This window comes from Pseudophryne corroboree, chromosome 6 (assembly GCF_028390025.1).
Source record: "Pseudophryne corroboree isolate aPseCor3 chromosome 6, aPseCor3.hap2, whole genome shotgun sequence".
NCBI lineage: Eukaryota > Metazoa > Chordata > Amphibia > Anura > Myobatrachidae > Pseudophryne > Pseudophryne corroboree.
In genome coordinates this window covers 637,090,610-637,162,698 of record NC_086449.1, presented here as the reverse complement: position 1 = coordinate 637,162,698, position 72,089 = coordinate 637,090,610, and the positions used below count along the sequence as shown (strand labels likewise).

At 46.6% G+C, this 72,089-nt stretch overlaps 1 protein-coding gene across 4 annotated transcripts; it reads left to right on the top strand.

Annotated features, from left to right (window-relative positions):
* Nucleotides 1–15,116: 15,116 nt before the first annotated feature.
* On the top strand, nt 15,117–47,040 carry GNPDA1 (glucosamine-6-phosphate deaminase 1). Of its 4 annotated transcripts, none has more exons than XM_063928143.1 (7): nt 15,117–15,241; nt 27,966–28,094; nt 28,523–28,624; nt 32,303–32,485; nt 41,657–41,841; nt 43,753–43,927; nt 46,633–47,040. In XM_063928143.1, the coding sequence occupies exons 1-7, from the start codon at nt 15,169–15,171 to the stop codon at nt 46,731–46,733; spliced, it is 948 nt and encodes a 315-aa protein (XP_063784213.1). In that variant the 5' UTR covers nt 15,117–15,168; the 3' UTR covers nt 46,734–47,040. The 4 variants fall into 4 exon arrangements, with proteins under 4 accessions (XP_063784213.1, XP_063784215.1, XP_063784214.1 ...); XM_063928145.1 differs by lacking the exon at nt 15,117–15,241 and adding an exon at nt 17,313–17,599; XM_063928144.1 differs by lacking the exon at nt 15,117–15,241 and adding an exon at nt 20,974–21,052.
* Nucleotides 47,041–72,089: the final 25,049 nt, after the last annotated feature.

The following is a 72,089-nucleotide window of genomic DNA, read 5'->3' as shown; positions in this document are numbered from 1 at the left end:
TCCATTCCAAGTTTCCTCAAAAGCCAAAGAAGTGTCCTGGGGCCACTCCTAAAGGGGGGGGGGGGGTGCTGTCACGATCCGGGTATCTGGACGCCATTTCTTACCTATCAGATGCCTCCTAAGGCTGGCTCAGCGCTCCAGGACCGGATCCCATCTGTTATCCTGATGTGCACATTCCCGCATCCTCTCCTGTCTCTCTGGACGCAGTCACAGTAACGCCTTATACATCTGGCATGGCGTCTCCCGCGGCCTCCGCCGCCGTCCCTGAGCTTCTGCATTCAGAGTGGCGATTACGTCAGCCGCGGCCTCCGCTGTGTCCGCGTGGTCGGATGTGCATCTGTCAGCCTGGCGTCTCCTGTCTCCGGTGGCCGGCGCCGCCATTACTGTTTTCCAGACCACATGGATTACAATCCAAACTTCCCTCCAAGTGTCTGCATGGGCGCAGCCATCTTGGATTCTGTCAGCTGATCATTCCTACCAATCCGTTGTCAGTATTATTAATTTGCATAATTGCCTAGCCAATGCCTTCCTTGCTGCAGGTATAAATAGGTTGTGCCTGAGCAAGGAAGGCGTCAGTGCTTTGGTTGTCAAACCTACCAGTTTGTCTCTCTTCTGTGAATGTCTTCCAGGTTCCAGCTCCTGTCTCCAGACTTCTGCTATAGAGACCCGCACCAGCATTCCATCTGCGGTGTAGCCTGACTCTCCGATCCATTCTGGACTCACCTGTTTCCAGCTACAACATCACCTGCTTCCAGCTTAGCTTCCAGCAGTGTACAGCTTCTCTTAAAGGGCCGGTGTCCTTTCTGCAGTTTACCACTCTCCACCGGTATTATTATTTCTCCGCTCTCAAATTCTACATTTCATCTACATTGCATCGCTCTCAAGCTTTATTTATTATTTAACTGGTTCCAGCCAGTATCCACTCCGTGCCAACACCTGTCTGGTTCTAACCAGTACCCACAGCAGCATTTTATCTACAGCAGTCCAGCTTTCCCTGGAACACCAGCTGGTACGACCCTGGGCTTTCCTCATTGCTACAGTTGAGCCTGGTAAGGACTTTCCAACTTGCAGATAATAAGAACTGTCTCATACCACCAGAGCTCTGTGGCCCCTGCCACCCTGTAGTACCCAGGAACTGTATTATTATTTCTCTGCTGATTTTTATGTTACTTTTTACTGCTTCTGTGATGCATGGAGTTTGTCATAAATAAATATCATTGACTTTTACTCAAGTTGTCGTGGTCACGCCTTCGGGCGGTTTCTCTTCATGTTACTTACATGTCCAGGGGTCTGATACAACCTCCCAGGTTCCGGTACATCTCAGCCCCTACAACTGAGGCTGCCTTCCGTCAGCTCAGGCCCTCAGTTGTGACACAAGGTATGTGCAAAACATGGGACGTGCTGGAATTTGCCCATATTTAATGCACACACAATATTGCTGGCGTTGTCCGATGCCACAAATCCACAGGAGAGTCCAATTGGGGTAAGCCATTCCGCGATGATCTTCCTCAGTTGCCGTAAGAGGTTTTCAGCTGTGTGCGTATTCTGGAAACCGGTGATACAAAGCGTAGCCTGCCTAGGAAAGAGTTGTCGTTTGCGAGATGCTGCTACTGGTGCCGCCGCTGCTGTTCTTGCGGCGGGAGTCCATACATCTACCCAGTGGGCTGTCACAGTCATGTAGTCCTGACCCTGCCCTGCTCCACTTGTCCACATGTCCGTGGTTAAGTGGACATTGGGTACAGCTGCATTTTTTAGGACACTGGTGAGTCTTTTTTTGAGGTCTGTGTACATTTTCGGTATCGCCTGCCTAGAGAAATGGAACCTAGATGGTATTTGGTACCGGGGACACAGTACCTCCAACAAGTTTTTTAGTTGGCTCTGCAGTAATGATGGATACTGGAACCACGTTTCTCACCACCCAGGATGCCAAGGCCTCAGTTATCCGCTTTGCAGCAGGATGACTGCTGTGATATTTCATCTTCCTCGCAAAGGACTGTTGGACAGTCAATTGCTTACTGGAAGTAGTACAAGTGGTCTTCCGACTTCCCCTCTGGGATGACCATCGACTCCCAGCAGCAACAACAGCAGTGCCAGCAGCAGTAGGCGTTACACGCAAGGATGCATCGGAGGAATCCCAGGCAGGAGAGGACTCGTCAGAATTGCCAGTGACATGGCCTGCAGGACTATTGGCATTCCTGGGGAAGGAGGAAATTGACACTGAGGGAGTTGGTGGTGGGGTGGTTTGCGTGAGCTTGGTTACAAGAGGAAGGGATTTACTGGTCAGTGGACTGCTTCCGCTGTCACCCAAAGTTTTTGAACTTGTCACTGACTTATTATGAATGCGCTGCAGGTGACGTATAAGGGAGGATGTTCCGAGGTGGTTAACGTCCTTACCCCTACTTATTACAGCTTGACAAAGGCAACACACGGCTTGACAAATGTTGTCCGCATTTCTGGTGAAATACTTCCACACCGAAGAGCTGATTTTTTTGGTATTTTCACCAGGCATGTCAACGGCCCTATTCCTCCCATGGACAACAGGTGTCTCCCCGGGTGCCTGACTTAAACAAACCACCTCACCATCAGAATCCTCCTTGTCAATTTCCTCCCCAGCGCCAGCAACACCCATATCCTCCTCATCCTGGTGTACTTCAACACTGACATTTTCAATCTGACTATCAGTAACTGGACTGCGGGTGCTCCTTCCAGCACTTGCAGGGGGCGTGCAAATGGTGGAAGGCGCATGCTCTTCACGTCCAGTGTTGGGAAGGTCAGGCATCGCAACCGACACAATTGGACTCTCCTTGTGGATTTGGGATTTCGAAGAACGCACAGTTCTTTGCGGTGCTTTTGCCAGCTTGAGTCTTTTCAGTTTTCTAGCGAGAGGCTGAGTGCTTCCATCCTCCTGTGAAGCTGAACCACTAGCCATGAACATAGGCCAGGGCCTCAGCCGTTCCTTGCCACTCCGTGTGGTAAATGGCATATTGGCAAGTTTACGCTTCTCCTCCGACAATTTTATTTTTGGTTTTGGAGTCCTTTTTTTACTGATATTTGGTGTTTTGGATTTGACATGCTCTGTACTATGCCATTGGGCATCGGCCTTGGCAGACGACGTTGCTGGCATTTCATCGTCTCGGCCATGACTAGTGGCAGCAGCTTCAGCACGAGGTGGAAGTGGATCTTGATCTTTCCCTAATTTTGGAACCTCAACATTTTTGTTCTCCATATTTTAATAGGCACAACTAAAAGGCACCTCAGGTAAACAATGGAGATGGATGGATACTAGTATACTTATGGATGGACTGCCGAGTGCCGACACAGAGGTAGCTACAGCCGTGGACTACCGTACTGTGTCTGCTGCTAATATAGACTGGATGATAATGAGATGAAATCAATATATATATATATGTATGTATATATAATATCACTAGTACTGCAGCCGGACAGGTAGATAATATATTTATTAGGTAATGATGACTGATGACGGACCTGCTGGACACTGTCAGCTCAGCAGCACCGCAGACTGCTACAGTAAGCTACTATACTATAGTAGTATGTACAAAGAAGAAAGAGAAATAAAAAAACCACGGGTAGGTGGTATACAATTATGGATGGACTGCCGAGTGCCGACACAGAGGTAGCTACAGCCGTGGACTAACGTACTGTGTCTGCTGCTAATATAGACTGGATGATTGATAATGAGATGAAATCAATATATATATGTATGTATATATAATATCACTAGTACTGCAGCCGGACAGGTAGATAATATATTTATTAGGTAATGATGACTGATGACGGACCTGCTGGACACTGTCAGCTCAGCAGCACCGCAGACTGCTACAGTAAGCTACTATACTATAGTAGTATGTACAAAGAAGAAAGAAAAAAAAAAACCACGGGTAGGTGGTATACAATTATGGATGGACTGCCGAGTGCCGACACAGAGGTAGCTACAGCCGTGGACTAACGTACTGTGTCTGCTGCTAATATAGACTGGATGATTGATAATGAGATGAAATCAATATATATATGTATGTATATATAATATCACTAGTACTGCAGCCGGACAGGTAGATAATATATTTATTAGGTAATGATGACTGATGACGGACCTGCTGGACACTGTCAGCTCAGCAGCACCGCAGACTGCTACAGTAAGCTACTATACTATAGTAGTATGTACAAAGAAGAAAGAAAAAAAAAACCACGGGTAGGTGGTATACAATTATGGATGGACTGCCGAGTGCCGACACAGAGGTAGCTACAGCCGTGGACTAACGTACTGTGTCTGCTGCTAATATAGACTGGATGATTGATAATGAGATGAAATCAATATATATATGTATGTATATATAATATCACTAGTACTGCAGCCGGACAGGTAGATAATATATTTATTAGGTAATGATGACTGATGACGGACCTGCCGGACACTGTCAGCTCAGCAGCACCGCAGACTGCTACAGTAAGCTACTATACTATAGTAGTATGTACAAAGAAGAAAGAAAAAAAAAAACCACGGGTAGGTGGTATACAATTATGGATGGACTGCTGAGTGCCGACACAGAGGTAGCTACAGCCGTGGACTAACGTACTGTGTCTGCTGCTAATATAGACTGGATGATTGATAATGAGATGAAATCAATATATATATGTATGTATGTATATATAATATCACTAGTACTGCAGCCGGACAGGTAGATAATATATTTATTAGGTAATGATGACTGATGACGGACCTGCTGGACACTGTCAGCTCAGCAGCACCGCAGACTGCTACAGTAAGCTACTATACTCTATAGTAGTATGTACAAAGAAGAAAGAAAAAAAAAAAACCACGGGTAGGTGGTATACAATTATGGATGGACTGCCGAGTGCCGACACAGAGGTAGCTACAGCCGTGGACTAACGTACTGTGTCTGCTGCTAATATAGACTGGATGATTGATAATGAGATGAAATCAATATATATATGTATGTATAATTCCAAAGTCATACCGGCACTCCTAATAGGGTAAACGGATTCCTTTGCTGCGGTGCCCTCCAGGTCAACAGGTGACAAACATAGAGAGTGGAAATTGGTGGCACTCAAGCAGGCTTAATCAGTGTGAAGATAAAATTTGGCGAATAAAGGAAATTTTATCTTCACACTGATTAAGCCTGCTTGAGTGCCACCAATTTCCACTCTCTATATGTATGTATATATAATATCACTAGTACTGCAGCCGGACAGGTAGATAATATATTTATTAGGTAATGATGACTGATGACGGACCTGCTGGACACTGTCAGCTCAGCAGCACCGCAGACTGCTACAGTAAGCTACTATAGAGTCTAGACTGGATGATAAATTATTGATAATGAGATGAAATCAATATAATATCACTAGTACTGCAGCCGGACAGGTACTATATATATTTATTATGTAATGACTGATGACGGACCTGCTGGACACTGTCAGGTCAGCACAGCACCGCAGACTGCTACAGTAAGCTACTATAGTAGTATGTATAAAGAAGAATGAAAAAAAAAAAAACCACGGGTAGGTGGTATACAATATTATATATATATATATATATATATATATATTATATACAATTATATATATATATATATATATATATATATATATTAAACTGGTGGTGATTGATTATTAAACTGGTGGTCACTTCAGGACAGGTCACGTTGCAACTTGCAACTAGTACTCCGAGGCCTAAGCAGACAATCACAAAATATATTATTATACTGGTGGTCAGTGTGGTCACAACAATGGCAGTGTGGCACTGACTCTGGCAGCAAAAGTGTGCACTGTACGTTATATGTACTCCTGAGTCCTGCTCTCAGACTCTAACTGCTCCCCACTGTCAGTGTCTCCCCCACAAGTCAGATAATACACTTACAGTCAGTCACACTATCTAATCTATAAATATCACTTCAGCAAGTAGTATAGTAGTATACAGTAGTACTCCTAATAATGCTCCCCGAAAATACTGTGTCTCTCTCTTCTCTAAACGGAGAGGACGCCAGCCACGTCCTCTCCCTATGACTCTCAATGCACGTGTGAAAATAGCGGCGACGCGCGGCTCCTTATATAGAATCCGAGTCTCGCGATAGAATCCGAGCCTCGCGAGAATCCGACAGCGTGATGATGACGTTCGGGCGCGCTCGGGTTAGCCGAGCAAGGCGGGAAGATCCGAGCCTGCTCGGACCCGTGTAAAAAACCTGAAGTTCGGGCGGGTTCGGATTCAGAGGAACCGAACCCGCTCATCTCTATTTGAAATGCGGGACTCCCAATGCTTTATTTTTACATTGTTTTTGGAACTGCCCTAAAATAAAGAAATTCTGGTACAAAGTATTATGTATTAAGTATTAACTCCACATTCCATCTCAAACTAAAGCTGAATTGCAAAGCAATGCTTGGCCTGATCTTTACGGATTGGGACATCCCATCACAACACAAACACCTTACCCCGTTACTATATGTTATTCTAACTTTAGGGAAAAAGTTGATTCTTACTAATTGGATTGTCAAATCTCCCCCTAGGCTTGATACTTTGCATTCACGCCTTATTCGTAACTTATACTTAGATCGCCAGTCCACTCTGACCAATGCTGAATGTAATGTTATACGCTTTTACAAAAAATGGGGCCCATTTATAGAATCTTTATATTCTTCTCATCAACACCATGTGCTATCCTTATTTGATTCGACAAAATGGTTCTTACTGCGTCGCATTGCCACCGACCCTTAAGAATATTTGTTGACTCTATTAATGTTTGTTCTCGGGCCTGTTTTGTGAACTCTCATATATTTTTTGTTCTCATCCTGTTATATACCTGTCACAGAAAAGCTTTTATATGTCCTTTGCCAACACAGACTCCGTACCCTATGTCCCTCCCCTCCCTTTCCAGTTTGTCCTTCTTGCTCCTTCTTTGTTTATCTTCTCTATTTTACTCATTTTCTTCTATATGCTATTTGTGCAGGTGCATTTTCTTACTTGACTGAAGGTTGACTCCTCGGCTCTGTTTTTGCCATTTTTAATCTCAGCCTTCTCTAATTTGGAATCCTTTCAACCATTGTATTGTACTTTTATTAGTAAGAGTCACCATGTTATGCCTGTCTTATCTTTTAACGTGTTTGGATGTCTTCTTAATCCCATTTCCGAGACTGCACAAATGTATGTATTTTCCTTTGCTTCATTGTGAAAACTCAATAAATATATTTTCCAAAAAAAGAGTAAATATATATATATGACAGTTAAATACAGACAGAAGTTTATTTTTTTTATATTGCTAGGTTAATCATGAAAATGTACCGATTAAACTATTTTTGCCTACCCTCTCGAAATGGGTGTGGATCATTGGGTTGACCTGGAAAATGTAGACAGTGTGTAGGTTGACCCCAAAAGGTCGACATGAGTGTTTTTTTGTGTTGTATACGCTGTAAAATAACCAGGAACCCCAATTAGTGCACCATATCCCTTTGCACGATTCGCATCACCTCCATGCTGCGGACAAGGTACCTCGCTCTGCTACCGCTGCGCTCGGCACAGGTTACTACTCCCAATCACAGTCCACGTGGATGGTAAAGTATGAAAAAATAAAAAAACATTTTTTTTTTAAATAAAAACTCATGTCGACCTTTTCCTTTGACGACCATTGTCATGTTGACATTTTGACAGTGTCGACCCCTAATCTGCCTGTCAACCTAATGCAAGTCAACTAATGGTGGTCAACCTTATTATTGTTGACCTATCATCCGAATACCCTCGAAACTTCCAGCAGACTCCCAAATCTAAGATGGCTCTCGCGGACGAGCAGGCAAGGTCACTGAAATCCACTGTTGCCACCCACTGACTTCCCACTTCACTAGTGAAGTGGGCAGACTAGGCGGCTTGATGATGCTGGTAATCAGAGCTTTTTATAGGGGGGCCATGAGGATGCAATTGTATCACAATGTCTGGTGTACCTTCAGTCTAGCTGCCCCCTTTCCTGGACCCACATGAAGACCTCTCCTGAGAAATTGGCAAGTATGCCCTAATGACAGTCAGAAAACTCCATTCCCAGGGATAGGGAACAAAGGAATACTCCTGAAAACACATCTGCTTTAACCACCTTTTTTATTTTATTTACTTTCTGTGGATAGAGATCATATACCCCAAACTTACAGTGCAAGCGCAATATGTATTTTATATAATTTACTCATATTTATTGTTTTTGCTTTTTATTGATTTACAAAAACTGACATTGCAATTTTATATTAAACTAGTAAATTGGACCTGGCTAATTCCAGGTCACCTGAGATCACCTCCTCCCACTGCTGCCAAACTCCTTCCTATACAAGTCCCCTACTGTATTACTTACATTTACCATTCTAGGGATAGACAACAAAAGCCTGCCATCAAATGAAGGCTCGGCCTCCAACATTGACACTTTCCATTGATAACTAACCTTTGCATCATAATTATTTGATGAGGAAAAACAATTGCAGTTGTTCATGCATGTGCAAAAAAAGGATTTATGTCTTACCTTGGTAAATCCTTTTCTTTGAGTCCATAGGGGGCACAGGAGAATCTCAATGCTGGGTATAGGCTGGGCTGGGAGCAGGCTGAAACCAAAAGGGTTCCTTAAAAGTACCCAGCAGGCCTTGCCTCCCTTGTCCTCTATACTCCGCCCCGGGCTCACCAGTTTTAGTAGCAAGCCCAAGGCAGGAGAGGAAGTAAGAACACCACACACAGAGAGACACTGCGAAGATGGTTGGCCACACACCGCCCACACAGGAACTCAGATTCATAGGACAGGTGCATCAGGGAGGGCGTCCTGTGCCCCCTATGGACTCAAAGAAAAGGATTTACCAAGGTAAGACATAAATCCTCTTTTCTTTTTCGTCCACTAGGGGGCACAGGAGAATCTCAATGCTGGGATGTCTCAAAGCTGTCCCCCAAAGGGCGGGGACACTCCTGGACTGCGCTCAGCACCCTACACCTGAAGGCAGGGTCACATGACGCAAAGGTGTCGAACGCATAGAACTTAATGAAGGTCTGGGCAGAGGACCATGTAGCAGCTTTACACAAGAGGCTGCCCAGGAAGTACCCACAGCACATGTGGAATGTGCCTTGACTCCCAGAGGTGGGGGGAAGGTTCATCGCTGTATAGGCGTGTTGATGGTCATCCGAAGCCATCTGGCCAAGGTCTATTTGGACGCCAGCCACCCCTGTTTGTGTCAATCCATTAACACAAACAGAGAGTCCGAGCGGCGTATAACCTTGGTTTTGTCTACATAAATGCGAAGAGCACAGACTACATCTAAGGAAGCCTCCTCAGGAGGATCCACTGTTAAGGCCGGCATCACGATATCTTGATTCAGATGGAATCGAGACACCACTTTAGGAAGAAAACCTGGCCGAGTGCGAAGAACTACCCTGTCTGAGTGAAACACTAGGTAGGGCGAGCGCCAGGATAAGGCACTGAGATCAGAAAGTCTACGCGCCAAAGAGATAGCCAAAAGGAACAAGGTCTTCCACGTGATCCAATGTAGGTCAGCCGAGTCCATGGGTTCAAAAGGAGCCGTACGCAATGCCCTGAGGACCAGGGAAAGGTCCCATGGAGCTACTGGGAGGTACAAATAGCGGCTGCACATGAAGCACTCCCTGAAGTCTTGATGTCTGGAATGCTCGCAAGTTGTTTTTGAAAGAGCACCGAGAGCACCGAGACCTGGACCTTCAAGGACGACAACTGGCATCCCAGATCTAAAACTGACTGGAGAAAGGCCAAAAGTCGAGGCAATCTAAAAGACCGTGGGCTAAAGTGATGGGTTGTGCACCAGGAAAAGTATGCTTTCCCGATATGGTGATAGACTCTGGCAGATGATGCTTTCCTGGCTTTAAGCATTGTTTTGATGACCGTCCTGGAAAACCCCTTTCGTCTCAGGACGGATGACTTACTAGCCATGCCATCAAAGCGAGGCGCATGGGGTCTGGATAGACACAGGGTCATTGTGACAGAAGTTTCGGGTGTACTGGGAGACGCCACGGGGTGTCTATGGACAGATTGAGAAGATCCACATACAACGGGCGACGTGGACAATCTGGAACCACCTGGATCATCATGCCTCCTTGTCTGAGAATCATGGAAATCGGAGGAAATGCATACATTAGGGGAAACGACCAATGGGCTGTTAGGACGTCCATCAGGAACGCTTGAGGATCTCTTGTGCAAGAGCTGAACCGGCGGACCTGCCTGTTGTGGCGGGATGCCATGAGGTCTATGTCCGGCAATCCCCACCAAGACACCAACTGGTCAATCACCACCGGGTGGAGTTTCCACTCTCCCGAGTGAACGCCCTGATGACTTAGGAGGTCTGCTTCCCAGTTGAGTACCCCTGGAATGAACACCGCTGACAATGCCGGAAGATGTTGTTCGGCCCACATGAAAATCTTGGTTACCTCTTGCATGGCCCCTCGACTCTTAGTGCCACCTTGGCGGTTGATGTATACCACTACATTGTCAGACTGGACTTTGACTAGCCAGCCGCGGAGGAGTGATTGAGCTGAAAGTCATCTGTTTAGTATTGCTCTTAATTCCAAGACGTTGATGGGGAGTTCGCTTTTGCGGGTAGTCCAGCGACTTTGGAACGTGTGAGTCTCTGAGACTCCTCCCCACCCTCATAGACTGGCGATGGTGGTGATCACGGTCCAGTCTTGAATCCAAAGGGGTGGTCCCTTGTCGAGAATTGCTTGTATGAGCCACCACGCCAATGACAGCGGAACCTCTGGGGTGAGGACAATGGTCTGTGAGCGAATGTGGAGAGGATAACCATCCCATTTGCAAATGACTTCCAATTGCAGAGGGTGAGAGTGGAACTGGGCGTACTCCACCATGTCGAACGCCGCCAGCATTGAACCCAGAACTCTCATACATGCATGAACCAATACGGTGCGCAGATGGAGAAGTGTTCGGATTCTGGTCTGAATGACCTTGTTCTTGTCCGTAGGCAGGAACACTCGGACTTTCTAAATGAAGGATTGTCTGTCAAGGATGATTTTTTCCATTTGATTTTTCCAGCCGTGAGATTGTAGAATCTCCACTGCTGAGTGAACGTGTTCTGAGAGCGTCTCCTGGGACTGTCCCAGAAGCAGGAGGTCATCTAAGTAGGGTAGTATTCGTATTCCGGTGTGTCTGAGATGGGCAGCAATCACTGCCATAACTTTTGTGAAGACTTGTGGAGCCGTGGATAGGCTGAAAGGCAAGGCTCGGAATTTAGTAATGACTGTCCTTGATTGCAAACCGGAGATACCGTTGGTGGCATGGTCGAATTGGAATATGTAAATATGCATCCTGGATATCCAGGGATGCCATATAATCCCCAGGTTCCAGAACCAAGATTATAGTTCTGAGAGATTCCATGCTGAATTTGTGGACTCGCAGGTAAACATTCAACCTCTTGAGGTTGAGTATGGTTCGATACGAAGCGCACGGCTTCTGTACCAAAAAGAGCGAAGTGTAAAAACCGCATCCCCGTTGTTCCGTTGATCCCGCAGGGGAAGGACCGTCTCGTCGCGCCGCAGGCTTGTAAGCAGGTTTGGTGGTTGGGCGTCTGGTAGCCCAAGGCTGTTTTGTGCAAGATTTGGAACCTTTCGCCAGGGCCTAGTAACGGGAGGAGGCCTGGCCCTTAGCCCTTCCTTAAAAACGAAAGGGGCGAAAGGAAGGTTTCGGTTTAGGGGCTGCTGCTGATTGAAGGAAGGTGGTTTTAGCGTTTGCCAGTGAGGTTACAATGTCATTTAATTCCTTGCCGAACATGTTATCTCCCGTGAAAGGTAAAATTTCCAGAGCTTTCTTGGAGGATATATCCTCTCTCCAAGTACTGAGCCATAATGAGCATCTGGCCACAACCACTGAAGCCGAAACCTTAGACGTAATGATAGCTGTATCCAGGGCAGCTTCGACAAGGTAGGTATTTGCCTTCTGAATATTCCTCACCAGGACCAACAACTGTTTTCTACTAACAGTATTCAACAGACCTTGGTGTAGTTGCTCCGTCCAACACATTATAGCCTTAGTTATCCAGGCTGAGGCCAACGCCGGCCTTGTAATTGCACCTGCATGTTTGTAAGCTGTTTTGACAAATGTGTCTAACTTACGATCCATGGGATCTTTGAGAGAAGAGGTATCTGGAATTGGCAGAACTGATGAACGTACCAGGCGTGCCATGTGTGCATCCACTGGTGAGGGGTTCTGCCACTTGGACCTGTCCTTAGATGGAAACGGGTAGAAAGACTGATATCGTTTGGAGAGCTGAAACCGTTTATCCGGTTTGGCCCAAGCTCCCTCCAACATATCCTCCAATTGTGCTGAGGAGGGAAATTGTGTGGAATCTTTATTCGGTTGTTTGAGCCTGGGCCCAGCCCAGCCTATATCCAGCATTGAGATTCTCCTATGCCCCCTAGTAGATGAAAAAGAAATCAATGTTTGCACATGTGCACTAGCAACCCACAGCTGATCTCATTGTTAGCTGAATTTGAATGGCCATCACTTTTACACCATTTGATGTCATTAAATGTTAAAAACACTACCACAAACAAAAAATTGACAAGAGATAAGAACCACTTGGCCTAGTGGTGCAAGTAGAAATATTTTCTTAGTGGTACTGAGTGCCAAAAAAAGGGCGTGGCCATGTGTTGTGAGGGGGCATGGACACATGCTCTAGTGGGAGTGGCTACATGACAGCCCCTTTTTTTGGGGGGAATCTGGAGGCAAGGCTAAAAATATATAGTGATACCTCCAGTATATTAGAAATATATAGTAATGCCCCCAATTTAATAACAATATATAGTAATGCCTCTATTATTATAACAGGAAAATACAGCCACTGTCGCACTCCCAGTAATCCTGACAAAGTGGGAGGAGCCGTCATGCTGCCAAGCACCATGGTCTTGTTGCCTTGTGGCACATTATAATTGTGGTAATGTCAAAGTGTGTGGCAGGTGGTACTGCGTACCCACTGCCAAGTTCTTAAGGGTACTCCATACCCGAGCGTACCCGCATACTTGCACCGCTGAATGCACCCTAAACACACGAGGGTTAATTTATGTCCATAGCCTATCTGTATTTTCAGATTGTGGCAGAAGAGCCACTCAAGCACAGGGAGAATTTACAAACTCCACACAGTGTGATCCTTAGTGGGAATTGAACCCATGACCTCAATGCTGTGAGGCAGTAATTCTAAAGTGTATACACACACAGTGACATTTTGACTATATAGACAAAATCGCAAGGCAAGTTAGTGCAAATCGCACTGTGTTAGGCAGCTTGCGATACCGATGCGCACTCCCGCGGGGTCGGTTTCACATGGAAAGATAGACTGTGCAAGCAAGTCAATCTTGACTATATAGCGTAGTATTTTCGGTAGCTCACAGAGCGCATGGGCTTGGGCAGTCACTGGCACTCCTCCTCCCTTCATTTTTAGTATGGTGCCGGCCGTCAGCCAATCAGAGCTCATGGACCGGCAGTGGCGGCACCTGACTGGCTGCCGAACCACGAGTTTTTATTGGCTCACTTACCCGCACCATATTTTAAATGCCCACCGCCGGAGACTCTGTCACCCTCACCGCAGCCGCTGTCCGGAATTCACAGGAGAGGCGCGCGCTGCGCTCTCCTCCCCTTCCGTCCCTCATACAGGAGGAGCAGCACCGGTGGCAGTAGAAGAAGCCAGCAAGGGTTAGCACTGTGTGGGGCACTGTATCGGACACTGCGGAGGGCATTATTTGTGTATCTGGCACTGCTGGGAGGCATTATTTGAATATCTGGCACTACACGGGGGGGCATTACTTGTAATTGTGAGGCCACATCCACTTTTGTGAGGCCACACCCACTTTCACAGGAATGCACGCGCATTGGGGGGAGGAGTTAGCGCCTTCAGAGGTTTCCCCCCCCCCCCCCGAAAGTAGCTCACACCCCAATTAAGGTCGGAGACCACTGATCTAGTACAAAGTATAGTTAAAATTGGCACTTAGTCAAAATCATAGACAAAATCTTAAGGAAAGATAGTGCACATCTCATGGTGTTATGCAGCTTGCGATACCGATTCGATCCTGATGTGCTCTCCCGCAGGCAAGGCAATCTTAACTATCTAGTGTACTATCTAGTACAAACAAAGTATAGTCAAACTTGGCACTTTGTCAAAATCGGTGCTTCTGGGCTCTGGGGGTGTTCAAGGGAAATCAGAGTCAAAATCAGAGATAGTCAGTATCTCACCGTGTGTATGCACCTTAACTATTACACCATCTGTACTGCAAGAGAAACATTGATGATATAAATTTGATGTCCATCACTACTCCGTTACTGATTAAGTGGATCTCAGCTCAAGCACTTGTTTTGGGCCCTGCACATTGCGCGATCTGCCGCCCATCTGCCCGAGGGGGGTAGTGACGGGGGGAGTTTCTTCACTCCCCCCGTCACGCGGCTCCATAGCAGTGCAGGCAAATATGGACGAGATAGTCCATATTGGCCTGCATGCACAGGCGACAAGGCACCAGCGAAGAACGAGCGCGGGGCCGCGCATCGTTCATCGCTGGTGCCTCCACACTGAAAGATATGAACGGTATCTCATTCACTAATGAACGAGATCGTTCATATCTTTGAGTATTATCGCCCAGTGTGTAGGGCCCATTTCTCTCTAGTCTATCAGGACTGTTCCCTTACTGCCGTGGGAGCTATTCCCACTGTGCATGAAGAATATGGAACAGCTTAGGGCACTATATAATAGACTATTTACCAGCTCGTCAAAATAACAGAACATCATAACAGTAATGTCAGCTATGACAGCTGTGTGAGCTTGAACTGAGCAAAAATGTAATTTCTCCATCAGGCGCCATCTAGTGGTAGCTGGTGTTTAAAACACATAAATTCCCACATAGAGGTGAGAAGCATTTTATTATATAGGATAATTCACCTGTGACTTATCAGATATACTGTATTATCTTCAAAGAACCCAGATAGTCACAATGTTAACTATGAATACACACATACATAATTATTATAAATGCAAACCTATAAATAAATACATATGCAGAACACACATCTAATCATTATTCTGTGAAAGTCTGACACTGTAAGTTTGCAGCTGACTCAGCAGCCTACCCCCGGGAATCACGTGAGCAGCAGTCATATGACTGAGCAGCAGCAGGAGGACACACAGGCGTTGTACAACACTGGGGCACTTGTTCCTGCAGAGAGATCGGGTGAGTGCTGCATGCAGGCTGCTTACTAAAGCGCTGTATAAGTAGTGTATATGTGTGTGTAACTTTCCCTCAAAGGCATGCATGACTTATTACCCTGTGGCGTCGTTCTAGAACGCTGTGTATGTACTTGTACGTGGCCATTCCTGGAAATGTACGTTTTCAGCCCAAGGGGACAGGGATTAGGCAGGCAGCTGTAACTCCTGGTTTTACTTTCCCTTTTCATATGCTTCAAGATTTACACTTTCCAAATAACCTGTAGGATCTGTGTATTCCTGTCATACAAACACATGATACACAGTGTGGGTGACCGTGACCTGCTGTCAGCTAGTAACAAAGCTATTACTATAGCATTATAATGATGCATTTTGCAGAGTCTATGCTGGACACTAAATTATTAATAGTCAGAGAATATTTGAGACGGCACATGTCTGTAGGATGCTAAAGTTGTCCCACTGAATTCAGACTCTTATGAAAATAGATGTAAATTTCATCCCATTGTAAAACTATTCCTATAATTTGGCAGCAAATTGCATAGACTAGCACGTGAGTTGCACTTCTTTCCTATATGTCTTACAGTATGTTCTCCCATCACTCCTAGGTCCCTGCAGTGCTCGCATTACCTACTTGCTTTACAGAGGAATGTAATAAAATTCATTGTGAATTTATTTACAGAAAATTGCAGCAAATATTGGCTTCTGAGTGTTTTTCTGAACATCTTATGTGTCATATTGACAATGTTTATATTTTGTTTCAAAAAACAACTATAAACAGCAGCAGTCTCTTTCACTTGGAAGTTTGTGGCCGGTAGTAGTTGCTTGCTGTGAGGGCTAAAACACACGAGCCGGCTTTTCCGGCCGGGAAAAAGACGATGGCTTTTTCCCGTGCCGGCATTGTAATGAACAGTGTGAGTAGTGTCCTTACACACTGCCCGGCCCGGCTGCCAGGTTGCAGCCGGAACTATCCACTGGAATGTCCGGCTGCTGTGCCGTCTTTGCAGCCAGTGAACCGTGTGTGTGAAGGGGAGCTTTCACACACAATGTTTTTTTTCCAAGCCGTGTCTAATGCTGCACATGCGCACAGCATCACACACGGCTCAAAGCCGTTGTGTGTGAGAGACTCTGCCGGTTTCTCCTGGATGGCAAAAAGCCGGACAAAGTATGTCCAGCTTTTTGCCATCCGGGAGAAACCGGCGCGTGTGTTACAGCCCTGGGTACCACTTTTGTAAATGGGAAATAGTAGCACTCAAAGCACCTGTGTAATACCATCCTAAGGCTGGTTACACACTGGTTTTAGGAAAATGCCAGGAATGCAGCATGTCAAGTAATATGTGACTTATAGGCCCTACACACTACGCGATAACAGTGAAAGATATGAACGATCTCGTTCATTAATGAACGAGATATCGTTGATATTTTCCAGTGTGTATGCACCAACGATGTGCCGCCCCGCGCTCATCATCGTTGGTGCCGCGTCACTTATTTATACATGCATGCATATATGGAAAATCTCGTCCATATTAGCATGCAGGGCTATGGGGCCAGGTGAGGCCGTCAGGCACCTCAGCAGCCAATCGCCAGGTGTGTAGGGCCCATTTTATTTAGCTAAGCTAAGTCCTTTATTGTTTTGTAGCATGTGCCCAAATTATATTACTACCTGATTTCCTGTTCTGCAATCAAGCAAAACCTGCTGTAATATAACCCAACAAAAGGACAGCTGGCTCCTGATTGGAAAAGTGCTGCAGCTAAAGGGACCTACACACTTGGCAATTGCTTTTGAAAGATATGAAAGATATCATTAAAGAATGAACAATAACTCCTTTATATCTTACAGTGTGTATGCAACAACGATGAACGATGCGCATCCCCACAATCGTTCATCGATCATCGTTTAAACTTGCATGCCAGTTTGGACGATGTCGATGTATGTAATGTCATATCGTCCATAGACATTGTTCAGTGTGTATGCAAAATATCGTTCATAAAAAATATTTCATCTTTCAAATCGTTCATCTTGCAAATTGCACAAATCTATCTGGTTACAGCTATCTGTGCTGGAACCAGGCACCTGGGTGCTCTCTTCTCTCCTAGATGTTGAAGTTGTGCTCATGCTCAGTTGTATGATGAGTAATGGCACGCAATCTTTGGAAAAGCTGTCCCTTTTGACAGCAAAACACGTAAGGACATTTGGACCTGTGGATATCTACCGATATCCAGGATTATTGGATCGTGGACTTAGTATTTGGAGCCTTGGTGCCGCTGCGTATGAGGAGTGCCTATCAGGAACCCTACAATTGCGTGCTGGAGCCATTGCCAACTGGACCACCACCTATGGGCTATTAACATTGTCACTCCTGGACTGGTAAATATTTGAAACTGACAGTCCCCACAGTGAAAGGCCTTCTGCAGTATATGTCCACCTACCACTGGATTACACAGTGATATGTCCCTTGTCCTAAACCTATCAAAGACTCTTATATTCTAAAAGCTCCTATTAATTTTTAATACATTGTATGTTGCAATAGTAAGGCAGAGATTTCTTCCTTATGAACATTTAACTTTAATAAATAACCTATCAATTGTTTTTTAAAATAATACACCTGTCTGTTTACATTAATGTAGTTAGCGCTGTGTTGCTTTTATATTACGTTTTTTGGATTGACCATCCATATATAACGGCTGCTTGGAAAACCAGCTCGTACCAAATGCGTGGGCTTTTTTGCCTCTAGAAGCAAAATTTATTTTTCTTAATCAAAAACAAGGAGCATCGGGCTTAAGGGAAGCCCTATGGCTAGGCAGTCTGTACCCGGCAGTAGTGAAGTAATCGCCACGTGTCTGTACGTAAGAGCTAGGGTGGCCAATCCCAGGATCGGTGGGATCCTGCAATTTAGGCCAAAAATCATCCGGGATTCAGTCATGGGATTGGAAGCTCCAATCTCAGGGATTTCGGGGTCAGGCTGTCCTTTGTTGTTGTGTTGTTGTTTTTTTAATGCCGGACAGCGTTGAGCATTCTCGGGAGGCTCAGATGCTGGCCGGTTCCCTCCTCCCGGCTCACCCTGCGCAGAGTGATGTGGAGTCGAGGTCACACTGCGCTGCCCGCCATCCGTGGCGCGGACCTCACCGGCTCCCTCCTCCTGCCTCCCCCAGCTTCGTGACTCGAAGTCAGAGGTCACGCAGGGCAGCCAGATGCCCGCCGCAGGTACAATGTGATAAGGTATGTGCGGTGGGGGGGTGCGGCGACACTGGAAACTAACCAATCCTGGAAATCCAGGGGCAGTTCCGGCTCACTTTAACCTCTGCATTAGTCACCTCCCTTTTTTTTTTTTTTTTTTTTTTAATTAAAGACCTCTCCCTAATAACCACAAATACGGCCGCTACTCAGACTTAATTCCAGTTCCGACACCCAAAATGCAATCACACCCAAAGAGTTGAGGCAGGTACATACTAGTCGATTTTGATCCAATAAAGATTTCCCTTGAAAGTTCCCCAGCAGCAGAATGAAAGATAAAGTGCATACACACTGAACGACATAGTGAACAGTATTACTCAGTGACGTCACCCCTCCCACCTGAACATGCAGTCATGCATGAGAGATTGGACTGCATGTTCAGTTGATAAAGATAAACGATAATGACCCGTGGGGCCACACATCGTTATCGTGTATACGCTCTTGACGATATGCACGATACTATATCATATCGTGCATATTGTTGACTTAAATCGTCTAGTGCCTATTAGCTGGCCAGATGCCTGCTGCTCTTCAACGGGTATACTCAACCTGTAAGGAAAAATAAATACAAAAAAAGTGAGAAAAGCACTGGTATGTGGCAAAAAAAAGTTTTTTATTCTATAAAAGGACAATTGTAAATGTACACATAGCTATCAATTTCACAATCTGCATAAAAGCATCAGCTGGCCGGTATAATATCATATCATGATCATATTGTATATTTTGTCGGCCGGCTGATGCTTTTATGTAGATTGTGAAATTGATAGATCTGTGTATTTTTATAATTGTCTTTTTATATAATAAAAGCAAAAAACACTTTTTGCCACATACCCGCTTTTCTCTCTCATTTTTTTTTTTTTTTTTTTTTGTATGCCCAATAGCCTATCTGGCACAGTAATATTAAACTGAATTTATTATGCTTATCAAATAAAAATTGTCATAACAAATAAACATAAATCTAGACATTAAATACAGAAACAGAAGAATTGCCCTTATTTACTGTTTTGCATAGTCTACTGACTGGGATCAGGCTAAAATGGACAGTTTCCCAGCTTAATCCCTAAAAAAAAACAATTTCCTGTGAGATATCGCCAATATTTATTCTATTTTACCTCTTTCTTCCTTCCACCAATCTCCCTCATCTGTGATCTCTCTGAAAGAGACGTCCTGTTTTACTAATGTTTCACAATGATTTATTGCCTTTTGTTGAAGAACAGTTCTAGTAATGGGTCCTAAAAGTATAACCCAATTGTGGATACGGCATTAATTCCAATAACCGGCACATACACGTGTTATGATTATGTTCTATTAATTCCTAGGATAGATACATCATGCCTATATGTTTCTCATTGGAAAAATCTATATCGCTGACCCATAATTTTGTTACTTGAAGAGTTTATACATTTGAACAGACTCCACAAACCTGTATTGTAGGAAGTATTGCTTTGATCCATTGTTTTTCCACAGAGGAGTACATTATGAACCTGATCGGGTGTAGTATGGTATGCCGGCGGCGTGGCGAGCGCAATGAGCCCCTTTGCTTGCTCGCCGCGCTACACGTGCCACACTATTTATTCTCCCTCCAGGGGGGTCGTGGACCCCCACGAGGGAGAATATCTGTCGGTATGCCGGATGTCTGGATTCCGGCGCCAGTATACTGTGCGCCAGGATCCCGACAGTCAGCAACCTGAAGACCACCCCTCTGATCTCCACTCCTAGTTCTATTTGGGCGGAGTGTTGCCATTTTTTATGGGTCTTTTGATCTCTTACCCCTCTGTGATTAATAGAGAATCTCTGAGTAAATATTCATAGTTAGGTAACAGTATGCAGGCCGCTGAACTACACATCTCATTCATCAAAAATACATTAGCCCAGGGTTTACTTGGTCCGCAAGGCATCCTGCAGTCCAGGTTTTAATTACATTCATGCTTGTGCACAGATGGGATAGTCATAATACTGAGGTATTGTTAAGTCACCTGTGTTCCTAACCATGGATATGCTTAAAACTACTGGCAACTGAATACAAGTAACTTGCCTGTGGTGAAGCATTATCACGTAGGCAGTGTCCAGTGAAGATACAGTACTATGCAAAAGTTTTAGGCAGGTGTGGACATTTTTTTGCAAAGTAAGAATGCTTTCAAATATAGAAGTGTTACTAGCTCATTATTACCAAAATACAAAGTGAATGAACAGATGAGAAATCTAAATCAAATCAATATTTGGTGTGACCACCCTTGCCTTCAAAACAGCATCAAGGAACCTCCACAATGCTTCACTGTTGCCTGCAGACACTCATTATTGTACTGCTCACCAGCCCTTTGGTGTACAAACTGCCTTCTGTTACAGCCAAATATTAACAATTTTGACTCATCAGTCCATAGCACCTGCTTCATTCCTATGTTTTTGTGCATAGCTGAGTTGCATGGCCTTGTTCCAACTCGAAAGTATGGCTTTTTTGTCCACTATCCTTCCATGAAGACCACTTCTGACCAGACTTCTCCAAACAGTAGATGGGTGTACCAGGGTTCCACTGGTTTCTGTCAGTTCTGAGCTGATTGCAGTGCTGGAAATCGTAAGATGATGAAGGTAAGCATGATGTGTCTTTCATCTAATGCACTAAGTTTCCTTGGCTGTCCACTGTCATCAGCATTGCCTGTTTCTCTAACGTCCTAAGTGGATGCTGGGGACTCCGTCAGGACCATGGGGAATAGCGGCTCCGCAGGAGACAGGGCACAAAAATAAAGCTTTAGGATTAGGTGGTGTGTACTGGCTCCTCCCCCTATGACCCTCCTCCAAGCCTCAGTTAGGTTTTTGTGCCCGTCCGAGCAGGGTGCAATCTAGGTGGCTCTCCTAAAGAGCTGCTTAGAAAAAGTTTTTAGGTTTTTTATTTTCAGTGAGTCCTGCTGGCAACAGGCTCACTGCATCGAGGGACTTAGGGGAGAGAATTTCAACTCACTTGCGTGCAGGATGGATTGGATTCTTAGGCTACTGGACACCATTAGCTCCAGAGGGAGTCGGAACACAGGTCTCACCCTGGGGTTCGTCCCGGAGCCGCGCCGCCGACCCCCCTTACAGATGCTGAAGATTGAAGGTCCGGAAACAGGCGGCAGAAGGCTCTTCAGTCTTCATGAAGGTAGCGCACAGCACTGCAGCTGTGCGCCATTGTTGTCACACACTTCACACCAAGCGGTCACGGAGGGTGCAGGGCGCTGCTGGGGGCGCCCTGGGCAGCAATATTTAATACCTTTTATGGCAAAAGAATACATCACATATAGCCATTGAGGCTATATGTATGTATTTAACCCATGCCAGATATCTAAAACTCCGGGAGAAAAGCCCGCCGGAATAGGGGGCGGGGCTTATTCTCCTCAGCACACAGCGCCATTTTCCTGCTCAGCTCCGCTGTGAGGAAGGCTCCCAGGACTCTCCCCTGCACTGCACTACAGAAACAGGGTAAAACAGAGAGGGGGGGGCATTTTTTGGCGATATATTTAAGCTGCTATAAGGAACAACACTTATATAAGGTTGTTCCCATATATATTATAGCGCTTGGGTGTGTGCTGGCAAACTCTCCCTCTGTCTCCCCAAAGGGCTAGTGGGGTCCTGTCTTCGATAAGAGCATTCCCTGTGTGTCTGCTGTGTGTCGGTACGTGTGTGTCGACATGTATGAGGACGATGTTGGTGTGGAGGCAGAGCAATTGCCGATAATGGTGATGTCACCCCCCAGGGAGTCGACACCGGAATGGATGGCTTTGTTTATGGAATTACGTGATAATGTCAGCACATTACAAAAATCAGTTGACGACATGAGACGGCCGGCAAACCAGTTAGTACCTGCCCAGGCGTCTCAGACACCGTCAGGGGCTGTAAAGCGCCCTTTACCTCAGTCGGTCGACACAGACCCAGACACAGACACTGAATCTAGTGTCGACGGTGATGAAACAAACGTATTTTCAAGTAGGGCCACACGTTATATGATCACGGCAATGAAGGAGGCTTTGCTTATCTCTGATACTGCAAGTACCACAAAAAGGGGTATTATGTGGGGGGTGAAAAAACTACCTGTAGTTTTTCCTGAATCAGAGGAATTAAATGATGTATGTGATGAAGCGTGGGTTAACCCAGATAGAAAAATGCTAATTTCAAAGAAGTTATTAGCATTATACCCTTTCCCGCCAGAGGTTAGGGCGCGCTGGGAAACACCCCCTAGGGTGGATAAGGCGCTCACACGCTTATCAAAACAAGTGGCGTTACCGTCTCCTGATACGGCCGCCCTCAGGGATCCAGCTGATAGGAGACTGGAAACTACCCTAAAAAGTATATACACACATACTGGTGTTATACTGCGACCAGCCATCGCCTCAGCCTGGATGTGCAGTGCTGGGGTCGTCTGGTTGGATTCCCTGACTGAAAATATTGATACCCTGGATAGGGACAGTATTTTATTGACTATAGAGCAATTAAAGGATGCTTTCCTTTATATGCGAGATGCTCAGAGAGATATTTGCACTCTGGCATCGAGAGTAAATGCGATGTCCATATCTGCCAGAAGGAGTTTATGGACGCGACAGTGGTCAGGTGATGCGGATTCCAAACGACATATGGAAGTATTGCCGTATAAAGGGGAGGAATTATTTGGCGTCGGTCTATCGGATCTGGTGGCCACGGCAACTGCCGGAAAATCCACCTTTTTACCACTTTTTACCAACAGAAAAAGACACCGTCTTTTCAGCCGCAGTCCTTTCGGTCCTATAAGAACAAGCGGACAAAAGGACAGTCATATCTGCCTCGGGGCAGAGGAAAGGGTAAGAGAGGGCAGCAAGCAGCCCCTGCCCAGGAACAGAAGCCCTCCCAGGGTACTGCAAAGCCCTCAGCATGACGCTGGGGCCTTACAAGCGGACTCAGGAGCGGTGGGGGGTCGACTCAAGAATTTCAGCGCACAGTGGGCTTGCTCACAGGTGGACCCCTGGATTCTGCAGGTAGTATCTCAGGGTTACAGGTTGGAATTCGAGAAGTCTCCCCCTCGCCGGTTCCTAAAGTCTGCTTTGCCAACGTCTCCCTCAGACAGGGCGACGGTATTGGAAGCCATTCACAAGCTGTTTTCTCAGCAGGTGATAGTCAAGGTACCCCTCCTACAACAGGGAAAGGGGTATTACTCCACGCTATTGTGGTACCGAAGCCGGACGGCTCGGTAAGACCTATTCTAAATCTGAAATCTTTGAACCTGTACATACAAAAATTCAAGTTCAAGATGGAGTCACTCAGAGCAGTGATAGCGAATCTGGAAGAAGGGGACTTTATGGTGTCCCTGGACATAAAGGATGCTTACCTGCATGTCCCAATTTGCCCTTCACATCAAGGGTACCTCAGGTTCGTGGTGCAAAACTGTCATTATCAGTTTCAGACGCTGCCGTTTGGATTGTCCACGGCACCTCGGGTCTTTACCAAGGTAATGGCCGAAATGATGATTCTTCTGCGAAGAAGAGGCGTATTAATTATCCCTTACTTGGACGATCTCCTGATAAGGGCAAGGTCCAGAGAACAGCTGGAGGACGGAGTAGCACTAACCCAACTAGTGCTGCAACAACACGGGTGGATTCTGAATTTTCCAAAATCTCAGTTGACCCCGACGACACGTCTGCTGTTCCTGGGAATGATTCTGGACACGGTTCAGAAAAAGGTGTTTCTTCCGGAGGAGAAAGCCAGGGAGTTATCCGAACTTGTCAGGAACCTCCTAAAACCAGGGAAAGTGTCTGTGCATCAATGCACAAGAGTCCTGGGAAAGATGGTGGCTTCTTACGAAGCGATTCCATTCGGCAGATTCCACGCACGAACTTTTCAGTGGGATCTGCTGGACAAATGGTCCGGATCACATCTGCAGATGCATCAGCGGATAACCTTATCGCCACGGACAAGGGTGTCTCTTCTGTGGTGGTTGCAGAGTGCTCATCTGTTAGAGGGCCGCAGATTCGGCATACAGGACTGGGTCCTGGTGACCACGGATGCCAGTCTGAGAGGCTGGGGAGCGGTCACACAGGGAAGAAACTTCCAGGGAGTATGGTCAAGCCTGGAGATGTCTCTTCACATAAATATACTGGAGCTAAGAGCGATTTACAATGCTCTAAGTCTGGCAAAACCTCTGCTTCAGGGTCAGCCGGTGTTGATCCAGTCGGACAACATCACGGCAGTCGCCCACGTAAACAGACAGGGCGGCACAAGAAGCAGGACAGCAATGGCAGAAGCTGCAAGGATTCTTCGCTGGGCGGAAGATCATGTGATAGCACTGTCAGCAGTATTCATTCCGGGAGTGGACAACTGGGAAGCAGACTTCCTCAGCAGACACGATCTACACCCGGGAGAGTGGGGACTTCATCCAGAAGTCTTCCACATGATTGTGAACCGTTGGGAAAAACCAATGGTGGATATGATGGCGTCCCGCCTCAACAAAAAACTGGACAGGTATTGCGCCAGGTCAAGAGACCCTCAGGCAATAGCTGTGGACGCTCTGGTAACACCGTGGGTGTTCCAGTCAGTGTATGTGTTCCCTCCTCTGCCTCTCATACCAAAAGTACTGAGAATTATACGGCAAAAGGGAGTTAGAACGATACTAGTGGCTCCGGATTGGCCAAGAAGAACTTGGTACCCGGAACTTCAAGAGATGCTCACGGAGGATCCGTGGCCTCTACCTCTAAGACGGGACCTGCTTCAGCAGGGACCGTGTCTATTCCAAGACTTACCGCGGCTGCGTTTGACGGCATGGCGGTTGAACGCCGAATTCTAAGGAAAAAAGGCATTCCGGAAGAGGTCATTCCTACACTGGTAAAAGCCAGGAAGGAGGTGACTGCACAACATTATCACCGCATTTGGAGAAAATATGTTGCGTGGTGTGAGGCCAGGAAGGCCCCCACGGAGGAATTTCAACTGGGTCGATTCCTGCAAACAGGATTGTCTATGGGCCTCAAATTGGGGTCCATTAAGGTTCAAATTTCGGCCCTGTCGATCTTCTTCCAGAAAGAATTGGCTTCAGTTCCTGAAGTCCAGACTTTTGTAAAAGGAGTACTACATATACAGCCCCCGGTTGTGCCCCCAGTGGCACCGTGGGATCTTAATGTAGTCTTGGATTTTCTCAAATCCCATTGGTTTGAGCCGCTCAAATCGGTGGAGTTGAAGTATCTTACATGGAAAGTAACCATGCTACTAGCCCTGGCTTCAGCCAGGAGAGTATCAGAATTGGCGGCTTTATCATCTAAGAGCCCATATCTGATTTTCCATACGGACAGGGCAGAGCTGCGGACGCGTCCTCATTTTCTGCCTAAGGTGGTGTCAGCGTTTCACCTGAACCAGCCTATTGTGGTGCCTGCGGCTTCTAACGATTTGGAGGATTCCAAGTTGTTGGACGTGGTCCGGGCATTGAAAATATATATTTCAAGAACGGCGGAAGTCAGAAAGTCTGACTCACTGTTTATATTGTATGCACCCAACAAGATGGGTGCTCCTGCTTCTAAGCAGACGATTGCTCGTTGGATTTGTAGCAAAATTCAACTTGCACATTCTGTGGCAGGCTTGCCACAACCTAAATCTGTCAAGGCCCATTCCACAAGGAAAGTGGGCTCATCCTGGGCGGCTGCCCGGGGGGTCTCGGCATTACAACTCTGCCGAGCTGCTACTTGGTCAGGGGCAAACACGTTTGCAAAATTCTACAAATTTGATACCCTGGCTGAGGAGGACCTTGAGTTCTCTCATTCGGTGCTGCAGAGTCATCCGCACTCTCCCGCCCGTTTGGGAGCTTTGGTATAATCCCCATGGTCCTTACGGAGTCCCAGCATCCACTTAGGACGTCGGAGAAAATAAGAATTTACTTACCGATAATTCTATTTCTCGTAGTCCGTAGTGGATGCTGGGCGCCCATCCCAAGTGCGGATTGTCTGCAATACTTGTACATAGTTATTGTTACAAACAAATTCGGGTTGTTATTGTTGTGAGCCGTCTGTTCAGAGGCTCCTACGTTTGTCATACTGTTAACTGGGTTCAGATCACAAGTTATATGGTGTGATTGGTGTGGCTGGTATGAGTCTTACCCGGGATTCAATATCCTTCCTTATTGTGTACGCTCGTCCGGGCACAGTATCCTAACTGAGGCTTGGAGGAGGGTCATAGGGGGAGGAGCCAGTACACACCACCTAATCCTAAAGCTTTATTTTTGTGCCCTGTCTCCTGCGGAGCCGCTATTCCCCATGGTCCTGACGGAGTCCCCAGCATCCACTACGGACTACGAGAAATAGAATTATCGGTAAGTAAATTCTTATTTTTTTTTTGTGCTTCTTCAAAAGAGTTTGAACAAAACATCTTGAAACCGCAGTTTAAAGGTGTGTACACACGGTGAGATCCTTGATATGCCCGATTTTGACTATGCTGTTTCCCTTGAACTCCCCAGAGCCCAGCACCACCGATTTTGACTAACTTTTCTTGAGATATGGACTGTGTGTGCTTACGATTTTGGCTTATGTGAGATTTTGCCTTATGTGAGATGTAATTGAAATGTGAGATGAACAAGATAGTACACCGATCTAGCAAGGATTGACTTGCCTGCACAGTCTAAAGGTGTGTACACACGGTGAGATTTTTTACACCTTAACTTTTCTTGCGATGCCGACCTGGCGGGACCGCGCATTGGGATTGAATCGGGATTGCAAGGTGACTTTCACCTTGCGGTCTGCACTAACTTTTCTTGCGATTTTGACTATATAGTCAAAATCGAAAGAAAATATCTCACCGTGTGTACACATCTTTATTTTAAATCTTTGCCTTGGATAGACCTTGCTGATACAGTATAACTACCTTGTGTTTTGTTGCTGTGTTCAGTATTTCCATGGTGTATGACCTTTAACATGAAACGGTCTTCCCAACCATGCCTATGTAGCAGTGTTTGGCTGATCCTCACCCAGTTTTAAGCTTCCTAGTCAGCTGTTTCTGTTTCAGTTAATGACTGTGTTTCAATCTACATATGAAAATGATGATCATGATCACCTGTTTAGTATGATCGGTTAACCACACCTGACTATAATCAAACAAAATCCCCGACTTTGCAAGTGTATCTTGAAGAATTGATGCTGTTTTGAATGCAAAGGGTGGCCATACCTAATACTGATTTGATTTAAATTTCTCTTCTGTTCATTTACTTAATTGCATTTTGTTAACTGATAAAAAAAATAAGCTAACACTTGTATTTTTTTTAAAGCATTTTTACTTTTCAGCAATTTTTTTCACACCTGCCTAAATCATTTGCACAGTATTGTGTGTCGAGAAAATTGCGGCAAAGCAGTGCTGTTCATAAGCGGAAACGCGCCTGTTTCCCAACAGCTTTTGCACAAAGGTTAGCCAGCCTCACATGCATGCACCTCTACAAACGGATGACTATACACATTTCGATACATCTATAGTGAAGAATTGTTTTCTGTTGCCATATCTACCATATTCATGAAAATGACTGTTATTTTAGAGAAAATGAAACTTATCATACTGGATGATTATGACCAGGCGAGTGAGTGGGCTGCAAAGTACATTCGAAATCGCATCATCCATTTCAAACCAAGTGCTGAAAAATACTTTACGCTGGGACTTCCCACAGGTAATCTCTATGCAGTTCTCACCATTGTTTTGTTAATATATTGGGATGCCTGTACACTTTAGCTATGGAGGCATGTGCATGTCAGCGGTGACGCTCCCCGTGTTGTATTTTCTGTCATTGGGTAGGAGAGAAGATGGTGACGGCACGCATAGAGGGGAGGGACATGACATGGCCACACCCCCACTGAAGGATGTCCACAACCCCCACATGGGCCCCTACCGCTACATTATTTGGGAGGGCCCTTCATGCCTCTATCCGAAACTGCCTACAGTGCTAGACCCATCTGTGTGTAATGCCCTTCAGTCTGAAGCAAGTGGTATTATTACAACTGTATATTCAGATAAAACTAATGAGAACCTGTAGTTTCTGATCTAATTTTTCATAAAGATTACCATTTTGTAATTATAATATTTGTTCAAACCTTATAGGAAGCACTCCACTAGGATGCTACAAGCAGCTAATAGAATACCATAGAAATGGAGACCTTTCCTTTAAGTATGTGAAAACCTTCAATATGGATGAGTATGTGGGTGAGTTCCTAAGTGAGAGCTAACTGTTTTTCACAGACTAGCATTTACGCCCTGCCTGTTCATTATATCTGCAATTGTTTGGTATATAAAGTTTGGTAAAAAGCCCTTCTCAAACACCCTTTATTAGTGTGTTTCCCCTGGAAATACCAACAATAGTGACCAATAGTATACCAGCCAAGTCAGCCAGTGTCCTCAAAAACCAGACAGAATATTCTGTAATACCCCTTTCTGATTAACAATAGCTGGATCGCACCCAGGAATGTGTACGTGGGTGCTTCCCAGGTGCGACCCGGCTTGAGACCCCTTCAGACTTGTGGCCTGACTCGGCATATTGCTGGGTTGGTGACGTCACTGCTGACGCTACCGGAGGAAGTGCTTGGAGATAATCCTCCCCAAGCACTGCCTCCTCCTATGCAGAGAACGGGTGCCGGGTCGCCTTGACCTGGCTTACTCGTTCACACTGCACGCATCCCGGGTTGATTACGGCTTCAACCCAGGTCGAGACCTGGGATGAAATGCCGGAACGCTCGACCCAGGATATTCTTTCAGTACCCTGTCACACTGAGCAAATTCCCGGGTTGATGCGCATTCATGTGCAATAACCTGGGAAATATTTGTCAGTCTAAAAGGGGTTTGAGTGTCTTTATGGTCCCTGGGGTCAGTTCATGTGAACCCTTCATCGTTTACCTACTTGCAACTCATTGCTTGCTGCTAGTTCTTAAGAAATGTATTCAGCCTGTGCAGTTGTGTGATATCAAGGAACACCACTCTCCATGCAGCCAGCGTATGTACACTAGCTAAGGTCTCTGCAGCTTTGCACCAGTCCCTTGCTCTGGATGGTAAGATGCAAACTTAGCACACATGAGAGAAGAATATAGGGGGTCATTCTGACCTAAACGCTCGCTGCACTTCTTCACAGCGTTCAGGTCAGAACTGCGCATGCGCCAGCGCCGCAGTGCGCCGGCGCATAGCTGTCAGCCGACCGCTGTCGTTGCCTAGTGATCGCCTCTGCCTGATTGACAGGCAGAGGTGGTCGCTGGGCGGGAGGGGGCGGCACGGCGGCGTTTGGCCACCGTTTTGTGGGCACGATCCGAGTAACGCAGGCACTGCGAGCCGGGCAGCGACGAGTAGCTCCCAGCCAGCCGCAGGAGCTGCGCTGGCTGGGAGTTACTCTACAAGTACAAAAGCATCGCCGCTGTGTGATGCTTTTGTCCTGGAGGGGGGAAGGGGGGCACGGCCTGACATGCTGGGCATACTAGCCCTGTGCTGGGTGTCACAGCTATGATCAGGTTGGAATGACCCCCGTAGTGTGTGTATAGTTAAGATATAGGGAAAATTAAAAATGGCAAATATCCCTCTGCACCATATAGGAATGATAAATGCGGGAGAAACTGGCATCAGATTTGCCTGTTTCAATTCATAGTTCTCTCAAATCCTAACCAAAAGTGTAAAAAAAAAAAAAAAACCAGTAGTCAGGATCACAGTGTCAGATCAGTGGGGAAAGGCTGAATTTTTGGTTGGGGAACTGTAATGGTTACTGCCACCTTTGCTTAATAAACGTTTAATGACAAAAACAATTAATAATCATTTCAACATAAAACCAATTCAGGTTAAAATTGCAAAGTTAATGATTGTGTTATTACCCTTATTTTACATATTACAAATATAGTTTAGAAATAGAACATTTTATATATTCACATATATTGCATTCATATATAAAAACGAACTATAGGCTTATTCCCCTTTCATACCCAGCGGAGAACCCAGGTTGTTTCTGGGGCAAGCCGATGCGCCCTGGGTCCTGGCTCAGGGTTAGGGTCAGGCTGCAGACGAGGGTTTGGGGATTAGGGATAGTATACTCACCTAGTCGGGATCCTGAGCGATGGGATGATGCTGTCTGTATAATGACTGCCGGAATCCACATACCATCCCCTTTCTCACATAGACAAAGTCAGTGAGCGCATGTCCAAGCAACTGTGGGCAATGTAGAGGTGGACGGAAACATAAATATGTCTGTATCATCACGTATCATTGGCAGTAAGGGTGGTGACAGTGTGCCGTGATGATGTCATGTGTCAAACCAAGAGTATGGATAGAGGGATAGATGCAGACAACTGTGCATTTGAATGAAGATACACATTTCCGTGCATGCAGTGCTTGAGCATCTATAGATGAGTTGTGGATGAGCTTTGCACCAGGCACAAGGTGTGACGCAGGATGCTGAGCTGGTCTGTCTTTCATTTTATGCATAATTGTGCAAGATGTCTTTCTTCCACGTCTTGTCTACTGTTAACCATAGTGCACTACCAAATCATCTGCCCTTAATAGCTGTAAATCAAACATTACACCAGAAGCCATAGTTCACAGCAATAACACTTCATTAATTGATACTAAAGTTCACCACCATGACTAGCTGTGTGCTCTGATTCTATTTATATTAATCTATCAGATAGGAGCTGTCACAGACTGCTTCAGAACATTTTATTTAATTTATGTTGCCATGTGGAAAAGGATTCGATTGTCAGTAACTATGAGTAATCCGACAGTGTTTTGCCCCGTTTCCGACCATCTCAATACGACTTTAAAAAAAGTCATACAGAGATGAGGGTGCTGAGGGAGAGCAGCGGCGAGATGGGGGTACGCAGCGGGGAGACGGGAGTGAGCAGAGGCTACAGCAGCTTAGCCGGAGGATGTGTCACCGCCGCCAGACCTCACCACAGCGTCCACCCCGGCTCCAGCAAGCGGGACCTCGCTTGCTGGAGCCGGGGTGGACGCTGCAGTGAGCGGCGGCAGTGCCCCATCCTCCGGCTAAGCTGCTGTAGCCTCTGCTCACTCCCGTCTCCCCGCTGCGTACCCCCATCTCGCCGCTGCTCTCCCTCAGCACCCTCATCTCTGTATGACTTTTTTTAAAGTCGTATTGAGATGGTCGGAAACGGGGCCAAAAACTGTCGGATTTGGCGCCCCGTTTCCGACAGCAGCATGCGGATTGGCAGCTATTCTGTCGATCCATGTGCTTTCCGACAAGTCAAATTCCCCGACTTGTCGGATAAAAAAGCCGGGGACTGAATAGGTCGGAACCCCTTTTACGGGGGTCAGAATAGGTCGGAGGACTGAATAGGTCGGATTCCCTTTTAGGGAGGGTCTGAATAGGTCAGAGGACTAAATAGGTCGGATCCCCTTTTAGGGAGGGTCGATACAAAGACAATCAGGGCTGCCAAGAGAAATCCTGGACCCCGGTACAACAACTTCCTGTGCCTCCCACTCCACCCTGGAGGGTGTGTGGCCACATCTATTTGGGGGCATGTCTAGCACATGAGAAGCACCCACTCACAGGAGCATGGCATGCCTCCCAGACAGGGCAGTAGAGAGCCTGACTGGGCCCTGGTACTTTTCAGGGGGCATGGCCTAATCACAGGAGGCGTAGACCTGGGCCCAGGTAATTTGGACCCTCTCACCCCCTCTGTTGGCTCCACTGAAGACAATAGGCACCATTCTGGTGAAGGCAGCCTCATCATCAGGAATAGTGATTAGTGAAAGTGTCACGATTAGATGGAGCTCTAACATGACTGTGTGTTTCAGTCCGCCGCTATAGAATGCGTTGGTTGCACATATTTATAAGGAGAAGCAGAGACAGTGTGTAGGAAGAACTAATATATGTAATAATTCCCTGGCTTGCAGGACTCCCTAGAGATCACCCAGAGAGCTATCACTCATTTATGTGGAATAACTTTTTCAAGCACATTGACATCTGCGCGGAGAATGCGCACATCCTGGATGGAAACGCAGCAGACCTACAAGCTGAGTGTGACTTATTTGAAGAAAAAATAAAGGCTGCTGGTGGGATCGAACTGTTTGTTGGAGGTGAGAAGATTACCTGACAGTATTGTAGTACTACAGTAGTTGTATCCCAATAGGAATCAGAACGCAGTAATGATTCTGCCACATAAATGTGAATGGAGAAGTCATTTACTATAATTCAGAACATATAGGGGTATATTCAATTAGTGCCGAATTTTCAGACAGTTGGAAAATTGGCACTAATTTGACCTATGTACTGTGTATTCATTTTGCCCGTTTTTTTATCCATTTTTTTTTTGCCCATACCTATTTTATTTATTTATTATTATTTTTTGTCGTCTAATCGGCATGGGCGAAAACAGACCCAAAAACTGTTGAAAACACCTGCAAATTCGCCAAAACACGTGGATCGGCGGCGAATTCACCGATCCATGTGGTTTTCGCCCATGCCGGATTTTTCGGGCAGTCGAATAAACAGCACAGCATTGAATAGGTCGAATGTAAATTTGACCTAAAAACGGGCGGAAAGTGCCATTTTTTTTCAACTGGTCGAAAAAACGGCACTAATTGAATACCTCCCAAAGTATCTCAATATCCCATCTAAGGAGCTTGGGGAAAGACTTACTGTATATAATGTTATCATTCGCCTTAAAACCATAGTAAGCCATGTGTGATCTGTGAATTCTTTGGCAAAGATGAGTGGTCTGTGACAGTGGTGTGGATGGGTCTAAACCAGGCGAAGCAAATGCATCCTCCCCATAATGGAGGCACTAGAGTCTGCGGGACGCAAGCACTGACACGTGTACAGATAACTACAAATGTACACTTCTGTTGATAACAGGGTGAAGGTGACCCATCAGTATGATGGATTCCCACTGCTTAGTAGGCCAGTACTGTCTGACATCACACTTGCAAATAGGCATTATAATTTGTTAGGAGGTTTATGCCCGTGGTCCAAGCATAGTATCTCTCTCTGACATTCTCAGTGGACTGTGCTTGATGATACTGCCTGCTCCTGCCCACACTGATATATGCAGTCACCTGGGTCGGGTTAAGTTTTGAACCTTTAAGAGAGTTAGCCCTGGTTTATCGTGTCATAATCACCTACCATGTGAAACAGCAATAGGTTACATTGTATCTGCTACTGTAGCTCTTGCTCCTGCAATCTCTTTATGCTAGACCAGTGGTTTCCAAACTTTTTTGAATCACGGCGCCCTAGAATAACAGAATTCTTTTCACGGCACCCCTAGGCCAAAAATTTCTTATTGAGAAATTTAGAAAGAAATATTACATTAAGTAGATCGCATTTATATGTCATCCTTAGGGTCAGTTGTGTGGTGAGGGACAAGATTTGCTTCTGTTTGGCCACATATTTTATGACTGGCAGCCACCAGCAATGGTTTTACCTATTATATTGACCATGAATAATTTGAATTGGTCCTGGACCACCAACCCAGGGCACCCCTACAAGTCTCCCGAGGCACCCCAGGGAGCCACGGCACACAGTTTGGGAACCTCTGTGCTAGACACATGTGCCTGCCCAATGTGTATTTATTTATTTTTCTAGACACAGTCATGATAAAATCTTAAATTATTAACTTGGGGTCTTCTAAGTTGAAGCATCTTCAATTTATTTTGGATCTCCTGTTTATTTACGTACAAGAAAAACAAAAACTTTTTTTTTTTTTTTAATAGATTCTTTATTTAAGATTTTCAAAATACAAGATCTTCATAGTACAACAAAAGCAGCTTTCCCAGGGTATATTATAATAACCATTTGAGCAGTTGAAACCCATTACCCTGTGGACGACTGAAATATGTCATCCATATACATATTTAAGTCCAGCCTTTGGCATCTCTCTCACATAGTGGGAGGTAGGTGGGATAGCCATTGGAGCGGAACTACTGCCCTGGCAGCATTGTTCATATGTTTGAGAAGGGATTTTTTTATAGAGTGATGTCTATATGAGAGAGTAACCAGGAATCAGGTCCTGTTGGGGCAGAGAAGCCAAGTATCTCTGATGCTAAGTCTATGATCCCTGCCCAAAATGGGGCAATCAGTGAGCATTCTCACCAGATGTGGAAAAGCACCATTTTACTTTTTTAATTTCCATACAAAACGCAATTTCCTGCTAATTGAAAATATAATCCATTAGAGGAGGATGCTGAAAGCGGCATCCCAACAGTCAGAATCCCAACGGGTCATACTGGGGTTAGGCTGTGGGAGTGGAGGGTTAGGCTGAGGGGAGAAAGAAGGGGTGGATAGGGTCAGGCTGTGGGTTAGGAGTAGGGTTAAAATACCAGTACAAAATCTACTCCTAGTTGTTATTTGGTTCCCACTAGAATGCCTAAGATTCCCTTCTTCTTCTCCTTTATGGTTGTCATGGTTCGACCAGGTAAGAGACTTTGTCCATATTTGGTGGAAGTGACCCAAAATTTCCTCTTATTGGGACGGTATCTGGACCCTACTGGGGGATTTTTCCATGCCCAGTCCCTTTGAGTCTCTGGATGACTTTGTTGAGACTTCCAGTTTCTAGTTTTAACAGCTCCTCCAAAAGACTCATCCTCTATATACTCCATGCTCGTTATGTGCACTGGCTAAACACTGGAAGCAACCCTCTCCCCCGCCCTTGCATATGGTTTTATCTAAAACCTGGTCCATTGCTAATATAGAAAGGATTACAGCTGCCCTACATTATAACTTGGGTAAGTTTAATCAGGTTTGGGATTCTTGGTGTGCATATAATTCTATCACTACTCTGGTTGTTTAAGGTCCATTTGCTGGGATTTGAGGGCTGTTGGGCTTAGTTATTTTTATTCTTTTGTTATTACCAGTGTCTGTGTCCATGTGTTTTAGTTAGTTAGTTATACTCAGGCACTTGGGTTTATACCTTTTGTGGTAAGCTGCTAGCCTTACTAAAGGTTTAGTGCTATGTGGGCTGTACTACCTCCTCCTTCCTTTTTGTTACAGGTTTGGGGCTCCCGTTAGGGGGTTTGGTCTCCCCTTCTTTTGCCTCATTTCTCTTGATCTCCACCCCGCCAGTTTTTATTATGCTTTGTACATATGTTGTATGTTTGTTTGCTGATGCTTGGAACAGAGTTCCCTTTGCCATCTGCTTGATGCCAGTGGGTCATGTTTCTTTATACTTGTATGTAGATTTTCTCTGACGTCCTAAGTGGATGCTGGGACTCCGTAAGGACCATGGGGAATAGCGGCTCCGCAGGAGACTGGGCACAACTAAAGAAAGCTTTAGGACTACCTGGTGTGCACTGGCTCCTCCCACTATGACCCTCCTCCAGACCTCAGTTAGAATCTTGTGCCCGGCTGAGCTGGATGCACACTAGGGGCTCTCCTGAGCTCCTAGAAAGAAAGTATATTTAGGTTTTTTATTTTACAGTGAGATCTGCTGGCAACAGACTCACTGCAGCGAGGGACTAAGGGGAGAAGAAGCGAACCTACCTAACAGGTGGTAGTTTGGGCTTCTTAGGCTACTGGACACCATTAGCTCCAGAGGGATCGACCGCAGGACCCGACCTTGGTGTTCGTTCCCGGAGCCGCGCCGCCGGCCCCCTTACAGAGCCAGAAGCAAGAAGTGTTCCGGAAAATCGGCGGCAGAAGACTTCTGTCTTCAACAAGGTAGCGCACAGCACTGCAGCTGTGCGCCATTGCTCCTCATGCACACCTCACACTCCGGTCACTGATGGGTGCAGGGCGCTGGGGGGGGGGGGCGCCCTGAGGGCAATATAAGACACCTTGGCTGGCAAATCATCACAATATATAGTCCCAGGGCTATATATGTTATAAATTACCCCTGCCAGAATCCATAAAAAAAGCGGGAGAAAAGTCAGCCGAAAAAGGGGCGGGGCTATCTCCCTCAGCACACTGGCGCCATTTTTTCTTCACAGTGCAGCTGGAAGACAGCTCCCCAGGCTCTCCCCTGTAGTTTTCAGGCTCAAAGGGTTAAAAAGAGAGGGGGGGGGCACTAAATTTAGGCGCAATATATGTATACAAGCAGCTATTGGGGGAAAAATCACTCAGTTAAAGTGTTAATCCCTGCATTATATAGCGCTCTGGTGTGTGCTGGCATACTCTCTCTCTGTCTCCCCAAAGGACTTTGTGTGGTCCTGTCCTCAGTCAGAGCATTCCCTGTGTGTGTGCGGTGTGTCGGTACGGCTGTGTCGACATGTTGGATGAGGAAGGTTACGTGGAGGCGGAGCAGAGGCCGATAAATGGGATGTCGCCCCCTGTGGGGCCGACACCAGAGTGGATGAATAGGTGGAAGGTATTAACCGACAATGTCAACTCCTTGCATAAAAGGCTGGATGACGTAACAGCTGTGGGACAGCCGGCTTCTCAGCCCGCGCCTGCCCAGGCGTCTCAAAGGCCATCAGGGGCTCAAAAAACGCCCGTTACCTCAGATGGCAGACACAGATGTCGACACGGAGTCTGACTCCAGTGTCGACGAGGTTGAGATATATACACAATCCACTAGGAACATCCGTTACATGATCTCGGCAATGAAAAATGTGTTACACATTTCTGACATGAACCCAAGTACCACATAAAAGGGGTTTTATTTTTGGGGAGAAAAAGCAGCCAGTGTTTTGTTCCCCCATCAGATGAGTGAATGAAGTGTGTAAAGAAGCGTGGGTTCCCCCGATAAGAAACTGGTAATTTCTAAAAAGTTACTGATGGCGTACCCTTTCCCGCCAGAGGATAGGTCACGTTGGGAGATATCCCCTAGGGTGGATAAGGCGCTCACACGTTTGTCAAAAAAGGTGGCACTGCCGTCTTAGGATACGGCCACCTTGAAGGAGGCTATCCTGAAGTCTGTATATACACACTCAGGTTCTATACTGAGACCTGCAATTGCCTCTGCATAAATAGTGCTGCTGCAGCGTGGTCTGATACCCTGTCAGATAATATTAATACCCTAGACAGGGATAATATTTTGCTAACAGAGCATATTAAAGACGTCGTCTTTTATATATGAAGGATGCACAGAGGTATATTTGCCGGCTGGCATCCAGAATTAATGCAATGTCCATTCTGCCAGGAGGGTATTAGAAACCCGACAGTGGACAGGTGATGCTGCCTTTAAACGGCACATGGAGATTCTGCCTTATAAGGGTGAGGAATTGTTTGGGGATGGTCTCTGGGACCTCGTATCCACAGCAACAGCTGGGAAGAAAAATTTTTACCTCAGGTTTCCTCACAGCCTAAGAAAGCACCGTATTTTCAGGTACAGTCCTTTCGGCTTCAGAAAAGCAAGCGGGTCAAAGGCGCTTCCTTTCTGCACAGAAACAAGGGAAGAAGGAAAAAGCTGCACCAGACAGCCAGTTCCCAGGATCAAAAATCTTCCCCCGCTTCCTCTGAGTCCACCGCATGACGCTGGGGCTCCACAGGTGGAGACAGGTGCGGTGGGGGCGCGTCTCGGGAACTTCAGGGACCAGTGGGCTTGCCCACAGGTGGATCCCTAGGTTCTGCAAGTAGTATCACAGGGATACAGGCTGGAGTTCGAGGCGACTCCCCCTCGCCGTTACCTCACATCAGCCTTGCCTGCTGCCCTCGGAGAAAGGGAGGTAGTACTGGCGGCAATTCACAAGCTGTACTTCCAGCAGGTGAAATCAAGGTACCCCTCCTTCAACAAGGCCGGGGTTACTATTCCAAAATGTTGTGGTACCGAAACCAGACGGTTCGGTGAGACCCATTCTAAACTTGAAATCCTTGAACACTTATATACGAAGGTTCAAGTTCAAAATGGAATCGCTCAGGGCGATTATTGCAAGCCTGGAGAATTTCATGGTATCACTGGACATCAAGGATGCTTACCTGCATGTCCCTATTTACCCTCTTCACCAGGAGTACCTCAAAATTGTGGTACAGGATTGTCATTACCAATTCCAGACGTTGTCGTTGGTCTGTCCCCGGCACCGAGGTATTTATCAAGGTAATGGCCGAAATAATTATCCCGTACTTGGACGATCTCCTTATAAAGGCGAGGTCCAGGGAGCAGTTGTTCGTTGGAGTAGCACTATCTCGGGAAGTGCTACAACAGCACGGCTGGATTCTGAATATTCCAAAGTCGCAGCTGGTTTCTACGACGCGTCTACTGTTCCTGGGTATGGTTCTGGACACAGAACAGGATAAAAAGGGTTTCTCCCGGAGGAGAAGTCCAAGGAGTTGTCGTCTCTAGACAGAGACCTCCTAATACAAATACAGGTGTCGGTGCATCAATGCACGCGAGCCCTGGGAAAGATGGTAGCTTCTTACGAAGAAATTCCATTCGCCAGGTCCCATGCAAGGATCTTCCAGTGGGATCTGTTGGACAAGTGGTCCGGGTCGCATCTTCAGATGCATCGGCGGATAACCCTGTCTCCAAGGGCCAGGGTGTCGCTGTTGTGGTGGCTGCAGAGTGCTCATCTTCTAGGGGGCCGCAGATTCGGCATACAGGACTGGGTCCCGGTGACCACGGATGCCAGCCTTCTAGGCTGGGGGGCAGTCACACAGGGAAGAAACTTCCAAGGACTATGGAAAAGTCAGGAGACTTCCCTACACATAAATATTCTGGAACTAAGGGCTATTTACAATGCCCTAAGTCAGGCTAGACCCTGCTTCAACACCGGCCGGTGCTGATCCAGTCAGACAACATCACGGCGGTCGCTCATGTAAACCGACAGGGCGGCACAAGAAGCAGGATGGCGATGGCAGAAGCCACAAGGATTCTCCGATGGGCGGAAAATCATGTGTTAGCACTGTCAGCAGTGTTCATTCCCGGAGTGGACAACTGAGAAGCAGACTTTCTCAGAAGACACGACCTCCACCCGGGAGAGTGGGGACTTCATCCAGAAGTCTTCCAAATGATTGTACACCGTTGGGAAAGGCCACAGGTGGACATGATGGCGTCCCGCCTCAACAAAAAGCTACAAAGATATTGCGCCAGGTCAAGGGACCCTCAGGCGATAGCTGTGGACGCTCTGGTAACACCGTGGGTGTACCAGTCGGTGTATGTGTTCCCTTCTCTGCCTCTCTCTTACCCAGGGTAATGAGAATAATAAGAAGGAGAGGAGTAAGAACTATACTCATTGTTCCGGGTTGGCCAAGAAGAGCTTGGTGCCCAGAACTCCGAGAAATTATCTCAGAGGACCCATGGCCTCTGCCGCTCAGACAGGACCTGCTGCAGCAGGGGGCCTGTCTGTTCTAAGACGTACCGCGGCTGCGTTTGACGGCATGGCGGTTGAACGCCGGATCCTGAAGGAAAAGGGCATTCCGGAGGAAGTTATCCCTACGCTATTTAAAGCTAGGAAAGAAGTGAACGCAAACCATTATCACCGCATATGGCGGAAATATGTTGCGTGCTGTGAGGCCAGGAAGGTCCAAAGGAGGAATTTCAGCTAGGTCGATTTCTGCACTTCCTACAGTCAGGTGACTATGGGCCTAAAATTGGGTTCCATTAAGGTCCAGATTTCGGCTCTATCGATTTTCTTCCAAAATAGAACTGGCTTCACTGCCTGAAGTTCAGACTTTTGTTAAGGGAGTGCTGCATAGTCAGCCCCCGTTTGTGCCTCCAGTGGCACCGTGGGATCTCAACGTGGTGTTGGATTTCCTGAAGTCGCATTGGGTTGTGCCACTTAAATCCGTGGAGCTACAATACCTCACGTGGAAAGTGGTCATGCTGTGGGCCTTGGCGTCGGCCAGACGTGTGTCAGAATTGGCGGCTTTGTCATACAAAAGCCCTTATCTGTATTTTATATGGATAAGGCGGAATTGAGGGCTCGTTCCCTATTCCTTCCTAAGGTGGTATCAGTTTTTCATGTGAACCAACCTATTGTGGTGCCTGCTGCTACTTGGGACTTGGAGGATTCCAAGTTACTGGACGTGGTCAGGGCCCTGAAAAGTATATGTTCCAGGACGGCTGGAGTCGGGAAAACTGACTCGCTATTTATCCTGTATGCATCCAACAAGCTGGGTGCTCCTGCTTCTAAGCAGACTATTGCTCGCTGGATCTGTAGCACGATTCAACTTGCACATTCTGCGGCTGGACTGCCGCACCCTAAATCTGTAAAAGCCCATTCCACGAGGAAAGTGGGCTCGGCTTTACAACTTTGCCGAGCTGTTACTTGGTCGGGTTCAAACATTTTTGCAAGAGTCTACAAGTTTGATACCCTGGCTGAGGAGGACCTAGAGTTTGCTCATTCGGTGCTGCAGAGTCATCCGCACTCTCCCGCCCGTTTGGGAGCTTTGGTATAATCCCCATGGTCCTTACGGAGTCCCAGCATCCACTTAGGACGTCAGAGAAAATAAGATTTTACTCACCGGTAAATCTATTTCTCGTAGTCCGTAGTGGATGCTGGGCGCCCATCCCAAGTGCGGATTGTCTGTAATACTTGTATATAGTTATTGTTTAACTAAAGGGTTATTGTTGAGCCATCTGTTGAGAGGCTCAGTTATATTTCATACTGTTAACTGGGTATAGTATCACGAGTTATACGGTGTGATTGGTGTGGCTGGTATGAGTCTTACCCGGGATTTAAAATCCTTTCCTTATTGTGTCAGCTCTTCCGGGCACAGTATCCTAACTGAGGTCTGGGGGAGGGTCATAGTGGGAGGAGCCAGTGCACACCAGGTAGTCCTAAAGCTTTCTTTAGTTGTGCCCACTCTCCTGCGGATCCGCTATTCCCCATGGTCCTAACGGAGTCCCAGCATCCACTACGGACTACGAGAAATAGATTTACCGGTGAGTAAAATCTTATTTTATCTCTTTCAATAACAGAAACAATGTTTAAAAAAAAAAAAATACTCATTAATATTCAGAGCTACAGGTCATATGTTGCATGCATTGCTAAGTAATCTGTAACTCCTGTGGCTGCATCTGTACAGGTGCATCTGCTGCATTACATTATGCTCCTATTCTGCACCACCCCTGGCACTAGCAAGTATTGTACTTATACAAGTGCTCTCTTAAAAATCTCAATTCATTTTTATTTTTCTTCTTTAAAAGGGCAGTGCATTAACATAGCAGATTAAAGGGGGAGCACCATATTTGTTCATAAACATACATTCTTTTTTATATATTCTAGTAAATGGTGATTCTTTTTTTCATACATTGCTTAAATAGATGTTATGTATTTATTAAGTAAAATGTGTGGTATTGCCAATTCACCTGCCCTTATGTTTTGTCACATACATAAGCTCTTTGCACAGACTATGTTCCTGTTTCCTTTGGGTGATAGGGATTGGGCCTGATGGTCATATAGCCTTCAATGAGCCGGGGTCCAGTCTGGTATCGAGAACCAGAGTGAAGACACTGGCTATGGATACTATTTTGGCAAATGCACGCTTCTTTGATGGAAATCTCTCAAAAGTACCCACCATGGCTCTAACTGTGGGTGTAGGAACTGTGATGGATTCAAAAGAGGTAATAATCCGATTGTAACAATTGTGAGGAATGGAGAATGTTTGAACAGCCAATAGGGGGCGATAAATACAACTGTGACTCTTGCAGGCTACACAATTATACTATTATTTTTATATATTTTTATAGTACTGGAAAAAAAGAGGTTTTATAACAAAAGTGACTTAAACTTTTTTTATTACTATAGTTTTATTTATTTATTTATTTTCTCTACATATTGTGTTTATAGGTTGAGTATCCCTTATCCAAAGTGCTTGGGACCTGAAGTATTTTGGATATCGGATTTTTATGTATTTTGGAATAATTGCATAGCATAATGAGATGTCATGGCGATGGGACCTAAGTCTAAGCATAGAATGCATTTATGTTTTATATACACCTTATACACACAGCCTGAAGTTCATTTTAGCCAATAGTTTTAATAACTTTGTGCATTAAACAAAGTTTTTGTGTAAATACATACAATTCATATATGTTTCATATACACCTTATATACACAGCCTGAAGGTCATTTAATACAATAGTTTTAATAACTTTGTATATTAAACAAAGTTTGTGTACATTGAGCCATCCGAAAATAAAGGTTTCACTATCTCACTCGAAAAATTCCGTATTTTGGAATATTTGGATACGGGATACTCAACCTGTAATATCATTTAACTAATTTTTTTTTTTGTTGTTTTTTTTTTTTTTTCTTTCACAAAATATCCTCCAAATTGTCAACTTTTTTTATTTTATTAGCAGACAATAATAGTTATTTAAACCCGATTCAGTATAATTTTGGTAACGTATGCAAATTTGTTAATAAAATGATACTGAATAAGGGTTAGGGTTAAATAGCGGCTATATGCAATTTTCATCATTTCAAAAAAGTGAACAATTTTGGGGACAATTATGGAAAGATTATTTAATACAGTTGGAATTTTTTTTTACGGAGATGCATTATTATTTTGTTAACTATATAAAGAATTTAATTACACAGAAGAGCAGCCAGCAGGAGATCCTAAGAATCGCCCATTACTGCTGCCTGGGAGGGGGAGACGGCAGGGGGAGGTGGGATCAGGTTTGCTTATCACAGCCGCCCCTAGTAGCGCCTGCAGCCAGGGAAGAGAAGAGTAACCACAGCTTCCCTGATACCCCTACGCTTGGGCTTCGAGAAGACTTGCTGCAGCCACAGTTGGATGATACTCTTAAGAGCTGTTTCACACACACCGGTTTTCACCGGATGGCAAAAAGTGGACAAAGTTTGTCTGGCTTTTTGCCATCCGGCAGTGTCTTTCACACACAACGGCTTTGAGCCTTGTTTAATGCTGTGCGCATGCGCAGCAGCAGCGGCAGCTGCTAAAAAAATAAAACTGTGTATGTGAAAGCTCCCATTCACACACTTAGTTCACGACCTACAAGAACAGCACGGCCCCGGAACGACAACCGGACCTTTCAGTGGATATTTCCGGCTGCAACCCGGCAGCCGGGCCGGGGTCGTGCTGTGTTAAAGCAGCAGTGTGTTTTCATATATAACTGAAAACACTGTAAGGCGAAAAGCCGTCCAGCTTTTTGCCGGCCGGTGAAAACTGACTAGTGTGAAACAGCCCTAAGGATCGCTTCCCCATCTAAAGCCCAGCTGTTAGGAGAGGGCTGAGGAGAAGTTACTACAGCAACCAATCGGCCGGCCGAGTGGGCAGAGCCCTGCAGCTGCTGGAAAATTAGCTTCCTGTGGCCATCAGCAGGCTCCTCTGACACTGTTGCATCCAATGCAACCATGCCAAGCAAGTGGCGGAGAGTACATATTTCAGTATAAAGTATTTACAGATCAGTAGATATTTAGTCCAAATAAATTAATGTACCTGTATATATAGAGTATATTATGTTTTCAGTGTATTTATGTCCACCCGCCTGTTGTCCCGGCTTTTGTAGGTAATGATACTCATTACTGGGGCCCACAAGGCTTTTGCCCTATACAAGGCTATAGAGGAAGGTGTAAACCACATGTGGACTGTATCTGCCTTCCAGCAACACCCGAGTACTGTGTTTGTCTGTGATGAGGATGCAACTCTAGAGCTCCGTGTGAAGACTGTCAAATATTTTAAAGGTAATCTTTTATCTAACCCCAGATAATGCTGACAGGTAGGTAATCAGCCAGTACAAAATGTATACATACTATTCTTGGAAACGTTCTTGAAAACCGGGACTGCTCGCCTGCCTGCCTGCCCGCCCGCTGGTAGAAAGCATTTGATTTATCTGTGGCACCTGTCCAGAGTTTAAAGTGGTATAAACGTGATATAGTATATTTGGCTGACTTGCACTAGTTCTGTAATATCAGTCTTTGTGGATTGAGTGCAGCCATGTGGTGCAAAGACCATTCTATCCTAATGGAAATGCAGAATCATTTATAAACAGGTGGAGCTGAGGAGCCCTGTGTATCACACAGAACTGCTTACATGGCTTTCTTAATCCACATCAGCTATGTGAGCTAGACTTGGATGGTAAATCAGGCAAGAGTTTAAAAATATGTGAAACCTCCCAAAAAGTGTCGACCATTCTCATGAACCTGTCAACCTTAAGCATGGTCTAGCTTTTAGCTGTCGACCATATGGTGTTGACCTATTGACTGTCTGTCTAGACAGTGTAGCTCTATCATCGGGATACTGCTTAGCATCATTTGTGTTTGTATAACATGGTTCCCCTGTACTTCCGTGGTAAAGCATGTGTATATTGTGGGCATATTGCTGGAAAACAACCTCTCCCTTGTTTAGCCCGTGATATGGGAATTACTTACTGTCCATGAATCAGAGGCCCCAATACAAAGACCTTCCATGTCTCTGAAGCACACCTATCATCTGTATATAGGTGCATCAGTTCTACCCACCCGTATTTTTGGAAGTTGTGAATGCAGCTGGCGAGTGTGTGTCTAAGTGAGTGCCTGTGGTTTGTTTTATCTTCTAAATATCATGTATGTGTGGATAACATAGTATATCACATCCTGTCTATCAATGGCCACATTCCTCCGCCCAGGAACATAATACTATTTTAAGTAGCTGCCCTTTTACCATCCATATGTTACACAGACACCCTGGCCTACTTATTTGCCAGCTGTATGCTGCACAGATACCACTCCCACCCCTTAAATCCCAGTCATAAGCGGCACAATTGACAGCCACTGCTTGCCGATATGACCCCCCACACATACCAACAACTTATGAGTTCTTGTCTTGGTGCCCCTGCATCTTCAGGCGGAAGTGATTCTGTTTGGGTCATGCAGGCCTGGAAAGCACAGTTGGTGTGGTGCTCGGCTTTGCTGCCACATAGCACTGAGGTAATGAGTTCAGTTGCCAGTCATGGCAGCCCCCCCTTATTGGCTAGGTTTTTTTTCTGTGTGCTCCATTTTCCTCCCACTCCCCAAACATATACTGGTAATTGGCTGTTGCCAAAAAATAACCCTAATTTGTCTGTTTTCATGTGCTAGGGAATATAGATTGTTCGCTCCACTGGGACAGGGGCTGATGTGAAAGGCTAAAATATTCTCTTTAAGCGCTGCGTGAACCTTTTTATAAATAGCTGGTAATAAATGAATATTACATGTCTGTGAGCTCTTAGCACTCATAGGTGCTAATTGATGTACTAAGCATGATACATTGAAAACAAAGTCAGATGGCAATTCACAAGGGTAGTGGCTAGACATTGATTAGATGGAGCGTTGCAATCAACCATTTTGTGGTGGAACAATTCAAAACCATGCAGCCTATATATTCACTGGAAATCGATGATAAGGCTCACACGGGGATATTTATCAAAACTTGGAGAGAAAGAAAGTGTTATAGAGATAAAGTACCAACCAATCAGCTCCTGTCATTTTTAAACACTACCTGTGAAAGGACAATTAGGGGCTGATTGGTTATTTTTATCTCTCTCCACTTTATCTCTTGCCAAGCTTTGAGAAAGCTGCTCAACAATGGGGATTATTCCGAGTTGATCGCTCGCTGGCTAGTTTTAGCAGACGTGCAAACGCTATGCCGCCGCCCACAGGGGAGTGTACTTTAGCTTAGCAGAAGTGCGAACGCATGTGCAGCTGAGCTCTGCAAAAACAATTTGAGCAGTTTCTGAGTAGCTCTGAACCTACTCAGCGCTTGCGATCACTTCAACCTATTTGTGTCCGGATTTGACGTCATACTCCCACCCAAACACGCCTGCATTTTTTCAGACACACCTACGTTTTTGCAAACCCTACCTGAAAACGGTCAGTTGACACCCAGAAACGCCCCCTTCCTGTCAATCTTCTTGCGCATGTCAGTGCAACTGAAAACTTCGCTAGAACCTGTGCACAACCACAACAGGCTTTGTACCCGTACGTCGCACGTGCGCATTGCGGGGCATACGCATGTGCAGAAATGCCGTCTTTTTAGCCTGATCGCTGCGCTGTGAACAATGGCAGCTAGCGATCAACTCTGAATGACCCCCAATGTTGCTTGTTTCACTCCACGGAGGTGACTGTTGCACATACACATATATCCTAAGCCTGCTTGGGTTCCAGCCCATCCACAGAATTGCTTCTCCACGTGCTTAGGATGCTCCATCTAGTACTATGATGAGGTTACTCTTGTAGCTTGCGGTGAGTAGATGAAGCCCTGCCACATGTCCATATAATCTTGTTGCAGCTTGCTGATAGTCACAGTTATGTGGAAGGATTGTGAATGCTTAGCACTGTGGCTGTTAGCAGTGTACTCTCCAGTTCCTTCTTGTCAGTAACTCCAATGTAACTTAAGTGCTGGAGTAATGATTGTGCTGTACTGTTCACAGGTTTATTGCACGTTCACAACAAACTGGTTGATCCCTTGTACAGCATGAAGAAAAAAGGAACTGAAGCAGGACAGACTCCGAAGAAGCCGTACAGTGACTGAGTTAGAATTTATCCCACAATCCAAGACTTGATGCAGGAGCAGACTTTACAGCTCTGCTGCTCACCGGATCTGATCATTATGCCACCTCCAAGATCAGACACACAGGTGGAGGAGGGACGCTTCTCTGTGCTATGTGGGCTAGTGTGGAAACACTTCATGTTAGGATAACTAACTCAAGGAATATTTCCTGATCCTTAAATCCAGCCTTACTCCTTTTTTTTTTATAGTTGTCTTTCTACATGCAAATAATACATTGTTTTTCAACTACAGTTTCTGTATTAGCAATAAAAGTAAATTTTGTATTTCATTATAGTGGTTTTAGCATTATTTTTATTACACAAGTATGCTGTCATTTGTGCAACCTCCTCCAGTCAGCCAGAAGAGTGGAGAGCATAGTTTATTTTAGTAGAAGAGATCTTAATGTGCCTGCATGTATTTGTCATAGCAACATTTAGCACAGAACCAGATTAAAGGGTCTGCTTGATTCACTTCTACATAAAGTGATGGAATCCCACATCCACATTGTACTAGGTATATGACAAGATGAAGCGCTAACACTTTACTTCATAGGCAGGTTTTTAAAACTTAGCACATCAGCATGAATATGTGTGTGTGTGTGTGTGTGTGTGTGTGTGTGTTATAGAAGTGTTAATAGTTTATTTTTATCAATTTCCAAAATTAACAGATCTAAATTAACTCAATATTTGGTGTGACCACCCTTTGCCTTCAAAACAGCATAAATTCTTCTAGGTACACTCGCAGTTTTTGAGGGAAGTCTGCAGGGAGATTGTTTCAGACATTATTTATTTATTTATTAACAGTTTCTTATATAGCGCAGCAAATTCCGTTGCGCTTTACAATTTGAAATAACAATAACAAAATGGGTGATAACAAACAGTCATAGAGGTAGGAAGGCCCTGCTCGCAAGCTTACAATCTATCTACAGACATCTTGGAGAACTAACCACAGATCTTATTTGGATGTAGGCTTGCCCAAAATCCTTCTGTCTCTTCATGTAATCCCAGACAGTCTTGATGATGTTGAGATCAGGGCTCTCTTGGGGCCATATCATCACCAGGACTCCTTGTTTTTCTTTACGCTGAAGATAATTCTTAATTACATTGGCTGTATGTTTGGGGTCATTGTCCTGCTGCAGAAAGCCTACATCCACAGAAGATCCGTGGTTAGTTCTTCAAGATGTTTGGAACACCCTACCTGCCGAGTTCCTTCAAAAACTGTGTGCAAATGTACCTAGAAGGATTTATGCTGTTTTGAAGGCAAAGGGTGATCACACCAAATATTGTTTCTTTTCAGTTCACTCACTTTGCATTTTCTTAATTGATAAAAATAAACTATAACACTTCTATTTTGAAAGCATTCTTACTTTGCAGCATTTCTTGTCACACCTGCCTATAACTTTTGCACAGTACTGTATATATAGGTTCTGTTCAGAGTAAAGGTATCCGTTTGTATTATTTCAGGAAAAATATTCCATGTGGTGGGAAGTATGTTTTATAAGTTTATATCTTCACAAAGTCTCTAGTACCTGTCCCGGCGTATGAAAAAGTGATTGCTTGTAAACGGATTTATTGGTATTATTCCTAAACTAAACTCAATGTTTATTCCTCTTACGTCCTAGAGGATACTGGGGTCCATTTAGTGCCATGCGGTATAGACGGGTCCACTAGGAGCCTTGGGCACTTTAAGAAATCAATAGTGTGCGCTGGCTTCTCCCTCTACTCTATGCCCCTCCTACCAGACTCGGTTTAGAAAATGTGCCCAGAGGAGCCGGTCACGCTTAGGGAAGCTGAACAGTTTTCTACAATTTATTTTCTGTTTGTTATTTTCAGACAGGGCTGGTTGGCACCAGCCTGTCTGCTTCGTGGGACTTAGGAGGGTACGGCCCAACCTTCTATAAGGTTTATGGTCCTGTTCCCCGCTGACAGGACACTGAGATCCTGAGGTAACCATTCGCAAGCCCCACCACAGCGAGCGTACATTCCCGCAGCACGCCGCCACCCCTAACAGTGCCAGAAGTTAGAGTGAGTACTATGCCGGCGTCCCAGTTAGCGGGTTGCTGGCTATTATGGTGGCACAAGGGTAGGACCGCAGCTCTGAGTGCAGGCTGCGTTTCCAGGCTCAGATCAGCATTGCTGCACCGCTGTGAGGGGCGAGCTGAGCCGTTTTTAAACAACTACCCAGACTGGCACAGCGCTTACAGGGGCTCTGTCCCACTGTTAAGCACCAAAATCACCTGAGCCAGTATAAAAAAAACGGGAAGACCACGCCATTGAGGGGGCGGGGCTTCACTATGAGCGGATCCAGCAGCTCACCCGCGCCATTTTCCTTCTGCAGCTTACACTGACAGACTGGCAGGGAAGCGCAGCTCCTCCACAAGGATTCCAAATTACCTCAGCGGTACCAGGGGGTCATAGCAAGGCGGGGGGAGCAATATTCGAATACTAGGCCCCTAAGGGTACTTTAGTTTGCGACCCAGCTAAGCTTGGCATTGGCTATAAGGGCGCGGTGTGGCTGGCTCCATCATACTCTGTGTCTCCCTAGAGGGTTCTGTGTGGGTTAACTGTGCTTTTAACCTTTCTCCAGTGTGGGTGTGTTCTTTCACATTTTACAATGTCAAAGGAGTGTGTCTCATGCACGGCAGTGTTTTTCTTCCCCAGGGGGATCACTACAGTGTACTCAGGATAGTACACATTCTCAGGCTAGTTGGTCCGAACCAGTATGGTTGGATTCATTAAAAGGGATGATCTCAAATATTTTACATAAATTGTCCCAAAATGAGAAAGAGACGCAATACTTAAGACAGTCTGTGGATGACCTGATGAGGGTGAGGTGGACTCGGGAAAGGGGGATGCAGCTCTGTCACAAGGAATACAGGCCCTGATAGCAGCTATTAGAGATGTCCTGCACGTTCCTGACCAAGTGACAGAGGAAGATTGGGAATCTTATTTTAATGTAAAAAAGAAATCCTCTGCTACTTTCCCTGCATCTAAGGAATTAAATTCCCTATTTGAAGAAACTTGGATTAAATGAAGCTGGCGGCGCTTCATATTGGCTGCCAAAACGGCACCAAGTTTAAAGCGCCGCTGCCGCATCGCGCTGTCCGTCGCTGTTTCTGGTCCGGTGCAGGGAACCAATACACAGTCCCTGCACCGGACACCTGCCACCGCTGCACAACCAGCGCTGGGGACAGACAAGCTGCCACAGCGTTGTCTACAGCCCGTAACTGCAGGGGAGACAGATCCCCTGCACTCTGCCGGAAGCCTGAAACCCTTACCAGTTCCTATGTAATGTGAGCTGTATTGTGTCTTCTGACTATATATAAGGGGCAGTGAGCCTTGAGTTGTGGTAGAGAGATGTGTACATCTTCTGTGACATCTTGAAGTGTGGAACTGCTGTAAACATCTTGTATTTTGTATCCCCCTTGCAAAAGGGACGAATCTTCTATGACTTTTTGAGCAAATAAACATCTTGCCTTTATAAGGAATGCATCCTGATCCTGCGACCACAAAAATGTGCAAAACGCTTTTCCATATACACACCGTCCTGGAGTGAACCCCAGTGTTTCCAAGCTCCGCCCTCTGCCAGCTACTAATGCAGGCTCTGGTCAATAGTCTGACCAGTGGGGAGGTGTGTCAGCAGTGTGACTATGCATAAACAGCAGTAAGCGGTATTCAGGTGATCGTGGTGGGAGACTGGTAGTAGCAGCAAAATACTCTTCCACTGCACAGCAGGTGGAGTTCGTAACCGTCGTTACCGATGGTTAGAGGGAATCCCTTATTGACCACGTCTTGTGAGACGCAACCCCAATCTGTGATCGCTTGGTGCAGGCAGCGAGGGCACATCCGGTCACAGCTACTTACTAAATTAGCTAGTGTATATCCTGTCTTTTTTGAGTTAATGGTCCTTCTAAATAACAAAAACTGGAATTATTATTTGTCATAATAGATGACGACAAATACCTTTCCTCTGTGTTTTGGTACTGGATCATGTTATATTAATGATATTTCTCTGACGTCCTAGTGGATGCTGGGGACTCCGTAAGGACCATGGGGAATAGACGGGCTCCGCAGGAGACTGGGCACACTATAAGAAAGATTTGGTACTACCTGGTGTGCACTGGCTCCTCCCTCTATGCCCCTCCTCCAGACCTCAGTTAGATTTCTGTGCCCGGCCGAGCTGGATGCACACTAGGGGCTCTCCTGAGCTCCTAGAAAGAAAGTATATATTAGGTTTTTTTATTTTACAGTGAGACCTGCTGGCAACAGGCTCACTGCAACGAGGGACTAAGGGGACAAGAAGCGAACCTACCTGCTTGCAGCTAGCTTGGGCTTCTTAGGCTACTGGACACCATTAGCTCCAGAGGGATCGACCGCAGGACCCGTCCTTGGTATTCGTTCCCGGAGCCGCGCCGCCGTCCCCCTTACAGAGCCAGAAGCAAGAAGATGGTCCGGAAAATCGGCGGCAGAAGACTTCAGTCTTCACCAAGGTAGCGCACAGCACTGCAGCTGTGCGCCATTGCTCCTCATACACACTTCACACTCCGGTCACTGAGGGTGCAGGGCGCTGGGGGGCGCCCTGAGCAGCAATAAAATCACCTCGGCCGGCAAAATAACCACAATATATAGCCCCAGAGGCTATATATGTGGTAATTACCCCTGCCAGAATACAGAAAAAAGCGGGAGAAAAGTCTGCCGAAAAAGGGGCGGAGCCATCTCCCTCAGCACACTGGCGCCATTTCTCCCTCACAGTTCCGCTGGAAGGAAGCTCCCTGACTCTCCCCTGCAGTCTACACTACAGAAAAGGGTAAAAAAGAGAGGGGGGGCACAAATTTGAGGCGCAGTAAATATTATAGCAGCTATAGGGGACATAATTCAGTTAGTCCCTGCATTATATAGCGCTCTGGTGTGTGCTGGCATACTCTCTCTGTCTCCCCAAAGGGCTTTTGTGGGGTCCTGTCTCCTTTAAGAGCATTCCCTGTGTGTGTGTGTGCGGTGTGTCGGTACGGCTGTGTCGACATGTTTGATGAGGAGACTTATGTGGAGGCGGAGCAGATGCCTATAAATGTGATGTCACCCCCTGCGGGGCAGACACCTGAGTGGATGGATTTATGGAAGGAATTACGTGCAAGTGTCGACTCCTTACATAAAAAATTTGACGACATGCCAAATGCGGGACAGCCGAATTCTCAGCTCGTGCCTGCCCAGGCAATTCAAAGGCCATCAGGGGCTCTAAAGGCAGAGGAAGGGGAAAAAAACTGCACCACGCAGCAGGTTCCCAGGAACAAAAGTCCTCCCCCGCTTCTTCCAAATCCGCCGCATGACGGTGGGGCTCCACAGGCGGAGCCAGGTACGGTGGGGGGCCGCCTCAAAAATTTCAGCGATCAGAGGGTTCGCTCACGGGTGGATCCCTGGATCCTTCAAGTAGTATCTCAGGGGTACAAGCTGGAATTCGAGGCGCCTCCCCCCTGCCGTTTCCTCAAATCGGCCTTACCGACAACTCCCTCGGGCAGGGAGGCTGTGCTAGAGGCAATTCACAAGCTGTATTCCCAGCAGGTGATAGTCAAGGTACCCCTACTTCAACAAGGACGGGGTTACTATTCCACACTCTTTGTGGTACCGAAACCGGACGGTTCGGTGAGACCCATTTTAAATTTGAAATCCTTGAACACATACATAAAAAGATTCAAGTTCAAGATGGAATCGCTCAGGGCGGTTATTGCAAGCCTGGACGAGGGGGATTACATGGTATCCCTGGACATCAAGGATGCTTACCTGCATGTCCCAATTTACCTTCCTCACCAGGAGTACCTCAGATTTGTGGTACAGGATTGCCATTACCAATTCCAGACACTACCGTTTGGACTGTCCACGGCACCGAGGGTGTTTACCAAGGTAATGGCAGAAATGATGATACTCCTTCGAAAAAAGGGAGTTTTAATTATCCCGTACTTGGACGATCTCCTAATAAAGGCGAGGTCCAGGGAGCAGTTACTGGTCGGAGTAGCACTATCTCGGGAAGTGCTACAACAGCATGGCTGGATTCTAAACATTCCAAAGTCACAACTGGTTCCTTCCACACGCTTACTGTTCCTGGGGATGATTCTGGACACATAACAGAAAAAAGTGTTTATCCCGCAGGAGAAAGCCAAGGAGCTGTCATCTCTAGTCAGAGACCTCCTAAAACCAAAACGGGTATCTGTGCATCACTGCACACGAGTCCTGGGAAAAATGGTGGCTTCGTACGAAGCAATTCCATTCGGCAGGTTCCATGCAAGGACCTTCCAGTGGGACCTCTTGGACAAGTGGTCGGGATCGCATCTTCAGATGCATCAACTGATAACCCTGTCTCCAAGGACCAGGGTGTCTCTACTGTGGTGGCTGCAGAGTGCTCATCTTCTAGAGGGCCGCAGATTCGGCATACAGGACTGGGTCCTGGTGACCACGGATGCCAGCCCTCGGGGCTGGGGCGCAGTCACACAGGGAAGAAATTTCCAGGGACTTTGGTCAAGTCAGGAGTCGTCCCTACACATAAACATTCTGGAACTGAGGGCCATTTACAATGCCCTAAGTCAGGCAAGGCCCCTGCTTCAAAACCAGCCGGTTCTGATCCAATCAGACAACATCACGGCAGTCGCCCATGTAAACCGACAGGGCGGCACAAGAAGCAGGGTGGCCATGGCAGAAGCCACAAGGATTCTCCGATGGGCGGAAAATCACGTACTAGCACTGTCAGCAGTGTTCATTCCGGGAGTGGACAACTGGGAAGCAGACTTCCTCAGCAGACACGACCTACACCCGGGAGAGTGGGGACTTCATCCAGAAGTCTTCCTACTGTTGGTAAACCGTTGGGAAAGGCCACAGGTGGACATGATGGCGTCCCGCCTCAACAAGAAGCTAAAGAGATATTGCGCCAGGTCAAGGGACCCTCAGGCGATAGCTGTGGACGCTCTAGTGACACCGTGGGTGTACCAGTCGGTTTATGTGTTCCCTCCTCTGCCCCTCATACCAAAGGTACTGAGAATAATAAGAAGGCGAGGAGTAAGAACGATACTCGTGGTTCCGGATTGGCCAAGAAGAGCTTGGTACCCGGAACTTCAAGAAATGTTATCAGAGGACCCATGGCCTCTACCGCTCAGACAGGATCTGCTACAGCAGGGGCCCTGTCTGTTCCAAGACTTACCGCGGCTGCGTTTGACGGCATGGCGGTTGAATTCCGGATCCTAAAGGAAAAGGGCATTCCGGAGGAAGTCATTCCTACGCTGATAAAAGCCAGGAAAGAAGTAACCGCAAACCATTATCACCGCATTTGGCGAAAATATGTTGCGTGGTGTGAGGCCAGGAAGGCCCCTACAGAGGAATTTCAGCTGGGTCGTTTTCTGCACTTCCTACAGTCAGGAGTGACTATGGGCCTAAAATTGGGTTCCATTAAGGTCCAGATTTCGGCTCTGTCGATTTTCTTCCAGAAAGAACTGGCTTCACTGCCTGAAGTTCAGACTTTTGTAAAGGGAGTGCTTCATATTCAGCCCCCTTTTGTGCCTCCTGTGGCACCTTGGGATCTCAATGTGGTGTTGAGTTTCCTAAAATCACATTGGTTTGAACCACTTAAAACCGTGGATCTGAAATATCTCACGTGGAAAGTGGTCATGTTATTGGCCTTGGCTTCGGCCAGGCGTGTGTCAGAATTGGAGGCTTTGTCATGTAAAAGCCCTTATCTGATTTTCCATATGGATAGGGCAGAATTGAGGACTCGTCCCCAGTTTCTCCCTAAGGTGGTATCAGCTTTTCACTTGAACCAACCTATTGTGGTGCCTGCGGCTACTAGGGACTTGGAGGATTCCAAGTTACTGGACGTAGTCAGGGCCTTGAAAATTTATGTTTCCAGGACGGCTGGAGTCAGGAAAACTGACTCGCTTTTTATCCTGTATGCACCCAACAAAATAGGTGCTCCTGCTTCTAAGCAGACTATTGCTCGCTGGATTTGTAGCACAATTCAGCTGGCGCATTCTGCGGCTGGATTGCCGCATCCTAAATCAGTGAAAGCCCATTCCACGAGGAAGGTGGGCTCATCTTGGGCGGCTGCCCGAGGGGTCTCGGCTTTACAACTTTGCCGAGCTGCAACTTGGTCAGGGGCAAATACGTTTGCTAAATTCTACAAATTTGATACCCTGGCTGAGGAGGACCTTGAGTTCTCTCATTCGGTGCTGCAGAGTCATCCGCACTCTCCCGCCCGTTTGGGAGCTTTGGTATAATCCCCATGGTCCTTATGGAGTCCCCAGCATCCACTAGGACGTCAGAGAAAATAAGAATTTACTCACCGGTAATTCTATTTCTCGTAGTCCGTAGTGGATGCTGGGCGCCCATCCCAAGTGCGGATTGTCTGCAATACTTGTATATAGTTATTGCCTAACTAAAGGGTTATTGTTGAGCCATCTGTTGAGAGGCTCAGTTGTATTTCATACTGTTAACTGGGTTTAATATCACGAGTTATACGGTGTGATTGGTGTGGCTGGTATGAGTCTTACCCGGGATTCAAAATCCTTTCTTATTGTGTCAGCTCTTCCGGGCACAGTATCCTAACTGAGGTCTGGAGGAGGGGCATAGAGGGAGGAGCCAGTGCACACCAGGTAGTACCAAATCTTTCTTATAGTGTGCCCAGTCTCCTGCGGAGCCCGTCCATTCCCCATGGTCCTTACGGAGTCCCCAGCATCCACTACGGACTACGAGAAATAGAATTACCGGTGAGTAAATTCTTATTTTCATTTACTCTGGTTGAGTAACATAAAGAAGGTCTGCTAGCTATGGAAAATTTGAACAAGGTCCTTCATCCAGCAATAGACCTTACCTGTCTAATCTCTCAGGTGCTGATGCAGAGTGAGTACTACATTGTTTTGTCTAGTGTATTCTGCATTATTTCTCTCTGCACATGGGGGGTAATTCCAAGTTGATCGCAGCAGGAAATTTTTTAGCAGTTGGGCAAAACCATGTGCACTGCAGGGGAGGCAGATATAACATGTGCCGAGAGAGATAGATTTGGGTGTGATGAGTTCAATCTGCAATCTAAATTGCAGTGTAAAAATAAAGCAGCCAGTATTTACCCTGCACAGAAACAAAATAACCCACCCAAATCTAACTCTCTCTGCAAATGTTATATCTGCCCCCCCCTGCAGTGCACATGGTTTTGCCAAACTGCTAAAAAATTTCCTGCTGCGATCAACTTGGAATTACCCCTATGATCAGAGTGCAGATGCACGCATATGCTCTATTGCAGTCTGCACGCATCTGACACTTATGACTGGAGACGTGGCGATGCAGGTAAGTGCGTATGTGCCTGTTTGAAACTGCTTTTTGCACCTGCTGTAAGGCATCTGCAAATACCTGCTGATGTTGATTTGTCATAACCGCAAAAAACAATGCGTTGCGCTGACCTAAATCCGTAAATTTGTAACAACTGTGGAGTCTGGTATATAAATAAATAATCATCCTTGAGAAAGTGCCTGTCGGGCATGAAACGCATTGGAGTAACTAGAGGGGACTGGAGATACACCGTGCCTGCAGTGATGTCACTTCCTGCTGTCCACAGCTTTGCAGCAGCCAGATGCGCTCACAGAGCCCTGCTTCCAGCAACAAGAAGGAGCGAATTGTACAGCCTCTGCTATAATCGGAGGTGAGAAAGGGCTATTAAGGGGCAGTTAGGCCCTACTACAACATATGGGACTGTGATTTCTGGACATCCAGTGCTCCACACATACTCTATAATGGAGCTATAAACATTATCACTATGTTTTTTAGGTGTGTGCTATTATATATATTTCTCTTACGTCCTAGAGGATGCTGGGGACTCCGTAAGGACCATGGGGTATAGACGGGCTCCGCAGGAGACATGGGCACCTATAAAGAACTTTTAGTATGGGTGTGCACTGGCTCCTCCCTCTATGCCCCTCCTCCAGACCTCAGTTAGATCCTGTGCCCAGAGGAGAAGGGTGCACTACAGAGAGCTCTCCTGAGTTTTCTGTGGAAAAAAGAATTTTGTTAGGTTTTTTATTTTCAGGGAGCACTGCTGGCAACAGGCTCCCTGCATCGTGGGACTGAGGGGAGAGGAGCAGACCTACTTAAATGATAAGCTCTGCTTCTTAGGCTACTGGACACCATTAGCTCCAGAGGGAGTCGGAACACAGGTCTCACCCTTGGGTTCGTCCCGGAGCCGCGCCGCCGTCCTCCTCACAGAGCCGGAAGATAGAAGCCGGGTGAGTATGAGAAGCAAGAAGACGTCAAAGGCGGCAGAAGACTTCAGATCTTCATGAGGTACCGCTGCGCGCCTTTGCTCCCACACACAGACACACAGAAAGCACTGATGGGTGCAGGGCGCAGGGGGGGCGCCCTGGGCAGCAATAAACCTCGTTTTTGGGCAAAAAAAGGTCACATTAGGCTGCGGAGGCAGCAAATAGATGATCCCCCGCCATTTTATTAAAATTTAAGAGGGACCGAAGCCTGCCGCTGGAGGGGGCGGAGCTTGATCCCTCAGCACTAACCAGCGCCATTTTCTCCACAGAGGCTGCAGGGAACGCTGGCTCCCCAGACTCTCCCCTGCTGAACGCTTCAGAGGGCTGAAAAAGAGGAGGGGGGCACATTGGAGCGCAGTGAGTGGGAAGATTGGCATTATATAATCATATAAAAGCGCTGTCTGGATTTTCCAGTGTCAGTTTGGCGCTGGGTGTGTCCTGGCATACTCTTTCTCTGTCTCTCCTAAGGGCCTGGTTGGGGATTTGTCCCCTTATAGGTATATCCCTGTGTGTGTGGGGTGTCGGTACGTGCGTGTCGGCATGTCTGAAGCGGAAGGCTTCTCCAAGGAGGAGGTGGAGCAGATGAGTGGTGTGTCCCCGTCGGTAGTGCCGACTCAGGAATGGATGGACATGTGGCATATGTTTAATGCAAGTGTGGCATCTTTACATAAGAGGCTAGATAAAGCTGAATCCAGGGAGGCATCAGGGGGTCAATCCTCGGATTGGACCGACTCACAGGGCCCGTCGGGGTCTCAAAAGCGTCCCTTGTCACTAATTGTGGACACAGATACTGACACGGACTCTGATTCCAGTGTCGACTATGATGAAGCTAGATTGCACCCTAAGGTGACAAAGAGTATTCAGTGTATGATTATTGCAATAAGAGATGTGTTGCATATTGCTGATGAACCCTCTGTTCCAGACACGAGGGTACACATGCTGAAGGGAAAGAAACAGATAATAAACTTTCCCCCATCTCATGAACTTAACGAGTTATTTGAAAAAGCTTGGGAGACTCCAGATAAGAGGCTGCAGATTCCCAAAAGAATTAATATGGCATACCCTTTCCCTACACAGGACAGGGTATGTTGGGAATCCTCTCCCACTGTGGACAAGGCTTTAACACGCCTGTCCAAGAAAGTGGCGCGGCCGTCTCCAGACACAGCAGCCCTCAAGGACCCTGTGGACCGCAGGCAGGAGACTACATTAAAGTCTATTTATTCACATACTGGTGCTTTGCTCAGACCGGCAGTTGCGTCGGCTTGGGTATGTAGCGCAGTTGCAGCTTGGACAGATACCCTGTCGGCTGACCTTGATACCCTAGATAGGGATGCTATTTTGTTAACTCTAGCCCATATTAAAGACGCAGTCTTGTATATGAGAGACGCTCAAAGGGACATTGGGTTGCTGGGTTCCAGAGCCAACGCCATGGCTATATCAGCGAGACGATCCTTATGGACCCGCCAATGGACGGGTGATGCGGATTCGAAAAAGCATATGGAGGTTTTACCCTATAAGGGTGACGTGTTGTTTGGGGATGGGCTCGCGGACCTGGTTTCCACAGCTACCGCGGGTAAATCTACCTTTTTACCTTTTATTCCCCAACAGCAAAAGTAAACTCCACAATATCACATGCAGTCCTTTCGGTCGCAAAAGTCCAGAAGAGGTCGGGGATCCTCCTTCCTTGCCAGAGGTAAGGGTAGAGGAAAGAGAACACCTGCTTCGGCTGGTGCCCAGGAACAGAAGTCCTCCCCGGCTTCTACAAAACCCACTGCATGACGCTGGGGCTCTCCTGCGGGAGTCCACACCAGTGGGGGCACGCCTTCGACTCTTCAGCCAGGTCTGGGTCTTGGGCGTTGGAAATAGTTTCCCAAGGCTACAAACTGGAATTCGAAGAGGTGCCCCCACGCCGATTTTTCAAGTCGGCCTTACCAACTTCTACCCCAGAGCGGGATGTAGTGTTAGCTGCAATTCAAACGCTGTGTCAACAGCAAGTAATTATCAGGGTTCCCCTGAACCAACAGGGAAAAGGGTACTATTCGACCCTCTTTGTGGTCCCGAAGCCGGATGGTTCGGTCAGACCCATTTTAAATCTAAAATCCCTAAACCTGTACTTGAAAAGATTCAAATTCAAGATGGAATCGCTCCGAGCGGTAATAGCCAGCCTGGAGGGGGGGGATTTTATGGTGTCACTGGACATAAAGGATGCTTACCTTCATGTCCCCATATATATCCCTCTCATCAGGAGTACCTGAGATCGCTGTACAGGATTGTCATTACCAGTTTCAGACGTTGCCGTTTGGGCTTTCCACGGCCCCGAGGATTTTCACCAAGATAATGGCGGAAATGATGGTGGTCCTGCGCAAGCAAAGAGTCACAATTATCTCATACTTGGATAATCTCATGATAAAGGCGAGATCAAAAGAGCAATTGCTGAGAAACGTGTCCCTCTCTCTGAGAGTACTCCAGCAACACGGTTGGATTCTCAATCTACCGAAGTCACAGTTGGTTACAACAACTCGACTAGCGTTCCTAGGTATGATACTGGACACGGAACAAAAGAAGGTTTTTCTCCCGTTGGAAAAAGCCCAGGACCTCCAGAACATGGCCAGAGACCTGCTAAAGCCAAAAAGAGTGTCAGTTCATCAATGCACTCGTGTTCTGGGGAAAATGGTGGCAGCCTACGAGGCCATCCCCTTCGGCAGGTTCCATGCGAGGACGTTTCAATGGGACCTTCTGGACAAATGGTCCGGGTCCCATCTACAATTGCATCAAAAGATAACACTGTCCCGAGGGCCAGGGTGTCTCTTCTATGGTGGCTGCAAAGTGCTCACCTCCTAGAGGGTCGCAGATTCGGCATTCAGGACTGGGTTCTGGTAACCACGGACGCGAGCCTCCGAGGATGGGGAGCAGTCACCCAAGGAAGAAATTTTCAAGGACTATGGACAAGCCAGGAGTCCTGCCTGCACATCAACGTGTTGGAATTAAGGGCCATATACCACGACCTTCGACAAGCGGAGAGTCTTCTTCGAAACCTATCGGTGCTGATTCAATCAGACAGTGTCACAGCAGTGGCTCATGTTAACTGCCAAGGCAGGACAAGGAGCAGAGTCGCGATGGCAGAAGCCACCAGGATTCTTTGCTGGGCGGAAAATCACGTAAGCGCTCTGTCGGCTGTCTTCATTCCGGGTGTGGACAACTGGGAGGCAGACTTCCTCAGCAGACACGATTTCCATCCAGGAGAGTGGGGACTTCATCAAGAAGTCTTTGCAGAGATAACGGGTCTTTGGGGAGTTCCTCAAATAGACATGATGGCGTCACACCTCAACAAGAAGCTTCGGAGGTATTGTGCCAGGTCCCGGGACCCTCAGGCAATAGCAGTAGACGCTCTGGTAACGCCATGGGTGTTCCAATCGGTCTACGTGTTTCCTCCTCTTCCTCTCATCACAAAGGTGTTGAGGATCATAAGGCGAAAAAGAGTACAGACAATACTCATTGTTCCAGACTGGCCTCGAAGGGCCTGGTACTCGGATCTTCAGGAGATGCTCACAGAAGATCCTTGGCCTCTTCCTCTAAGGGAGGACCTGTTGCAGCAGGGGCCCTGCATGTTCCAAGACTTACCGCGGTTACGTTTGATGGCATGGCGGTTGAACGCCGTATCCTAGCTGAGAAGGGTATTCCGGAAGAGGTTATACCTACTCTAATAAAGGCTAGGAAGGAGGTGACGGCAAAACATTATCACCGTATCTGACGGAAATATGTCTCTTGGTGTGAAACCAAGAATGCTACTACGGAAGATTTCCATTTGGGTCGTTTTCTCCACTTCCTACAGACAGGAGTGGATATGGGCCAAAAATTAGGCTCTGTTAAGGTACAGATTTCGGCTCTGTCGATATTCTTTCAGAAGGAATTGGCTTCTCTTCCAGAAGTCCAGACTTTTGTAAAGGGAGTGCTACACATCCAGCCTCCTTTTGTGCCCCCAGTGGCACCATGGGACCTGAACATGGTGTTGCAGTTCCCAAAATCACACTGGTTTGAACCCCTTAACACGGTTGAGTTGAAATTTCTCACCTGGAAGGTGGTCATGTTATTGGCCTGGGCATCTGCAAGGCGGGTGTCAGAATTAGCGGCCTTGTCTCACAAGAGCCCCTACTTGATTTTTCATGTTGATAGAGCGGAATTGAGGACTCGTCCTCAATTTTTACCTAAGGTGGTTTCTTCATTCCATATAAACCAACCTATTGGGGTGCCTGTGGCTACGAGTGACTTGGAGGATTCCAGGTCCCTGGATGTAGTCAGGGCCTTAAAGATTTATGTAGCCAGGACCGCTAGAATTAGGAAAACAGAGGCTCTGTTTGTTCTGTATGCAGCCAACAAGATTGGCGCGCCTGCTTCAAAGCAGACTATTGCTCGTAACACGATTCAGCAGGCGTATGTTTCGGCTGGATTGCCGTTACCACATTCAGTAAAGGCCCATTCCACTAGGAAGGTGGGCTCTTCTTGGGCGGCTGCCCGAGGCGTCTCGGCATTACAGCTTTGCCGAGCAGCGACTTGGTCGGGGTCAAACACTTTTGCTAAATTCTACAAGTTTGATACCCTGGCTGATGAGGACCTAGCATTTGCTCAGTCGGTGTTGCAGAGTCATCCGCACTCTCCCGCCCGATTGGGAGCTTTGGTATGAACCCCATGGTCCTTACGGAATCCCCAGCATCCTCTAGGACGTAAGAGAAAATAAGATTTTAAACCTACCGGTAAATCTAGTTCTAGTCCGTAGAGGATGCTGGGCGCCCGTCCCAGTGCGTAACATCTGCAAGACTTGTATATGGTTATTGCTTACATAAGGGTTATGTTACAGTTGGAATCGGTCTTGGACCGTTGCTGTTGTTTGTTCATACTGTTAACTGGTTATGTGTATTCCAGGTTATATGGTATGATTGGTGTGGGCTGGTATGAATCTTGCCCTTAGATATACAAAATCCTTTCCTCGTATTATCTCCTCTGGGCACAGTTCTCTAGCTGAGGTCTGGAGGAGGGGCATAGAGGGAGGAGCCAGTGCACACCCATACTAAAAGTTCTTTATAGGTGCCCATGTCTCCTGCGGAGCCCGTCTATACCCCATGGTCCTTACGGAGTCCCCAGCATTCTCTACGGACTAGGAGAAATAGATTTACCGGTAGGTTTAAAATCTTATTTATTTTTTTTAACAAATGTTAGTGCACATTTTAATCCTGCTTTATTAATGCTTGTTTACTACCTAATAGTATTGAAAATAAACACATACAGATAAAATATTTATACTTCTATTTGTGACTGAACAATTGTTGAAGTAGACACAAGGACACTAAAAACAGCTGTTCATAGAACGAAAAAAATCCAGCAAGATGAAAGAAATTGTTGCATTAACCACTTACCTGGCTGATACTTTTTCAAAAACCACTCAGAATTATTTTTTTTTTTTTATTTTTGAATTAAGTAAAGACCATCCATTTCAGAGCGATCCATTGCTGTATGGTACCCATTGCACTCACTATAAGTACACCCATACCCAGTGGCGTAAGTTCATCCTAGTCGCCCGGAGGCAAAATACAGTTTGGTGCCCCCCCTTCCCAGTCAAGGAGAGGTGCCATATGATGGGCGGTTGCTATAGCCCTAAGTGGGGCAAATGGGCAAATAATATGTAGACTAGGGTGGCCAATCCCGGGACATTTTTTTCAATCCTGGGTATCGGGATTGAAAAATGGTCAATCCTGGGATACCCGGGATTGGTTTGTTTTCAATTTCGTTGCACCCATAGCTTACCACCATGGTACTTGGGAGGGCGGGTGGCCAACTTCCTCCGGTCCAAGGTCCGTGCGGCGGGTGGCTGGCTGCGCAGCATGACCTCTAACTTCATGTCACGCTGTGCAGGGTGAGTCGGGAGGAGGATGCTCAACCCTGCCCAGCATTAAAAAACACAAAAGACCGCCTGATCCCAAAATCCCCGGGATTGGAGCTTTCAATCCCTGGATTGAATCCCGGATGATTTTTGGCCTAAATCCCGGGATCCCGCTGATCCCGATCCCGGGATTGGCCACCCTAATGTAGACTGTATAGAGCCAGATAAAGACCCTAGGAAATATACCACCTCAGTGTTCCATATTAATGTGTGTATATATAAATACATACAGCTCCCCACTCCTCACACAGACCCCCCCTCCCACACTCCCATTCACATAATATAGTTATCCCCCCTATAGCTTTTCCCACTCAGAACCTCCCATACAGCCCCCTCCTTATGCAGCTCTCCCTCCCCACACAGCTCTCCCCATACACTTAAAACCCCCTTACACAGCTTTCCCCCCCCACATCCGCCCAATACACAGCTCTCCCCCCTCACAGAGCCCCCACTTACAAAGCTCCCCCACACTCGCACACACAAAGACCCCCCCCCCCCTACACAGCTCTCCTCCACACAGCTCCCTCCAATCATTCAGTTCCCCTCTTCTCACACACTGATCCCCAGCCCCTCACACAGATTCACGCACATGTACACACAGACACAGCTCTCCGTAATCAATTTTCTTCCCTTGCATACACAGTGGTGTCGAGAGAGGTGGGGAGAGGGTATAAATTACCTGGGCCCAGTGGGGGCCCAGGTCCACGTCTCCTTTGATTAGGCCATGCCCCCTGAAAAGTACCTGGGCCCAGCCAGGCTCTCTACGGCCCTGGCTGAAAGGCATGCCATGCTCCTGTGAGTGGGTGCTTCTGATGCACTAGACATGCCCCCAAAGAGGAGTGGCCATGCCCTCAGCATGCTGTGGTCACACCCCGTCCAGTGGGGGCAGGGGGGCCCAGGAAGTTGTACTGGGAGGGGCAGAATTTCTCTTGGCAGCCCTGCGCATACAGCTGCCTTCCTCCCCCCCAAATGCATACACTGCACCCTCACACAAAGAAACCCCTCACACTTTACTTTGATCTGTCCCCAGATCACAGCTGGTCACAGGCATGGATCACCTGCTGATAGTAATGCCCAACGTGATTGGTGACTCTGTGCTGGCAGCATCGTGTGGACACAGCGGGAGCCGAGCGTGCTGATCCTCCCGCACCATGCCCCCTTTCTGCAAGCACCAATTGCTGTCTGTGCTTCATTCAGCAAGTGCTCCGCCCGCTGCTCCTTCCCACCTGTCAGCAGTAAGGCCCCCCCCATGTGCAGGTAACCTGTACTCAGTGGTCGCTCTGACATTGGTGCTGGAGCAGTGGAGGAGGTGCCCCATGAGGGCTGGGAGCCCAGTGGCAACAGACTTCTTTGCCTCCCGTACTTCCGCCACTGCCCATACCTATGCTCACAGCATTTTAATCTACTGCTGGGTACACCAGAATTTGTCAATCTAATAATTAAATTGACAATTGCTTTAGCTTTTCACTTTTGGTATAGAGTTGTTGTAATCTTATTTCTTAGGCGCCACAAGGTGTACACAGCGTCATTTATTACCATCTGTGTATATGTTACTCAGTTTAGATCAAACACAGTAAGGTTTTGGCTATGTTAAGCTATCCTACACTATTTCCCTTGAAATTCCCTGTGCTTGTGAGCAAACTAAATAGTACATACACACGGTAAAATATAGCACAAGGTTTAGCACAATAGATTTAGCATTAGATATGGCTTGTCACTTTATTGTACGTTACATATACATGGTACAATGGCCCTCATTCCAACTTGATCTCACGCTGCCACTTTTTGCAGCCCGTGCGATCAGCTAGACGCCGCCTATGGGGGGAGTGTATTTTTGCATAACAAGGCTGCAATCTCTTGTTCAGCCCTGTTATGCCCAAAAAATGTTGTGCAGAACTAGACTAGGGTAAGCATAACTTACCCTATGCGATCACTTCAGCGTTGCAGGTCCCGGAATTGACATCAGACATCCGCCCTCCAAACATCTCGACACGCCTGCGTTCGGATTTCCACGACCCGAAAACGGTGAGTTGACGAAGATGCACAGCGTGCGATCGGATTGGAATAACCCGTGGGTGCGACATCATGCAGCCGCCGTGGCCCACACTGCAAATGGTCCGGACACGCCTGCGTTGTCCCTGCCTCACACCCCCAACGCCGCTGCCCCCCCCCCGCCCGGCGATCGTACATATGAGATGCAGTCGCAGTACGGCTTCTGCGCATGCGTATTGTTAAGTTCGCTTAACTTACAGGAAAAAGCCGTACCTTATTACACAAGTGTTCGGGCTGCTAAGTGTATGCGATAAACCTCTATGAAATATATACACGTTGCGTAAGCACGCCGACACGCTGTGAGCACAATGCAGCTACACGTGTGGGTGAATACACCTTAAACCCCTAACAGGAATGGAATGCGATACCAATTCTATATGTTATGTTGTGGTCCAACGCAGCAACAAATATTTACTTTAAAGGGGATACACACAGAAATACAATAATACAAGAGAAAAGCTACAACCAGTGAATACATAAGTTTGTTCGCCTGCACCACCCGGATCCGGTCCTCAGTCAGTCTAGCAAGATGACCTTCAGAGAATTAGCCTGGGACCGGCCAGGAGGCCTGGCTTTTATACAATTGTCCAAAACATAATACAATGGGAAATGTATGCTCTTCTTCCATTGGTCCGGGGGTGAGACATATCCTGTGCACTGCGGATCATTGCTCAGCTCAACCGGTTGGCGATGACTAAGTCCTGAGATGTGATTACTGTTGTTTACATTTGAGTTCCCACCACAAGACCAGTTAAACCCACCACATTATCATACATGAATCTGGTATTGCTAATAACTTATTGTCGCAATATGAGACAATATCCTCACACCCACCCTTTTGATATGTGTATGTATGTATATTATATATATATATATATATATATACACATATATATATATATATATATATATATATACACATACATATATATACACACACACACACACACACACACACACACACACACACACACTGCTCAAAATAATAAAGGAAACATTTAAACAACACAATGTAACTCCAAGTCAATTACACTTCTGTGAAATCAAACTGTCCACTTAGGAAGCAACACTGATTGACAATCAATTTCACATGCTGTTGTGCAAATGGAATAGACAACAGGTGGGAATTATAGGCAATTAGCAAGACACCCCCAATAAAGGAGTTGTTCTGCAGGTGGTGACCACAGACTACTTCTCAGCTCCTATGCTTTCTGGCTGATGTTTTGGTCACTTTTGAAAGCTGGCAGTGCTTTCACTCTAGTGGTAGCATGAGACGGAGTCTACAACACACACAAGTGGCTCAGGTAGTGCAGCTCATCCAGGATGACACATCGATGCGAGCTGTGGCAAGAAGGTTTGCTGTGTCTGTCAGCGTAGTGTCCAGAGCATGGAGGCGCTACCAGGAGACAGGCCAGTACATCAGGAGACGTGGAGGAGGCCGTAGGAGGGCAACAACCCAGCAGCAGGACTGCTACCTCCGCCTTTGTGCAAGGAGAAACAGGAGGAGCACTGCCAGAGCCCTGCAAAATTACCTCCAGTAAGCCACAAATGTGCATGTGTCTACTCAAACTATCAGAAACAGACTCCATGAGGGTGGTATGAGGGCCCGACGTCCACAGGTGGGGGTTGTGCTTACAGCCCAACACCGTGCAGGACGTTTGGCATTTGCCAGAGAACACCAAGATTGGCAAATTCGCCACTGGCGCCCTGTGCTCTTCACAGATGAAAGCAGGTTCTCACTGAGCACATGTGACAGACGTGACAGAGTCTGGAGACGCCAAGGAGAATGTTCTGCTGCCTGCAACATCACTCCAGCATGACCGGTTTGGCAGTGGGTCAGTAATGGTGTGGGGTGGCATTTCATTTGGGGGCCGCACAGCCCTCCATGTGCTCGCCAGAGGTAGCTTGACTGCCATTAGGTACCGAGATGAGATCCTCAGACCCCTTGTGAGACCATATGCTGGTGCGGTTGGCCCTGGGTTCCTCCTAATGCAAGACAATGCTAGACCTCATGTGACTGGAGTGTGTCAGCAGTTCCTGCAAGACGAAGGTATTGATGCTATGGACTGGCCCGCACGTTCCCCAGACCTGAATCCAATTGAGCACATCTGGGACATCATGTCTCGCTCCATCCACCAACGCCACCACAGACTGTCCAGGAGTTGGCGGATGCTTTAGTCCAGGTATGAGAGGAGATCCCTCAGGAGACCATCCGCCACCTCATCAGGAGCATGCCCAGGGGTTGTAGGGAGGTCATACAGGCACGTGGAGGCCACTCACACTACTGAGCCTCATTTTGACTTGTTTTAAGGACATTACACCAAAGTTGGATCAGCCTGTAGTGTGTTTTTCCACTTTCATTTTGAGTGTGACTCCAAATCCAGACCTCCATGGGTTAATAAATTTGATTTCCATTGATAATTTGTGTGATTTTGTTGTCAGCACATTCAACTATGTAAAGAACAAAGTACTTAATAAGAATATTTAATTCATTCAGATGTAGGATGTGTTATTTTAGTGTTCCCTTTATTTTTTTGAGCAGTGTGTGTGTGTGTGTATGTGTGAGTATATATATATATATATATATATATATAGTTTCCTGCTATTACAATTAGTTATGAAATATAAATATATATATATATATATATATATATTTATTACCATGGGTTAGATGTGTTTAAACTATGTGTATGAGAATATATACGTTATGGTAAGAACTTACCGTTGACAACGTGATTTCTCTTATGTCCACAGGATAACATTGGGATATTGTCGAGCGACAGCGAAAATGGCACCAACACGGTCACAAGCTTTCTGGCCTCCCAGGATGCATTGGAGCCTCCACTATATAGTCCCGCCCACTGAGTCAGTCAGATCAGTTCTTTCCACAGCGATTTTAGGCAGGAACATCAGGCAGAGACCTGTTTAGGCGATAAGAACACACATGCACACCCTTCCATACAAGAAGGAAGAGGTTTTAGTGATTGTCTAGATTCTCAAATCAGATGCGTCAGGGTGGGATCCCTGTGGATACCTGTGTACATAAGAGAAATCACGTTATCAATGGTAAGTTCTTGCCATAACGTATATTTCTCTGGCTGGGTCCACAAGATTATCCACAGGATAACATTGGGATTCCCAAAGCCATTTTAGTGGTGGGGACGCTCCTGATTGCACAGGAGGACCTTTCGCCCGAAGTCTGCGTCATGAGAGGCAAAAGTATCCAAGGCATAATGTCTAATGAATGTGTTTATGGAAGACCACGTGGCTGCCTTACATATCTGTTCTGCTGAAGCACCCTGTTGTGCTGCCCAAGAAGGACCTACCTTACGTGTAGAGTGTGCAGAGACATTAGCCGGAATAGGGAGATCTGCATGAGAATAAGCTTCTGATATTACCATTCGGAGCCATCTCACCAGCGTCTGTTTACTAGCAGGCCATCCTCTTCTATGGAATCCGTAGAGGATGAAGAGAGAATCTGTTTTCCTGATGGCACTAGTACGATCTATGTAGATTCTTAAAGCCCGGACCACGTCCAGCAACGCTTCTCCCGCAGATAGTCCCGATACCTGAAAAGCTGGGACTACAATCTCTTCATTCAGGTGAAACTTTGATACCACCTTTGGAAGATAGCTAGATCTCGTTCTGAGAACTGCTCTGTCTGGGAAAAAAAACTTAGGAAAGGAGACTTACATAATAATGCTCCTAAATCTGACACTCTTCTGGCTGATGCCATTGCCAGTAAAAAAAGAACTTTAACCGTTAACCACTTAAGATCTGTTCTCTCAAGTGGTTCAAACAGAGGACCCTGGAGAAATTTAAGAACTAAATTCAAATCCCAGGGAGCTGCAGGAGGAACAAATGAAGGTTGAATATGTACTACTCCTTGAAAAAACGTACGTACATCCTGTAAATCAGCAATCTTCTGCTGAAACCATACAGTTAACGCTGAAACTTGAACCCTCAAGGAAGCAACTTTCAACCCTTTATCCAATCCTGCTTGAAGGAAATCCAAAATCCTAGCTACTTTAAAAGATCTCGGATTGAAATTTTTTCCAGTACACCAGTGAATATAGGCTTGCCATATTCTATGATACACACGGGCCGAAGAAGGCTTTCTTGCTCTAAGCATAGTTTGGATTACTTGTTTTGAAAATCCTTTAGCCTCTAGGATAGAGGTTTCAACAGCCACGCCGTCAAAGATAGGCGATCCAGATGACTGTGACAACAAGGACCCTGCATTAGCAGATCTGGACGTTGAGGGAGCAGTATCGGTGCTTCCATGGACATTCTCAACAGATCTGTGTACCAATGCCTTCTTGGCCAAGCTGGAACTATTAGAACGATTGCTCCCTTTGCCTGTTTTATCTTTCTCACTACTCTGGGTAACAGAGATATTGGAGGGAACAGATATGCCAGCTGAAACCTCCATTCTACTGACAGTGCGTCTACCAGGACCGCTCCTGGGTCCCTTGTTCTCGATCCGTACCTCGGAACTTTGTTGTTTAGACGAGACGCTATAAGGTCTATCTCCGGTAGACCCCATCTGTTCACCAGTGTCTGAAACACTTCTGGGTGTAGTGCCCATTTGGTTTTCTGAATGGTGTGCTGACTGAGAAAATCCGCTTCTCAATTTAGTACACCCGGGACAAATACTGCTGACAATGCCGGGAGATGGAGTTCTGCCCATTTTAGAATGGGAGTTACTTCCACCATCAGTCTCTTGCTGTGAGTTCCTCCTTGATGATTGAGGTATGCTACTGCTGTCGCATTGTCTGAGCGGATCTGGACTGGTCTTCCTTGTAGATTGTCCTTTGCCTGAACCAAAGTAAATGGCCCTTATTTCTAACAGATTTATTGGCAGGTGACTTTCCCTTGCGGTCCACTTTCCTTGGAACCATAGGCTTCTGAGTACCGCCCCCCAGCCCTGCAGGCTGGCATCTGTTGTCAGGACTTGCCACTCTTTTATCCAAAAGGGTCTCCCCTTGTTTAAATGGTCTGTCTGTAGCCACCACGCTAGATACCTTTTTACATTTATTGGAATCTTTATCATCTGTTTCTTTATCGTCTGATGATTTCCGTTACATTTGGTCAGAATAAGGTGCTGCAATGGTCTGGAGTGGAATTGCGCATATTGCACCATGTCGAAGGTTGATACCATCAGACCCAACAGTCGCATTGCTGCATGGACTGATATTGTCTGGGCTTGCAACGCTTCCTGAGCCATGACCTGCACCTTGACTATCTTTTTCTCTGGTAAGAGAACTTTCTGTAGGTCTGAATCCAATATGGCCCCCAAATGAACCATCCGCTGTGACGGATTCAGGGACGACTTTTCCCAATTTATAAGCCACTCGTGTCTCTGTAAACAAACTATCGTCTGTTGAAGATGGCTCAACAGTAAATCTTGCGACTGTGCTAAGATTAACAGGTCGTCGAGGTATGGGAATATTCTTATCCCCTGTTTGCGCAGACAAGCTGCCATAACCACCATGATCTCGGTAAACACCCTGGGTGCTGTAGCTAGCCAGAAAGGCAGAGCTTGGAACTGGAAATGTTCCTGGAGGATGGCAAACCTGAGGTAACACTGGTGTGACAGTGCTATAGGCACATGTAGGTATGCATCCCATACATCCAGAGATACCATGTAATCTCCCGGTTCCATAGCCAACATTATGGAGCGTAACGTCTCCATGTGGAACTTCGGGATCCATATGTATTTGTTCAACATTTTCAGATTGAGGATTGGTCGGTATGACCCATTTGGTTTCTGGATTAGAAATAGATTGGAGTAAAACCCCTGTCCCCTTTGTGATGGAGGTACTGGGACAATCACACCTGACTGCAGTAATTTTTGGACTGCTTATTGCAGGGCATTGGCCTTCGACTCTATACGAGACGGGCTGGTGCAAAAAAATCTTTGAGGAGGCTGTCTCCTGAATGGGAACCCATACCCCTGAGATACTACCTTCTGCACCCAAGCATCTGCTGTTGACTGTTGCCATATGTGTGCAAAAAGATGGAGTCGGCCCCCAACCCTGGAATCCTCCAGGCGGAGCCCATCTCTTCAGGCTGACGGTTTCTGTTCAGGTGTCAGGTTCGGTTTGGTTTGTGTCCCCGGAGGGGGCGCTAGTGGGTCAGTGGAGGTAGGAAGGAAGAAGTGAGGAGAATGGATTGGATTTCTGCGCATGTGCGCAAATGTTGATTTATTGAATGAAAAGTAAAACAATATTGCAGCAGGAATACTTGGAGAAATAAACAATAATAAATGCAATGGGTATGGTGCAGCGTGGAAGCTGAGAGTCTATGGCAAAACAGTGAGAGTCTATGGTAAAACAGTGAGAGTCTGTGGCAATATGCTGGTATGGGAACCAGAGATGATAAACACGTGGAGCCAGCAGAGGTGATGATATTGGTAGCAAACCTGGTAGCAGATGCAGAAGACTTGATGCAGGGTTCACAGTGCTATTAGGAAAGCACAGGCAGCTTGCAAGCTGATTCACAGGTGAGGTGATGAGCTGCACCTGGAGAAGGAGTCTCTACAGCTGAGGCTGAAGCACCCTGTGTTGGAGACTGGTGTGAAGCCTGTAAATGAATGCAGGAGTTGCTGATGCTTGTAGTTCCACGGAGCTGTAGTAGGATAACCAGGAACACGGAGTAACAAGCAGGTAACCAGGAACACGGAGGAACAGGTAGGTAACCAGGAACTCGGAGGAACAGGAGGGTAACCAGGAACACAGGGGAACTGGAGACTGGAACACAGGAACTTGCACACTGAATGTCGCAGGAGAGCTGGAGGGGTTGCTGGAACTTGTAGTTCCACAGGAACACTGGAACAGCTGGAAACTGGAATGGAACTGGAACAGCTGGAAACTGGAACGGAACGGGAACAGCTGGGACCTGTAGTTCCACAGGTCCAATACACAAGGATATCTCTGTAGACAGAGGATTGCAAAACAGGAACCGCCTGTTCACAGAATGTGACGTATTGTCCAAGGCCATGAGACTGAGCCAGGAACTGGAGTTTAAACACCTTGGTCTGTGATGATTGGATGATCTCTGTGAGAAC

What these genes read in the sequence shown, in the direction of transcription:
- GNPDA1 (XM_063928143.1), top strand. Translation starts at nt 15,169, where the DNA reads ATGACTGAGCAGCAGCAGGAGGACACACAGGCGTTGTACAACACTGGG. An exon ending in CAATATGGATGAGTATGTGG is followed by an intron (nt 28,625 to 32,302) that starts GTGAGTTCCTAA and finishes CCTGGCTTGCAG; the next exon opens with GACTCCCTAGAGATCACCCA. An exon ending in CTGTGATGGATTCAAAAGAG is followed by an intron (nt 41,842 to 43,752) that starts GTAATAATCCGA and finishes CGGCTTTTGTAG; the next exon opens with GTAATGATACTCATTACTGG.